Below are 72,089 nucleotides of genomic sequence, written 5' to 3'. Positions count from 1 at the left end.
CTCCTTTCTTGTTCTCTGTTTTTGTGCTTGTATCTGTATCATACATTAAAATAGGCAAAACTATTGAATTTGACTACCATGGACTTCCTCTTATCTTATCCAGCATCTAAAATTATCTGCAGCATGGATAATACAAACATTATCTAATGGTTCTCTGTTTTCCATTAAGGAGCTGAGTTTTCCAACAGAATGGCCATAGCTGAATTTAATGTGTGTTGCACTGCCTGAGATTGAGGAACAAATATTTTTAACCTACTGTATCCATAAAGTCTACAGGCTAGCCCAAACCTAATCTAACATGACTGCATCACCTGATGTGCCCTCTACTATTGTGTGCATCCTGCACCCTCCGTCGCTTCCTAGAATCACAAGCAGACTCCAAATGTTTCTTCCTTCCTCTCCCTTGACTTGATTTTGCAACGTTTTGCTTAATGAACAGACGTGAATTTGAAAGTTTAAACACTTTTGTGTGCCTTTCTTGCCCGTTCTAATCAAAGTTAACCAGCATGGATGTTGCAGTATCAACTTCTTGATATCCTTCCTGCACCGGTAATGCTGCTATCGCAAACATAAGTCTGGACATTTATGTGTAGCATTGAATGTCCCCTTCTCCTTCAATGGTCCTTCAACTATTTTAGTCATGTTTGCTTTCATCCTGGGAAACTTCTGCAGGTTTAATTACCTTCAACTTTTGAATTGCAGAGCTGGAAGGGATCCTATGGACCATTGAGTCCACCCCAATGAAAGCACAGTGGGGGATTGAACTCCCAACCTCTGGCTCCATAGCCAGATACCTTAGCCACTCTCCATCAGTTAAGATTCTTAAAGAGGAAATATAAGGAGATAGCACTGGTAAGTCACCTTCCACACATTAGAAGGAACCAAGATCACTAGGATGCTCTCAACCAAACCTTGACTGTTTGGATATACAAGAAAATTTCTTACCTCTTCAGAAGCAGGAGTGGAAATATCTGTCAGGTTGACCAGTTGGAGAGGACTATATGATACCTGGCTACATGAAGCCTCTCAAGGTGGGCAAGGAGCAGTGGCAACTGAATATGGGGGTTTGTCACCTAAACATTTAATACATTTAAGAGCTAAAAGGGCAACACCCTGGATCTGGATTATATGCCTGTTTCAGTTTCTCCTACTTCCTGATGTTATTGTTCTTGTTTTCAGAAATCATGAATTCTTTCAACTTGCAAAGTGATGATGATGATGAATTTATTTTAGTCATTTATTATGTGCCAGCAGGTTTGTTGCATCTGATTTATAGTGACCCTTAGAAGGTTTTAAAGGCATGTGAGATTTTTAAGGAGTGATTTTTCCATTTGAACCCAAATCTCCCGAGTCCTAATCCATTGCTCTATTCACGACACCATGCTTGCTCTTACTTCTTTAGCTATAGCCATTTTAAAAACACAAGATAAAGTTTGCTTACTTACATTGGCTCTGTTCTCCTCATACAGAAATGAGGTCTATCCCTATGGTGTAGAAATGTGGTGTAACCCTGGTTTTTTTTTGTGTGTTCCTGAGAATATTGTCCCAAAATACTCTTTCATCTACATGTATTTTCCTTCCTTCCTTCTGTCCTTCCTTCTGTCCTTCTGAAATTTTGTGCAGCTTTATTAGCTGTGGTGCTTTATTTCACTGCGAAGCAACTGTATTTCACTGATAGATAATGTGTAAAGTATGCATTTATATAAGGCTATGTTAAACCTTTAGAGATATGGTATGATTGCAGAATGCTACATAAATATAGGTTTCAAGTATTCATATTTGCATCGACAAATATTAACTATTACACTGGAAACAGGGTAAAATACATTTCGATTTGCTTGTTATGCAGCCATCTGATTTTCTTCCTACTTGACTAGCTGTTTAGATATCTTTGTGCTATGGAAATTCCATTTTGCAGAATCTAAGTTAGAGTCAATTGATGTGTGCATGCATTTCTGCAAAGATTCAAATATTGTCACTAGACATACACCAAATGCACACACACACACCTCACACACAAAGTCAGAAAAGTGAATTTTTTTGTGTGCAAGTTTTTTCTCTTCAATTTATTTCATAATATTAAAAAAAGCTATTTACACAGTGGTTCTTAAATATGAATAGTGTGTTGAGACCAGCACCAACACACTTGACAAGGCAGATTTCTTTCACCAATTATATTGCTAAACTATCTAATAGCACCCTCTAGTGTATACTACTATAAGTTTGCTTTCCAGAAGCCATTGAGACCTTCTCTACAATGGTCATATTGTAGTTAACTCTGTCAAGGATAATATATTTACTTGACTTTCAGCTGTTACCATGATTTCTCTTCAGAACTGTAGCTATTTATGACCATTGTCAAGGAAAGAGGACAAGAAGAAGTGAAGGGGTAGGAAAAAGACTTTATTTTCATTGCTGTATCCTTTTGGGTCTGTGACTCATGCAGATGGAGCATGCCAGGAAATGAGATAGATTAGATCAATATCTTCAGTGAATGACAAAATGCAATCAGCAGAGACTACAAAATAAAAATCTAAAACTAAATCTCTCCCTCTCTGCAATGAAAAGTTATGGTGTTTGGGGCATTTTTATTTCTTTTCTTTTTTAAAAGTGAGTAGGAGTGTGATGGAGATTCATAAAATTATGAATAGTGTGGAGAATGTGGATAGAGAAATGGTTTCTTGAGTAATATAGATAGATATCAATTCTGAGATGTGGCAACCTGAACTCTATACAGCATTTTAAGTGTGGTCACACTCATAAAACTGGTATAATGGCATAGCAACATTCCTTCATTTCTAATCTTTACCATACCCAACAATTTGTCCTTTTCACAGATGATGCAGAGTCAACATTTTTCTTCAGTTTTTCACAATGACCTCAAGATTCTTTGCCTGGTCAGCTACTGCAACTCAGACCACATAAAAACAAAAGATTTCATCAGTGTTGGTATATTTTTCGTGCATCACTTTGAATTTACTCAAATTTAACTGCACTTGTCATTATCCATTTACTCAGTCTGAAGAGTTTTTGGTTTTACCATTTAAATAATTTGTTGTTGTCAGCAAACTAGGTCAGCAAAACTGCACTCACCCTTAACTCTGGGTCATTTGTGAACAAGTTAAGGTTTGCAGACTTTGAAGATTGGAGTCTCCATTTCTTCCATCCATTTAAGATGAACTGGTCACTTATTCTTGCTTTACATCCTGTTATTCACCCAGTTACCAATCTGTAAGAACTTCTGCTGTCTTTTTTCATGACTGCTAGGTAGTGTTGGCACTTCTCCTACCCACAGTAAAGAGGAGTAGTGGGATGGCAGATGGATTTATCCTTCTTACTGCCACTGCTTAGGAGATCTAGTAAATTGCAAGCCAATTAGCTTAATTTATGTACCAGCATAATTGGTGAGAAACATTATTAAAGATAGAGGCCAGTGTCTTATTGCTAATCCCAACTAAAGTAAATCTACTGATTGAATGGGATATACTAACAGGAATGTTGGTAAGTCTTTGGACCTAAGTCCCAAGTCAATGTCCAAATCTTTGATACCAAGCCCTGAGTCCCAGGCCTGAATTCTGACTCCCAAGAGGCCGGGAGGGGATATGTGCATGCACAGAAGCAGCAGGCCTGGCTTCCCTTCTTGGAGCAGGTCCTTGCCTCTGTGCATGCTCAGAAAGAGTGGAGCTGGCTCCTGCCCCCCCCACTGCCTATCTGCTCCTCCTCCTGGCCCCCACTCCTCCCCTCACACACTATTCCTTCGGCCAATGCATACGATTGTCCTCAGAAGCAAGCAGGAGTCTCGGCTTCCCTTCCAGGAACATGACCCACCACTTCTGGGCATGCTCAGAAGTCTGTGCATGCCCAGAGGCAGGAGCCAAGTCTGCTACTTCTGAGGAAGCTCAAAAGTCTGAGCCTGCCTAGAAGCAGCAGGCCTGGCTCCTGGAAGGGTGAGCAAGCCTGAAGCTTGCTTCTCAGGACAGTGGCATGTGGCAGCAGGAGCAGGCGGACGCCAGGTTGAGTGGGTAGGGACTTCACAAGTAACACAGAAAAATGGTTCCAAGTTGCAAGTTAAGTTGCAAGTCATGGTTCTTGGACTACAACTCCCAAAAGCCTTCACCACTAGCTGTGCTGGCCAGGAGTTCTGGGAGTTGCAGACCAAGAACATCTGGGGATCCAAGGTTGGAAAACACTGTTCTAAATGTCCCCCAAAAATGAATGTTGGGGGGCAGGAATACTGACAAAATTGCTTCCCACCCCACTCCAGAGGTCACAAGAATGGTTTCTGAGCCAATTTCTAAGGGTATATGTGATGGTGCTAATGGATCCCAGACATACTAAGAGGGTCCACGTGATGGTCACCCCACTTGCACAGACTAACATGGCTATCTCTTCTGCACCCACTTCTAAAGTTATATAACTAAGAGGTGAAGCTGGAGAAAATTTCATGGGGGGAAGCTAACAGAAACTGGAGAAAGCATCTACTACAAGATGAACCATTCATAGCAAAAGAAATGGGAATTGATGAGCAAAGATGAGCATGTTGTAGGATGTAATTATAGTCAAAGATCCAAAAATGGTGTGGATTAACACACCTATCAAGAGATATCAGGAAAGGAACAACTTATACAGTTCTTTATTGATAATGCCAAAGATCTTTAGGCAAAATGGGGAAGAAGCAATGCTTGCTTTTAAAGGAGAACAGAAACATCATGGGGACACTGGAAACCCAGTAGAATGGGCAAAACCAGTAAGATTTGATTGTATTCCTGCATTGAGCAGGGGTTGGACTTTATGGCTTTGTAGCCCCTTCCAACTTCACTTTTCTATAATTCTATGACATGGAGCCAAATTGAATACAAAGGACAGGACTGGTATACTGGGAAATAGTTATTCTGTCATCTAAATAGCATATGCATAGTTTAAAACAAACAGAAACCTTGCATGGAGCAGACTGTTCCATATCATTGCTTTGAATACTCCAAAAGTAATGTATTACCATTGTCCTATGGATCACAGTCACATCTAACCAGAATGCTCAGGATGATTTGGTCTACCAGACATCTGTGCATGCCCACAAGCAGGAACCAATTTTTTTTTTTCTTACAAAAATAGTGGGGGACTTTCCAAATTTACCCACCAACCCCCCCCCCAAAAACACCACTATTTTTGTAAGAAAAAAAGGAGGATCCAGAGAGTTGTAGGAGCCATTGCAAACCCCCCTCTTCAATATTGCAGGGCTGGGTATGTATGACTCTTCAGATCTCTGTTATAGAAGCATGGAAGAAACTTCTTCATTAACTTCAGTATTACAGCCTTCTATACAGAGAGTAGAGACGTAGCCTTGGGACTTACGAAAGTGAATTGAGAGGTCCTGACATAAGAAGGAGATCTAAACATCCATACATATACAGAGCCATTGAAATGTTTCAAAGACATCACCGAAAAACAAAGTTAAAAAAAGCTTAGAAAAAATATCTGTCATTCAATTACCAAAACAGAGACTTGAAAGAAATGAATAAATTAAATGCTACATATATAACTATGAATAAATGCTAAAGATACATATATATTTGCAAATTCTTTTTTAGGAGGAAAAGCATAAGCATGCAGCGTGCTATACATGTCTGTCCATGGCATATGTACTTTCATGTATACAATTCTGGAAAAATTACTTGCCTGAGTATTGATATCTAGGTTTAATGGGAATGGATAGACTTGGTAAATGTAGGGCAAGGGCATACATAAATATATATGAATTTTATAAAACAAAATCATATTTATTAAACCCAAAGTTTCAGTGTGATTAGATCAGGAATTATTCTAAGGCGATGAAACAGAAAAAATAAAATGAAAATCAAAATGTACTATTTCTCATTTTTATTTTAATGAAAAATATGTAGAATCAATACTATTACAAAACTCCGGAGCCTTCCCCTTCCTTGTTTTATAGATTTTATGTGGCACATACAGAGATAAAGGAACCCAGTTCTCCATTCTAAGTTGCTGTTCATTTGTTCCCTGCTATGAAGGTTAGAATAGCGATAATTTAAAATCCAGCCTTATCGACACTTCCACATATGCTTAATTTAGATTCATGTACGTGGCTAAGCTGAGGTCAGTGAAACTGCTTATGGAGTGAAAGACAAACATATGAGGTGCTATGAAAATGAAGTTTAGAAATCACATGTTATGAATGCTGATCCTAAGATTTTGTCCTCAGAATTAATGTGCTGTCCCAGTTAATGCCTGTGTTAGGTCCAGAGATTCTTGGTTCCATTACAGCTATGTTCTGAATTCTAACATTTGTTAACTATATACTAAACCTAGATGTTTGTCCCTTTCTAAGGGTCAGATGAGAAGTGAAGGGAGATGTGTATCTACAGCTTTTACAACATTTTCCAACTAAGCATGCAAATCCTATATGGTAAGTGACTGAGAAACCAGGCGTGTAAATGATCCCCGTGTTTATCAATCTGCAAGAATTCACTACAGAATTATCAACCAATAGGATGTTGGTTGACCAATAGGATGCTGACCCCCTCATTGTATCACTCAGTTCAATTCAGCCCAAGGGACCATGATAAAGCTTCAAGACACTGGCTGCCACAAGCAATGCAAGAAACACTATTCCATCCTATTATTCCCACTAAAAATATAGTGAGCACAAAAACAACCATTAATACTCACTGGAATGAGTTCACATAATGATTTCACACATTTTGCTACAGGGTTCTAGGCGTTTTCCCCACGGATGTATCCACTTCCACTACAGACTGTTGCATAGGAACAAAACTGTGGAGACAACTGCCACAGAAAAATGGCCTGAGTATGCCAGCCATTTCATGCACACTGGTCCTTATTCAGCCATGAGATACTGTAGATCAATTCACATATACTCTCATGTACATTCTCATCTTTAAAACACCCTTTCTTAACTGACTTCCCAGTTATTGGATAGGCTGTATTGTTGTTAGAAGTCTGTGTAGAATTAATAATCAGAATTCTATTACTTACACCCACCAGCATAAGTCAGTATAAATCTCAGGTGTGAATTGCCACAAGTTAAGAAGCTGGAACAGATATTTCCTGTTGCACACCTGCTATGTGATTTGGCACATAATACAAAGTGTCTATACTAATTTCTTAAGTTACAACAATTCATAGATGAAATGTATTGGTGAGTATCTTACTGGAGTGACCTACTTATGAGAGCACTGCAAAGTATGAGGATAGAACTGATTTGGGAACATAATCCCCATTGCATGTAAATAGAGTTCTGCTTTGGGAGCTACCCCTATCTATTATGCTGCTTATACAGAGCCTCATGGCGCAGTGGTTAAACCGCTGTACTGCAGCCAAAACTGTGCTCACGACCTGGGGTTCAATCCCAGGTCGCCCGCTCAAGGTTGACTCAGTCTTCTATCCTTCCGAGGTCAGCAAAATGAGTACCCAGCTCACTGTGTAGCCTGCATAATTAACTTGTAAACCACCCAGAGAGTGCTTGAAGCACTATGGGGCGGTATATAAGCAGCACACTTTTTATATCTTTTATGAGACAACTCATATGAGCTCTTCCTGTTATTTGCACAAGTGAGCATTGATTAACCATGTCGCCATTGACTCTTTGCCTCTTATCCTTTGCTAGGGATCCTGGCTAGGGATTGTGGTTCACTGTAAAGTTTGCATGAATAAGAGCTGCATGGTCCTTACAGAAATTAAAGGAAGGGGAACTATCAGACTGCAGATTGTCAGCGTGAGAAACTGGATTTTAATCATACTGTTCATACAAATATCATTCCCATCAGCAGTTCCTCTTCCACATCAATTCTCCCAGTTCATCAAAGCAACCAAAATAAGACACTGAGATGGGACAGTATTGATAACAAAATAGAGCGGAACCTGGTAGACATTGAATGAAAAGGTGCTTCATTTTATTCCTTTATTTAGTAGACTTTGTCTGGGGGCAGCCTTCATAAAAGATCCATATGAAAACATGTTAAAAACAACCTCTGTTAAAAAACATACATACACACTAAAAAGTCACAACCATAAAACAAATCTCTAATAAGATACAACATGCTAAAACGAGGACATTTCTAGCTCTTTTCAAGAGTCATCAAAACTGTGATCCTAAACATACTTCCCCATGAGTAGGTTTCTCTGAATACAGTACATCTTGGTGTGGGGGAACTTGTAGCATTGCACTGTTAGTCTCTCAGTAACCATAATTACGAAAGATTCACTCAGTTTTCATGAGAAATCCCAGCTAGTGGCAACAAAAGAATCTATACCAGTACTGTATTAATCTTGCATGCATCCAGTCATAAGTGCAGTCTATAGCAGTCTAGAATACCACAACAAACAAAACAACACATGATTCCATATGCACCTTTATTTAGCATATCTGTTTCCATAGTATATGCGTTTTTATATGCATTTTTTTTTAGCTGAAAAGAGCATCACAGATTTTGGAGAAGTACAGAGATACCAAGTGTGGTGTAGTGGATAGAATGATGGAAGTCTAGGTTCAAATTCAAACATGGCTATGGAAACTTCCTGGGGGTGTGGAATTGGTAAAACCACTCCTTAAAATTCTCACTTACCTTAAAAGCCCTCTTAAAGTTGCTATAAGTCAGTCACTATAAAATAACCACCCATGTTGCTGTGTTGTGCTGTGTGCATATACTTCGTTTCTCCAAGAAAAAAGAAATAAATTCTGTGCGGACAGTTGCCAAAATTTACAGAGAACTTGATTATTAAAAAAATAGCACTGCTTGCCTGAATCTCTTGTAATCTTGCAGGGTTTGAAAATTCTTCATCAAAGCATCTCATTGCATTGAGGCAGTCTACAGAAATGAGAATGACATTTTTGGTGAATATACCTAGTGATGAATAGTCACAAAATTATTCATTTTCAATGAGACAGGATGTCTTGACAGGGCAAGACAATTTCTCAAGATATCACTAGCCTTTGCAAGAGTTCAGGTCTCCTGCACTTGAATGGGACATGGGGCAGATTTTTTTTCCTGCCAATGTCCCTATTTTTATACAATGGTTATAAGTGAAAATAGTGTGTGTGTGTGTGGGGGGTATTTTGCTTTGTGAAGCAAAATACACAGACAGAATGCCCAGGAGGGGCTGCCTAATCAAAAAGAGGTTCAGATGATTCTAATTTTTAAAGGTTTATGTGACAAAGCATTAAGTATCACAATTTTCCAAAATGTATGCAATATACAATATTTGAGCAAAACTCGTTCTTGCAAATGTGAGAATTCTAATCAAAAACACCAGAAAATATCCCACCTTCTCTCAGGCAGGAATCAATATTTGTCTTCAGGAAGAAGCAAGTGACGTTATGCATCCCAAACTTAGAGATCAATTTTGCTTCCTTAGCAAAATTCTGTACTACTACTGAAACAATGAATTTCATGGGCAAGTCATGCTGCTGAATTTGGGCAGAAACCCAAGAAAAACTAATAAAATAAGGAAGAAATGCTTGTACATATTGGTTAGCACTAGCTTGCAATTGAATTTTAGGGGCAAAGAGTCAACTACCCTTGAAAACCTGTGTCATCTACTAGGTTTCTCTGCTTTCAATGTTCAATAACAAAATTCAATAGCATAATTTGGCACCAAAATCAGCAGGTGTGATTTTATGGACTATGGGGGCACAAAATGGTCTTGATGGTTATATACAGAGTACAGGTCATGTATTGTCCACTCTTGTTTCTGGTCCATCTATAAGAATAAAAGGTCACATCAGATTCTTGAATTGTGCAAGTAGAATTGCACAGAACTGTTTTCCTTACCAATTCACAACATGTGAGTTCTGAATTCAGCAATGGCCATGTTCATAGATGCATACAGTAGGAATGGGGGAAAATAACTGCTAATTTACTTGTCCTCATTGATTTGGACTTGTTTACTTGATGAGTCAAGAAAGAACAAGGAACACCTTAGCAAGGAAATTAAAACTCCCATGAGATTCTTCCCCTACACTCAAGAGCAAGTGAAAGAGGTCCCCTCTCAGGTCTGTGCAATTTGTACAAAATGTATTGAGTGTCTTTTTCCTTTGAGAAGCAGAGAATACGAACACAGAGAACAATCACAGAAAGACGGTTGATAACTCAGAAAGATACAAACAACTCATCAAGTGCTTCATGTTCTGAAATAAAATAGCAGTCATCATCATTTGGGACAATTCAGAGAAAATTGGCAATTTGGGGCAAACTATCACCATTTTGAGAACTTTATTAGGAACTTTATTAGGAATTAGGAATTCCTTGCTATTCTTACAAGTGAAAAGGAGAATATTGCAGTTCCCTGTCATCACATACAAGGATGAGACATCAAGGAATTGTCATCTCTAGCACATATATACATAAATAATATACATCTAAACAAAGGACACCCTTTCCAAGCTGCTGTTTCAGAATGCCTCAGAAAAAAAAAAAAAAGAATAAGACTGTTTTCCCAAGGTCAGCCAGCAATCCCAGAGAGGTGAAACTATACCAATGGCTCTCAAATTATTCACTATGTTCTTACCACCCCACATTACAGACTTCATCTACGAGGCCACATTTGAGTGAATTCTGGACTACCTAGAAGAGGTTTTGCAGCCAAGTTTTGCTAGCTGAAATGTGGCCTATTATTTGCCAAGTTAATTTCAACTGGCAAGATGGATTTGTCCAGTATGTCAGGTCTGCCCATAAGGAGAGTAATGCATAGCCACTTAAATAGGCTTGTGTGTGTGTGTGTGTGTGTGTGTGTGTGTGTGTGTGCGCGTGCGTGCGTGTGTGTGTGTGTGTGTGTGTGTGTGTGTGTGTGTGTGTGTGTGTGTGTGTGTGAATGGGATTGAGAGAGAGAGAGAGAATGAATGAGCAAGCAAGCAAGCAAGCAACCTAGGGGAAAACTGCAGAGTGTTAATTTCTTATACCAGTGCAAGCAGGCATATTAACTATGGAATATTGGAATAATAAGCAACAGCCTCCTCAGATCTATTTGTAAATAATATCCTTCCAGTTTTCCTTCCTTAAACATAGAAAAAACAATCTCTGTTTGGCTAGATGTTGAAAGTGATACCAAGTAAGGTGATAAATATTGCTACCTGTATCATTACTGTCATATGAATGGAATGTGCAAGAAGGATGAAGCCAAAAGAGACAATTATCTGTACAATGTTCATCTTGATTTTACATGTTTTGTATCTCTAATGAGAAGTGCATATATATCACTAATTCCTGGCAGCTTTCTCTTAACCCACATCTCTGATGCTATCTAGTGATGTGTGGAAGTGCTTAGGCTGTATTCAGACAAGACCTAGCAGTAGTGAGCAAGCAAATGTATTTTATCAGGGGCATTGACTATATGAGGAGGGTTCTCCTTGCAATCAAAAGAAAAAGAACTGAACTCCCATTAAGGGCTTGCTTTCCAATGTGGCAAGATCTAACATGAGGGGGGTAGACCAGCACACACTGGGTTGGAGGGGGCAGAAACACGTGTACATCCATCATGCCTCCAACACATGCTTTCATCATTTTTTCCTGCCCTGTGCAAACTGGAGCTTACATTTCCTATGATCATGGCAGCAATGAAAACTATTGAGCATGCCCAGGAACATCTGTTCCCTTACATATGGAACAGCAATGGAATATCTAGCCATATAGCTATATGTGGAAGATATATAGACCAAGCCTACACAGCAATCAAGGAAATTCATCCATCACTGGTCTTAACCATTTTCCTTTCCCTCCCACTGCTATATAACAACTTCTGAAGTAGCAGAAGCCACCAACTGTTTCTGTACAGGTTCCATTTTATATTGACCTTACACTGGAATAGATGGATAGTGTAGCATACTTTTGATGCTAGGAAGAGTCACAAATATATTTCCAGTTCATTTGAGCCCCTAATAACAGAATGGGCTGGTTATCTCCTGTGAAGGTCTGTGCTACTATATTCACTTACACTACTGCCAGATGAAGGTCTTTGAAACTTACATGCATTCTCTCAGTGTTACAGGAGCCATGCCTCTTGCATTCAAGGCTAATATCGACTCTGACATGAGCTATGGGTTTGTAATTGGCAGGACACATCAACAACAACAGCTTCCTGGGTGACCATTACAAGCAGACAAGTGGGGCCAGAAAACTAAATTGGCTATCAGATTCCAATGGGTACAGCTAAGCAGAACACCTGTGAGGCTGATTTTTTTGCTTACTGTTTCACCAAGTCACAGAGTCTCCTGTTGTTCTAAGAGCCATCAGAGCATATAATAAGAGTTTCAACCAGTTGGAACCTCCGGCTTGCAGTTGGCAAATCATTTCCTTTCTGCCACTTTGTTATAGAGTCCCTGGCCTTGAGATATTGAGGGGAAACTTAGAAATGGAACCTCTGTGGATTTGCAATACAAAGCTTATCACAAGATAATAGAAGTTTCTAAGATAATACAACTTTTTTTAAAAATGGAACACATGTTCCATGCATCATTATAGGACCATTCTGATGGTGTGTCTTTCATAATAATTGAAAAATTGCTTTTTGGGGGCGGGGTCTTCTTTATGGAAAGAAAAGAACGACAGGTTGAAGCCACATACAGCAGAGTCACTTGCTCTCATTAGTTGTCTTGCAGCTGTCACTTTTGCTTCCACAGACTTACAGCAATAGAAGGGCTCCTCTCGGAACAGTAAAGGTCTGTACCCTATGACTTGCAAATGGCTCTCTTCATCTTCCCAGGAGAGAGCAATAGAGAGATATACCTCATCTACCTCCAACATCACCAATTAATGGCTGACATTGTCAGCTTTGATGCTATTGATTGATCCCATTATTCAAAGAAGGGAAATGAAAGGAAGAACCTTATCTTCACATTTTTCATATTCCCAAATTGGAATCTGGGAAGCAGATGATTAGGAGGATAAAGGCAGCCCCCATTTCAGTTTCTCTTTTTTGAACAAACAGATCCAGGCTGAAATACTATACCTATTTATCTGGATCTGAAACATATTGAACACAATGGGGCTTATGTCTAAGATGGCATATATTGGATTGTTCTTATAGTAATCCAAACTGCCCATAGATTGATTATTCAGAAGCCCTCCAACTCATTCTGTACCAAAATATGGAGCACAGTGACTCGGGCCAGCCTGCTCTTAACACTTCAGGAGGCATTCTGACCCATTGCCTTCCCAGATCCATTACGTTATATGGGTCTTTCTATATTTAATTTTATTTTTAAGCCACAGAGAGCTATGATTTAGGAAGACTATACAGTGCCCTAATTGTGCGACCTGTACAGTCAAAGCACATACAACAATCGCCTTACCATAATCACCACACAGTCAATCATATTACACTAATAGTATTTCAGTAAATTTTAACAAACTAAGTTACTTTGTTGACTAAACTTTACTAAATCAAGCAATAATAGTCGTTACTTTAGGACTTTGTCATATGGCTCCACAAGATGGCTGGTGAAGGTGATTGTGGTTTCTTCAGTCTGAACTTTTCCTAGCAACTGTGTGTTTAGAGTGCCCAGTGGAGATATTTGTTTTTTGTTTGTTTGTTTGTTTGGTGATTCGACCGTCACTCACCTTCTTCTTTGACACCAGCAGCTCAGTCTTCTGTATTAACTTCCTTTTTTCCTCTCCTCATTTCTAATTGAGAACTCTATATTTAACTCTGTAAATGACAAATGAGCATGGTGGTGTTGCTCCACCATGGGGGTTACATTGGCTCCTTCTCCACTTCATAGTCATCTCAGAATTTCATGAATAACCCTGATTTGGTCTAGTTTTGCACATTTATCTTGATAGGGACATGGTGGTGCTGCAGGTTAAACTGCAGAAGCCTCTGCTGCAAGGTCAAAAGAGCAGCAGTCGTAAGATCGAATCCACACAACGGAGTGAGCTCCCGTCGCTTTCCCAGCTCCTGCCAACCTAGCAGTTCGAAAGCATGTAAAAATATGAGTAGATAAATAGGTACCACCTCAGTGGGAAGGCAGTGCTGTTCCGTGTCTAGTCGCGCTGGCCATGTGACCACAGAAACTATCTTTGGACAAATGCTGGCTCTACGGATTGGAAATGGGGATGAGCACCGCGCCCTAGAGTTGGACACGACTGGACTAAATGTCAAGGGGAACCTTTACCTTTACCTAGTGCCAACTGCTCATGTAATCCCAGATGCTACTTGGTGAGATCCTGTCATTTGTAGGATTCTTTTGTAATCTCTCCTAGGGTATAAACATTAAGTGCAAAAAGCACAAATCATTGGAACATTGATCATACTTTTTGTGATCTATCAAACTGACCATAACTTTCATGATCTATCTGACTCTGGCCAGAAACCTATTAGTGTTTGTGTAAGGTTTGCATGACATGGCATGGTCAATTGTGGCTAATTGACAAGGTGCAGACTGTATCTCAGTTATGGCACAATACATAACTGAAACATGTCATATGCCTCATCAATTAGCTGCAATAAGTCACAGCAAATTACACAAGCCTTATGCAAGCACCAGTAGGATTCTCGACTATTTTTTTCTGTCAAGAGATGATCCCCCTGATCCATAAATATTTAAACAATGCCTTGTAGCACTGGGCAAAACTTCCGACAGCTGGTCACATCTAAAGGGAATCAAATGGGCAGAGAACAACAGAAATAAGAGTCTTTGAGTTCTATATTTGGTCCTCAAATTATATATTAGCCTGAGGCAATCATCTCAGCCTCTTCTAAACCAGCTTCTCTATGCTACTACAAAGACCCCTACCAACCAATATTCCCTGAACAAGAAAGTGGCTGACTAAAGTAGAGAAAATATCCAAAGGGACAATATCAGCACAATATTTGCAGCTTTGGAGCAGGGAGAGGGAAGAGAAGGAAAGGGAATATTATAGTACTGGTGCTACTTATTGCTTATTGTAGTTTACCGGAGGAAAAACACTACTGCTTATTGTAGTTTACCAAAAATCGGCTTCCCATTTTTTAGGTGAGGAAAAGCCCATCCCAAAGAATATTCACTGGCTTTCACAGTGAATATTTTTTTTCTTTATGACTTGTGAACTAGAACAAGATATGGCAAATTTTGCTCAGCCTCTAATTTTAAAGCAAATATATGAAGGATGAGTTCAGGCTTAAGAAATATTATCACTCTAGAACTGAGTGAATCACAAAGGGTTGTTTTTGAAATTGTAGTTTACTTTATTTACAGTTGACGTGGTGGTGCTGCAGGCTAAACCACAGAAGCCTCTGTGCTGCAGGTCAGAAGACCAGCAGTCATAAGATCGAAGCCACGTGACTGAGTGAGCTCCCGTCGCTTTGTCCCAGCTCCTTGCCATCCTAGCGGTTTGAAAGCATGCAAATGCAAGTAGATAAATAGGTACCACCTTGGTGGGAAGGTAACTGTTCCGTGCCTAAGTTGCGCTGGCCATGTGACAACAGAAATTGTCTTCGGACAAACGCTGGCTCTATGGATTGGAAACGGGGATGAGCACCGCCCTTAGAGTTGGACACGACTGATTAAATGTCAAGGGGAACCTTTATTTATTTTATTTTATTTATTTATTAGATTTCTATCCCGCCCCTCTAGACAATGTCTACTCGGGGTGGGTACCTTATTTACAGGTGAAATAAATTTAACAGTAGCATTTAATGGTAGGGATTTAAATGTTTCTATTTCTTATTCCACAGGCAAAGAAGAAGAATTGCAAAAATTCTTTCTCCCTGCTCATAGTGAAAGCCAGATATTTTGGGTTACTATTGACTAGGAAATTTCTACACAAATTGTGCATCTTGTACAAATTACATCATACAATTTGAGTAAGTTATTCAAAACTACACCCACTGCTGCCTTGTTTCATGGCCTTTGAGGATCAGAAGAATTAGATTTTTAAAAAAATAACCATCAATTATCCTTTTTATGCTTTGTTTGTGTGTGAGTGTGTGGGTGGATGAACATGCAAGCATAGAACCATAGAATAATTGATTTGGAAGGGGCCTATAAGGCCATTGATTCCAACCCCTGCTCAATGCAAGAATCCAAATCAAAGCAGATTTGACAGATGGTTGTCCAATTTTTCTTGAATGTATGTACACACATGTGGATAGGTGTTTATGACTTTTGTAAGCAGAAAGGATGCTAGATTTATGCAGATTGCCCCATAAACTTTGTACACAAACAGTAGAAATCTTGGAAAAATAATGAAGTACCCTGTGTTTCACTTCTCTTGGGATTTGGAAATTTCTCCTTGAGTTATCATATAGCATTAAGATACCCTAAATCAATGAAAACAAGGAGTTTTTAAAATATTTTTCAAATTATTTAACTGATGGCTCATGAAGGAACCAAGGCAAGAGAAAAGTTGATGTGTTCTCAGGGAAGAGCTAGGTGTAAGTCTTCTTTCTTTCCATACTTGTGGGTAATCGCTCACTGGACATTGAAAAAAAAAAACCCTGCTCCTTCCTTCACTTCCACAATTTGGCAACACATTGAAATTTCTTTTCCTTCCTCTCCCGCCGCCCCCCATGTAAAACACTGATGAGGGCAGTAATATGATAAACTCTGTTTATATTCTACAAAGCCAAATATTGATGCTCAACTGAAATGATCGACTTCTCTGCTCTCTTTGAAGATGACAAAGGCAAGGAAGAGTTCTACCAAACAAGATGAAATTCTCCATCTCTGGAAAAAACTTGACTTATACATTTTAGAGCAGCTAAAACATTAGTGGAGGGAGGAGGTCAATACCTAACTGAGGATCTACAGTATTGACCCAGCAAACAAGAAGATTAAGAGTTTATATTTGTGTTATGTGCCTTGTAGCAATGGCCTCTCAAAACTGTACTTCTACCTTATTTCCTGGTAGAGAATTTGGGGAACAATGGGGAACAATTGGGGAAAAGAGGTTCTTCAAAGTAGGGTTTACTGCTAGCAGTAACAGTAGCTCAGCTTAGTTCTGCCCACCACCACCAAAGGATTTTTGTTTTTTCCAACTGTGTTGGCAGCCTGGTCATCATTTATTTCCTCCATAAGATTCTCTATCTTGCATCAGTCTTTTCTATCCCTCGGCGTAGACTGTTGCTCATGAGTAGTCCTTGAACAATGTGATGATGAGGCAAATGATCCAAGAAAACCAAGTCTCTCACCCAGTCTGTCACCTGTGCTCTGGAGAAAGAGAACAATTAGGAATCAAAGAAGGGAGCATATGGGTCCATATCCCTGTGATACGAATCCTCAGGCTGTCTCATATTTTTTGTTCGAGTGATGTTTTCTGTGGAATTGCAAGCTCTTCCTCTGAAAAGATATCTCCAGGATCTTGGTCAGAGAACAAAAATCTCTTCTAAAAGAAAGTTCAGTTCTATTTACTGAATAAAATTCTGTTGTTAATTTGTAGATATAGATGAAAGGAAGCAATGGGCTGAGGGGGAAATCCATTGCTTTCTTCAAGAATAATACATTTGGACAGGAATCAAATTGGTGTGCAGAATTGTTCACCCATTCACAAAGATGGGAAAATTGGGGAGACAGCTTTGCTGAATATTTTCCATGCCAGGACTGACATTCTACATTTCAGGATCAATTCCACAAAGACAGTTTTCAAATATTTGTAAGAAATTTATGCTCTGCAAAATGCTGGCCCAGCCCTACAATACCCTTATCCTTTGCTAAGTGTTCCACCTCTTTTCTCTTTCTGCCTGTTACCAGCATATGAATATGACATGTCTTTCATCTCATTTTACACTAACAACTAGGAAAGATTGCTTTCCGAACTACCGTTCCCAGAATCCCTAGCCAGTGGCACAGAATCAGGGATTTGAATCTCGATCTCCCTAGTTTAACTCAACCACTCACAGTGACACAATAGCTTTTTGTACTGTTTTCCTTCTCTAGAGAGAACATGTTGAACATACATTGGGATTTTCTTACTTCCCTTCCTCTTTGTTTCTCACGGCTCCCCTCGGTCCCCCAGCTGAGTGGATTGACAGTTTCTTTCTGAGCATTTTAACTTTACGGAATTCACAACCAGAGTCTCAATATTTAATGAATTGCTTTGACCTTTCGGTGCCAGCAAAATGTCTCCAGATGTTCCCGCGTTCATTACCATGGCTGCTTTCTTGGGATGTAACCAAGGGCAGTCAGCAATATGTGACATATTAAATACATAATCTGCTGTGACATGCATCTAGAGCCATTCATCTGATGGGAGGATCCTAAGCATATTGTGCACTTTATTCTTTATTTAATTATTGAAATACAATTTGGTGGGTTTTTTGTTTTGTTTTTTGTTTTGGGGTTCTTATTATTCGTTTTTGTGTTAAAGGGATGGTGGAAAGTGCCAAGTAAATGTCACGCAAGAACAAGGCCCCCATGCTTAAGGAAAATACTGGTTCAGAGGCATTTTGTTGAGTTAAGCCAGCAAAAGTTTTATAATTGTGGGTTGGCGTGCTTTCCTATTCCATCTGCTATTCTTTGTGCTGTACGAAAGCTGTTCTGAAAGGATCTCTGACTTTTGTGGATGACAGTGTGGGTGTTTTCACATTGTAATGCACTTCAGAAGCTCTAGCAAGTATGTGCAAAGACTAGGAGTCCTTGGACGGCTAGCCTTCATGCAAGAAAGATAAGCATATGGAATTGTTCAGTGAGTTAGATGTCTGGCTGAAGAGTAACAGATCAGGAGCTTAATTCTCCACTGTGTTTTCATAGTATCATGGAATAATGGTGTTGGAAAGGACCTATAAAGCCATCAAGCCCATGCTCAATGTCCTGTCTTGCAGGAGAAGAGACCATGTGGTCTTGGGCAAGCTGTACAGTCCCAGAGCAGTCCCAAAAGAAGGGAATAGTAAGCTGCTTCTGAGTACTCCATACCCAGAAAATCCTAGAAAGGCTCATCGTAAGTCAGAATTAGAGATGGGGGTATTCGTATTTGTATGCAAATACCCCCGTCCGTACGTGTGGACATAATGAGTTATGTAACCTTGCTGTCCACTCACCCTTCTGCTGCTGCCGTGGGCTCTGCACTCCCTTCCAATCACTCTGGAGTGCCTGGTCAGTGAACCACTCTTCAACCTGGCAGGAAGGCTTGTCTTCCTGTCTTCTGCCAGGAATGGCTAGCCAACCACAAGCTCCGGAGTGATTGGAAAGGCGCGCGGAGCCCACTCCCTCGTTATGCCCACATATATGTGTGTATTCATATACAAATACCCCCATCTCTAGTCAGAATTGATTTGAAGGCATATGATTATTATGTTACAAGACATTTAACATTCGAGAAGAAGTGCTCAGAAATGTCTCTGGTCACAGGATGCAGGTCTGTTTCCAGCCAGGATGGGTAAATGGTGGTCCATGGGCCTCAAAGCAGATTCCTCACTCAATTCTAATACTCTCATATACCTGACATTCTCTAAATCACTTGTTTTAAAATGGCATCTTGCAGGTGTGAGGAAAAATGCTGCCACATTTTGTCTCTCTCCCCAAGGGAAAGGGAGAGAAGGCCACTACAGGCTTTGAGAAGAATTAAAAACAACAACCCCAGACTTAAAACAGGTCCATAGGGGGCAAAATTTGGAAGCAAGTTAAAACCTGGCTTTTTAGCCTTGTCTTTACAATTCATACTCCTTTGTAATATTAATTTTGTAGTTTGCCATTCTGAATCTTGGATTATTTGCTAGACTGATGCAGCTGCTGACGAGATGGAACAGATTTCGGGCAGCGAGGCTGGCTCTTTGCCCTACACCATGGATAACACGAGACTGGCTAGTCTCATGAGAATTGAAAGCAGGAGGGGGGAACACCATGTTACTTAAAGGGTGTTTCCCCCTCACACCACCCTCTTCTTTTTCAGGCACTGTGAGAGACGGAGTGTTGGAGCTGCTGCTGCTGCATATTTACTCACACATCGAGCGTTCCTGAAGGAAGGGGAGGGTAGCATCGGCTCCCTCCTAGGGTTCCGTTGACTGATTAATTATTATTTTATTACTTTACAGTAGTAGTGATATTGCTTTGAAGGAACTGAGTGGGGGAAAGCGGTGGCACGGCTCATGCCTGCCGCGCCCAGGCACGGAAGGAGTTGGGAAGGAAGAAAAGTTGTAGAAGAAATAAATAAGACCTAAGGATTGGTTTAATTAAGATTTAAACACGTAATTTGAAGTTAATCTGTAGGTTCAGTATCCCAGTTGGTTTCTGGTGGTGGTATCAATATGTTTTGAACTGTGTTGAGCGGGAACGGTTGCATGATTCCCAAGCCTCCCATTTAATGTGGGTTTTTTCACTTTAGCCGCTCACCCTCCCCTCTTTCTTCAGTGGTACCGGCATCACAGGGCTTTTTGCTTGAAGCCGCTTTTGCCTGGACTCCCGTTCCCCCCCTCCTCTAGAAGCAATTTAGGTGGGAACGGTTTCCCACTTCCAAGCCCTTTTTACAATCAATCGTTGGCTTTTCCTTTAATCTTTAGCTGCTTGTGTGGTGTTGGAGACTAGCAGACAGGAGGGTAGACTAGCTCAACCACAGCACAGAGTTTAAAATATATATATAATAAATAGATAAAAACAAGATAGTAAATAAATAATAATATACATATAAATATAAGAGTAATATTTATTTATTTATTTATTTAATTTTTTATAATAATTATAAAAAACAAAAACCTCTAGGACAAATAATATAAAGGCAAATGCAGTAAGTAATTTATAACAAATTATATAAAATAAGTTAATTAATTTATTTGTACCACAAGCATAAATTAATTTAAGATTAATTAATTAGGGGGGAAGTCACTAATTAAGTGAATAATCTATCACTTAATTCTATTTATTGCAAGTAATTATATTAAGCTAAATAATTAATTGACAAAGCAAAGAACAAATACTGAATTGATTGGCAATAATTAAATAGAGGGCTATTTAAATAAAGGCATTGAGGCTGACGGTTAAAAATTCAACAATAAATTTCATTGCTACAGTCAATCATATCAAATCTAATTAATTAATTGTCAAAGCAATAAATCAATTAAGTGACTGATAGTAACTGTTCTGATAGCTATATACATAAAGCATTGCAACAGGAGTTTAGAAGACCTCTAGTGTAAATGCATATTGCGAGTCTTGAAAGCTGTTAATGAAAGCAGAGGTCGTCAACCCCCAGTCTGTGGCCCGGTGCCGGTCCCCGGCCTGAGCCTGACCAGGCCACGAAGACAGACCTCCCACCCCTCCCCCTGCATACACTCAACCCCGCAAAGGCTGTTTGCACCTGTGTGTGCGCTCATGCCTTACTGGGCTATTGTTCCCACTTGATTAATAAAAAAAACTCCAGCTTCTCAAGTGTCTCCTTTCGGATGAGGAATCTTGGCCCATGTGGCAAGAATTACAGGGGGAAAAAATCTCAGCATTAGAGGCCGAAAGAATGGCTAAGCAGGCTTCCAAGACAAATGAGGTTCAAAGACGTAGACTAGCTAGGGACACCAAGAGTCACCATAGGGCGTTAAGTTAAAAGCGATGGCACAAGATTTAATGGATAAGTTACTTGAGTCTGAACAGCTACCAAAAGCGACTGCCAGGTGAGAGGCAGACGGGGCCTCAGCAACTCTGAGGTCACAACTCCGATAGCACACAAAAGAGGAGAAGGGCATCAACCCCGGTAACATCTGAAACAATGACTACTTGTCAAGCGGGACAAGATGTGGTCGAGGAGGTCAGCTTTGACAAGCCTTACCTGGTTGATGAACCTACGAATTCAATTGGCCATACTGACACTGGAGGCAAGCTGGGGAAGCTGTCATGCTGTCATATCAAGCACATTCCTGTGTGTAGGCAGGTTGAAAAATAAGCTGGATATAGCAAAACAAACAAATGAATAATACCTGCAAGGGACAGAGAAACCAATTCATATCAGTTGAATGGAAAGGCAGAACAGCTACCTGAAGCAACAGCCAGATGTTGATGCAGATGGGGCAGCGTCGAATCCAAGGTGATAATGTGGCAAATGTAGAAAATCATCAACTTCTGTATTGGCTGTAACAATGTCCATGTGATGGGAAGTGTAAGTGGAAATAGATGAAGGCGGCCCTGACAGACAAGGTCTGCAGTGTTACATTGAGGACAGATCAAGTACGGCAACAGCTCAATCAGGTGGGGTAGCCGCTGCACCGGGCACATATACTGTACATTGATCCCCCACGGCCTCGGGCCAGCAGCGGTCAATCCATCACACACCTCATGCACAACACAACCCACACAACACAGGGCTTAACAACAAGGCATGGCCATGTGAGGGTCTACAATCTAGTGGTCACATGCACGCCATACTTTCTTTCATATTCCTCAGCCCAACCAAACACCATGGCTAGTGTAGGACTTGGCCTTATCTGTCCTTGGCTGCAGCACAATGACCCCGCTATGCCAAGTTCCGGAGACACATGGACAGTGATCATGTAAAGGGAAAAACTTCCCGTGGTCGGAATCCCTGCCTTGGAGCGTGGCAGGTGGTTCATCTCCACATGGTCCATTGGGGGCACAACTACAGTAACATTTGTACAAGAGATCATGCCGTTTAGACATGAGTGTACCACCTACGGAGGTCAGCACTCTAACTCATTAAGTTTGAACTGGTGCCTAGCACCAAAACTTGGCACAGGAGGCAGTCTAAAGCCCAACAGCAGCTGGGGTGATCCTTGAAAAGGAACCCAGCCCAATTAGGGATAGGAACTTCAAGAAGGTACCAGATGTTTTTTGCGCCAACTGTGCAAGGCTATGAAGGAGTTACATGAACAGCTGCACAAAGGAACAGGGCTACAACGGAAGTGAGGAAGATCTATTAATTTGGAGCCAGCTTGTAGTAGAATTAAAAGGTTCGCCTTCTGAGAAGCAAGACGGGCTGATAGCAAATACTAGGAGCACGGAGATGAGGCAAGATTCTTAAGATATGGAACTTATTACAGAGGAAGGCGTTGTGCTGGCACTTGTCCTGACTATTGGCAACAGAACAGCATTACTAGAGATTTACATTCTAGAATTCCCCCAACACTGGGAGCAATTTAGTTATGGGCTGAAGAATGGTTGAACTCGGTAGTATGATGTGGAGTGACAATCAAGCAGTTGTTTACAGTATAAACAACCTCACGTCACAGTTAGAATGTGTTACGACATTGGTTAGGGCATTTACATTCGTGCACTGCAGTGTAACATTCTAGTGCATGCATGACATGTACCAGGTTTATAAAGTTGGAATTTGAGGAAATAGTCAACTGGAGCCGGTTTTTGCCGGCACTGGTAGAACATTTACCACAATTTGTAGTACATTGAGATAGAAAGGGACTGGCACTGGAACTATTCAAAGAAGGCTGTCAGCCCTGGCCTTCTCAAAACAACTCACTGTAGGTCAGCGCAACAGAGAAGTATTTGCCCTGTGAAAGCCTGTCAGCCAGAGTTAAAGGTTAGAGAACAGGTCCCCAGTTATTTCTATTAACATACTGATAAGTCACCTTTGACGAAATATCAGTGCTGAAATTAACTAACTTAGCATTAGACAGAGTCAATATCTTAAGCACGTTTATGTCTCACATTCATTCAAAATCAGCGCAGCCTCCATGTGTCAGCACTAGGCCATAGCCCAGGAATAGATCAAGTGTCTAGGCTGGTGGTCATCACCCGGTTACTGCATATACTAAATCACTAACTAACGAGTAGGCAGGGGCTTAGTTTGGTTATGTCTTCACAGGTCCCATAGGGTCGATGAGTGTAGGTATATTGTGATTATCGACCACAGCCAGGCATACTGGGCAGGGCTTTATGTGGCTGCGGCCCCAGGGGGAGCAGCTGGGGCCTGAAGCCAGAGCACACATGCATGGAGAGGGCTCCTTGGCATATCGTGGAGCCTGTGTTAAAATTATAGATGCCTTTGGCCAGCTGCCACAGGATGGGTTGGGGGTTCACCTTAGAGGCAATGATTTGACTAAGGCATTTAGAAAAGTGCTAACCCTGAACATCGTAAGCGATCTGACAGGGTTGAAGGCCACACACCCAGCCATGCTTATTTATTTATTTATTTATTTATTTATTTATTTATTTATTTATTTATTTATTTATTTATTTATTTATTTATTTATTTATTTAATTATTTAATTTATTTAATTTATATGCCGCCCACTCTACCCAGAGGTCTATGGGCCATGATCATACATCGATCTGCATGGCGGGATGACAGGTTTTCTCTGCAATGTTAACATGGCACGCAGGGGTGTTAACTGTGAGGCTGCAGAACGGTCTGCAGTGGCCTTGGATCAGTGATTTGTCACCAAAGGACCCAACTGAATAGGCCCGAATTTTCCTCAAAGTTAACATGGCGCACAGTGGTGTTAATCACAAGGGCTGCAGTGCAGTCTTCAGCAGCCTTGGATTCGTGATTCGTCACCAGAGGATCCAACTGTTTAGGCCTGAACTTTCCTCAAAGTTAACACGGCACACATGGGTGTTAACCATGAGATCTGCAGTGAGGTCTGCAGTGGCCTTGGATCAGTGAGTGTCACCAGAGGACACCAGTGTTCCTCAACTCCCCGTGGGGGAGTGATTTGGGGCTTGGAACCCATGTGCACATCACTTGGAAAGGGCTGCATGGTATGCAGTGGAGCGGTAGTTGGCCATTATCCACCAGATGTATTGGTAGTGCATCCTCTGCGGCAATGATTTGCCCAAACTCCGATACAGCCTGGTGGGGCATTAACTGCAGTGGCCTTGGATTGGTGATAGGTCACCAAAGGATCCAATTGAATAGGCATGAATTTTTAGGGAAGATGGTGTCCAACCTTTCCGATTAGGTTTGGATGTTTTTCTGGAAGACATCAAAGGGGGCCTGCTTGTCGAGTTTGAGTGACTCAGTGGCGGGCATGGAACATAGTGTGGCTAGTCCCTATGCTGTGGTGGGTAGTGCATAAAAAACAGGTATTATCCAGTGTGTCCCAATGTAATTTCAGGTAAACCAACAGCGCAGCCAACCTCCCGGCACTGCGGATCATGGGATTACAGTACCTGTGGCAGGAAGATGCAGTGGGCCACTTCCAGACCAACATTCATCAACTAAAGATGGCTTGAGGTCTGGGGGTGTTTATTAGCACCCAGCCGGGTTCCTGCTGTCTTTAAGATTGCTGGAATCTGGGGCTGGGGACTCGCCCATTAGCTGATCAAGGGGTATTTGGATACCTCTGCCATTTACTTTTTTCCGCACTACAGCAGGCCCCCTCCTTTTTTTGCCAAAGGATGGCAAATTTGAATTTGAATTTAAATCAATAAAGCATGGCCCATATTTAACCCATATTATTCTCTCGTGTCTTTATTCTGGGGTTGGAAGGGCAATGGAGGTTTTATGAATTCATTTAAAAAAATGTTTGTATATTCTTGTTAGTTTTTTTGGAAGCTGTCCAGAGTAGTGGCTTCTCCACTAAATGGCTGAGGCATAAGTCTAACTAAATAAAATAAAATAAAAATCAAACTTGCCCCCTCATGCCATCTAAAGCAGTGGTCCCCAACCTTTTCCGAACCGTGGACCGGTTGGGTGGGCGGGGTCCGTGTGTGTGGGCCACCCCCATGGTTGTGGGTTGGCAGGGCATGCTGGCAGACATGTGTGGATAAACAGGGTGCGCTCACGGGTGGATGGGTTGCACTCGCATGCACGTGGGCAGGGCACCAGTGCATGCAGGTGGGCATGTGTGTGGGGAGTGTGGGGAGTGGGTGGGAGATCTGTCTCTGTGGCCCAATCCTGCCAAGGCCACAGACCAGCACCAGGCCATGGGCCGGGGGTTGGGGACCCTTGCTCTAAAGGATACTGAGACAGTGTGAGAACCTTAATGATATTTGTCTCTTCTCATGTCTGAGGGGCCAACTGGAAAACACTGGACCTCTGGAAGATGCCCACCCTTGATTTACAGAATGGAAGGAGTCTTTGCTATGAGATATTCTAATAAATATTTCATTTCATCCCCTTCCACTTGCTTGTCTAAGGACTGATACATAAAATCTAAGTTGCACTCCCAGTGTTTATAAATACAGTATATACAGTAGTCACATATCTCGTACCATATGCTTTGTAAAATCTGAATGGACATTTCACACTATCCTGTCACTTTTATAGAAATTCTGATATAACATCTTTCATTTTACAAAATACATGCAACTTAGTTCCACCAGTACAGACATGTATGGAAGAAAATGGGAAATAGCTGAATGGTAGACGTGGTTCAGAACAAGAAGTCAGTGGCTAAGGTGAAGCAGTCAGTGTGTTCCAGTATGCCATTCTTTGTTCCTGTGCATAACTAAACTGCAGCCACCAGAGCTGTCAATCTAGTAAATTTCATCTGCAAAATATTCCAGTCCCCCCCCTTCCCCAAGTATAAAGAAACCAATTATTTCTCTCCATGTGGATTCCCTTTGCTAAAGCCAAATGAATGCTGTGCGAGCCTGTGCTTGATTACAGAATTGCTTTTGTATTCCATTTAAGATTGCTTCATCTCTTATCAGGGAGGTAAGATGGCTCTGAATTGTGTCATCGTTCCCAATAATATCATAATTCGATATGGAAACTACGCATACTATTATATCCTTATTTGATTTTTAAAACATGCTTCTGCAGTCAGTTGGACTCCCAGGAATTTATTTATCTGATTTCCTTCACTCTCCTTGTCTGCATATACTTGACAGTAATATTCTGGACCAAATGTGCCCTTTTCTCTTAGATACATACATATGGTATGCACAGAGGAAGCATATGAATGATGAACTTTTTCTCCTCTTCTTATTAAGATTATAAAAATGAAGAAAAATAAAATGGGTTGTTAATATTACCCAGGAAAAGTGCAGAGAAACCTACTTATATTTCCTTCCTTTTAAAAATCTCTAATCTGTAGGAGAAAATATTTTTTAAAAGTATGTGATTCTCTGGATTTTGTTTTTATTCCCTGTGCATTTTGCCCCCATGTCTTATCCACACCTCTGAGCCTGTGGTAACTGACACCCATTGTGGCTGGTAACACAAAAGGTGAGATGGACAATAGTGGGTAAGGCTATCTGCTACTGTTTTCCTTCTCCTGCTGCCTATCTGCCTCTTTGGCTAAACTTAACCAGATTGGCTAAGCATAGCCAGAGCTCCATTTGCCTTAATGGATCAACCACTAGTGCTATAAACCCCTTTAATCCTTCAATTTTATACTCTCAGACTACTTTGCAGTTCTGCCTCTAGATATACCTATAATACACACTTTTCTGTTTTTCTTCTCCTCTCTGTTCTTCTGAGATTAAATAAGCAGCACTGCCACTATAAAACTACTTCACTGTGTCGTAAATGAGGAATTGGAAGAATCTGGATTCTGCTGCACTGGTCAAAGATTGCAAATACACCTTGTGATTGATTTTTTTTTTTTTTGCTTGATTGACTGATAGCTTTTCAGCCCATGAAAGCTCCCAAAAAACCAGTGCTCAGGAGCAAAAACAAAAAGTATTTAAGAATTGATAAAAGATGGTTTTTAAAAACCCATTTTAAAAGCCACCATACTCAAGAACACTCCAAAAGCCAGATTTAAAATAATTTTTTTAAAAAACAAAACAATACGAAACAATACAATTTTAGCTGTCAACCAAAACACATCAGGTCTGGCTCCCTTTGGAAAGAAATCTACAATTGAGGGGCTGCTACCGGTTAAAAAATGTTTATTAGATTTGGAATATTCATAGAATTGGGGTATTCATAGCACTGATTTGGATGTTTATCAGCTTATCATATTTTGGGATAGTTAAATGTGTAGATCCCCAAAATGGTGTAGTGGATAGAGTGACATACTAGGACTCTGGAGACCAGGGCTTGAATCCCTTCTCAGCCATGGAAATTCATGGTGGAGTGGAACTGGTAAATCTACTCCTTAAATATCTCACTTCCTTTGAAAGCCCTATTAGGGTTGCTATAAATTGGTTCCAACTTCAGAGCACAGTGACGTGTTCCCCTCCATCTTATATTTGTATTAATAAATTACACCAACTACATAAAGGCTTATTGTTAGCAAGTATTTTGTTTTGCATGTATGTGCATGTTTTCAAGCATGCAGCCCTGACATAAGTAGGGCCTTAAATAAAAATTAAATGAGAAGTGTTCCTGAAACCTTAAGGATTAAGCAGTATTGTGGATTAAACACCCAACTGCTTTATTTATTAATTAAAAATAATTACTAGCTGGAATGGATAAAGTTAAAATGTATAAATCTTCTTGAATCATTTAGTTATTCTTGGTGGGAGCACAATATAACAAACCCTTGGCCTGTGGCACAAACATGTCTAAATAGTAGAATCTCATACATACACTGACAGGTTTAGGATAAACCTGGAGGAATTGTTGATTACAATTTTGTACAATGAAATAAGTATTTGTAAGAATCAGTGCTGCAAAGAGAAGTAAGGCTAGAATTTATACAGCTAAGTTAATTGGAACAGCTGAGGAAGAAATCCCAGGATTGGATAACCCTGGGATAAAGCTAGCAGACCTAGTACACACGCTCTGTGGGTTATTGGTGGTGTGGGTTGGTGTCATCATGTTGCTGTGCTGGAGTATCCTGGAAGAAGCTGTGTATTCGTGCTATATATTGGGAGAAGAACTCTGACTAGTGGACTGAACATATGGTATATGACTGCTGAACTAATTTACAAGGACTTTGACTCTGATTTATGCATGGAACTCTATTGAAACTGCTGTGTATGACTTTGGGACTGGAAATAAGGACTAAGCTGTACATGTATGTATATATTCTGTAAATAATACAACTATTCTTCTTTCTTTTTTTTTTTTACTTATATACTGCCCCATAGCGCTACAAGCACTCTCCGGGTGGTTTACAATTTTTAATTATACAGGCTACACATTGCCCCCCCAGCAAGCTGGGTACTCATTTTACCGACCTCGGAAGGCTGGAAGGCTGAGTCAACCTTGAGCTGGCTACCTGGGATTTGAACCCCAGGTCGTGAGCACAGTTTTAGCTGCAGTACAGCGTTTTAACCACTGCGCCACGAACATCTCAGGGATGTTCTTTTGGTTAGCGCCACCTGGTACATCCTGGTAATACCGCAACTCTGTCATACACTATAAAAGTAACTAAAATTGTTACCATACAAAGAGAAATCATTATTCACTACATTATGATCACAAAATAACTTAGATATATCTTAGTTAAGACAAAAAGGAATTAATTACCAGTAACTTTGGTCCCATTCATATTTCACCCATTATATACCACATGTTTTTGAGTTTTCTTTCTACCAAATTTTCACTTCTATCATTTTTTTTCTTTTTGACAAGCAGATAACTGTAGTATATCTTTAAAGAAATCCATGGGCAAAGAATAGATGAAAATGCATCAGTGTACTGAAGAATATCAGAACTGATCTTATTTTCCAAGTATCAGAAGGCAAAATACAGTCAACTACTCTATATATAGAACATGTCCAATACAAATGAGTGGAGTGTTGTGACAGAGAAGACAGGGTCAAAAAAATGCAGAAGGGTAGTTCAGATGAGATCAATACTCATCAGGAAAAAATGAAGTCAGCCCTGAAGGAAGGACCAAGTGGCTGCTAGGATAAGATCCTTTTGAAAGCAAAAGTGACAGACAAAGGCAAGGCAGCTACAGAAAACCGAGGGCATAGCAAAGATTGCAAAATGAAAAAGCTGGCAATTGAATGAAGGAACTAGTCTTCTTTGGAGGGAAAAGGTAAACATGAATTGCAGTGAATGAATGCACTGAAGTCAATATTAGAATTAAAGTTATAAAGATTAACTTTCAACTTCATATTTCTCTTCATTCCCAGGGCTTGCTTTACACTCCTCAAACGTGAAAGATTTTACTGGCTCTAAGTGACCTCATGTTTAATTTCTTTGACTTGGTCAAGCTTTCTGTCCATAATAACTGAAAAGTCTTCTCTCTCCCTATTAAATGGATCAATTTTTGTGAGGGGAAGGCAGGGGGAGACAGGCACAGAAGTCCTATAAATCATTAGATTATTTTTCCCCTTTGAACACGGATTTCTATTTACAGAAGAAAATAGTGCTTCTCTCATGGAAAGCCTGCATGCTCAAGACTCAGAAGTATGTTTGAGGTGTGTCGGTGCTCACATATAGAGATGATCACATATGGAGATGGCCCTCATGGCTGTCTTTGTGGATTCTTTTTCACATGTAACAAACATGTGCTGTGTGTTACATATGCTGTAAGATCTTCCCAGGCTGGGTGGTTGAGAGTTTTGACCTTGAGAGAGGCTCAGAAAACAGTGACCAGAAACCAGGCTTTCTCAGCAGTAGCCCCACAACTGTGGAATGCGCTCCTACCCAAAATCCACCTGGCACCTTCATTAGGAATTTTTAAGTGATAACTAAAAACAATTTTATTTACACAGGCCTTCCCAGACTCTGTTATACGTTGATACTACAGCTCATAAACAACCAGATATTTGCTAATGTTCAACTCCTGCTATGATTTCAATATTTAATTTTAAAGTTTTCCTTAAAAATTATTTTAATTTGTCTATATTGTATTGATTGTTTATATTATTGTCCTTTTATTGTAATGTTTTGTCTTTATATTTTGTTTTATTGTACTGTGTAAACCGCCCAGAATGGCCTGGGTTGCCAGATGGGTGGTATAGAAAATTAAAAAATAAGTAAGTAAGTAAGTAAGTAAGTAAGTAAGTAAGTAAGTAAGTAAGTAAGTAAGTAAGTAAGTAAGTAAGTAAATATGCAGAACTTGTAATTAAAACATTGCTTTAACTAATTCGACTAACTTGTCACCCAATAAGATTACACATCCTTAACATGATAACATAATTTAATTAGGTCCTAGTTAAACATCAACCCACAACTTTATTAGCTTTAATAATTCTTGTTAATCTGGTTTTCCAGGTCTGTAACCAGCAATGAATGCCCTGAAAGAGTCTGAGCAATGGTGAGGAGAAGAATAAGGGAAGCTGATCATAGCAGTAAGAGTGAAACTGACATACAAGAGTATTTAGAAACAAAGCAACAGGAACACAGAATGTGAGATGCATGTATATGAGGCAGAATGCAATGGAACTATCTTGAGAGAGAAAACAAGGGAGGGAGGAATCGGGAGAGCCAAGAGCTTCTGCTGGAAAAACAAAGATTTGAAAAAGGTATCTTTTAAATCAGAGACATATTAATAAAAATAGGAATGTGCACAGAGTTCTGACAAATTTGTAAATATGGATCAAGTCTAGAGTCTATGGTTTCTAGAGTAACCATAGCTGGTTTAGGTATCTGACTGCACAGCCAGAGGTTGGGAGTTTGATTCCCCTTTATGACTCCTGTGAGTACAGCCAGCCTGTGTGACCCTTGGGCAAGCTGCACAGTCCCAGGATGACCCCAGAAGAAGGCAATGGTAAACCACTTCTGAGTGTATTCGCTACCTGAAAAAGGTTGCCCTAAGTCAGAGTTGACATGATGGCACATTATTATTATATTATTAGAGTAACCATAGGATAGATTGAAAAATCCAGAGATATTAGGATGAAGTCCCCGTAAATCCCTCATGTCCAGTCACATGTCATGGTTGGAAGTGGGGAGAGACAAAGAAAAACTAAAGAAAGTCCTGAGCAACAGAAAAGAAGAAATTAAATGAATCTCCTTTGCCTTCCATGATGCAAAGTCACAGATTCAGTTATTAAAGTCTATACAGTATTTTGGCTTCAGCACAAGGATACAGGGAACAGAAACCATAAAGGCAGAGATAAAGGACAGAAAGTGGAGAGAAGAGCAGGTTCTCTGCTTTCCCTTTTCAAAATGGAATCAGAAAGAGTGATCCTACTATCCTTATAAGGTCCTTGACTCACTTCCATCTCTGTTGTTGACTAAGGTCACACCATTAAAATGTGTCCCTTTTTTTCTTCTTCTGTCTTTTTCTTTCAATATATTTGCATGCTGAGGTCACACGACATATATCACGTGATAGTGTTCCATACATTTTTTACTTGCTCTTGTCTTTTGGGGAGTAAATTAGTTGTGATATGTTTGTCTACACTCCTGCAATGGGACACATCCCATTCCCTAGTTGCTCAGACTCCAGCAGGAGGGAAGAGTGTGTCTCATCATCCGAGAGACACCATTTCGCTCTCCAGACATCACTTTGTCTGACTTGCCCTTTGTCCCTCCTTCTCTCCGTTCCTTTCCTTTTCAAAGCCCTGTGGGGATAGGGGTGGTTCGGAGCACAAAGTGATTACTTGCTGGGGCTTTGTCCTCTCCCCCCCCCCCCCCGCTAACTCTATGTGTTGCAACACATACCCAGGCTTCTCCTCCTCTCCCCCACACATGCCTGCACACTCACATGCACACCCAGCCCACCACCCCTGATTGAATTAGCCATTTAAAAAGTACAAAAGCTCCTTCACCAATCCTCCCCAGAAGCAGCAGAAAACAATCGCAACCCATTTTCCTTCTGCGGAGAAAGAGAACAAGGTTAGAGAGGAGTAGCCTTTGGTGAAGGGTTGTGGAAAGGCATGATTTTGTGTGTCATGTGAATCAAATGGGAGGAGAAACCACCTCATCAAGGAAAGAACTATTCGGCTTCAGGGCTATAATGGTTTGCCAGTCAGGAGAGGATTGGGGATTGACTTCTCCTTTGTGTGCCTTCGTACAACCTGGCCTTTCTCCCTAATGCCCACCCAACCCCTCTTCCCAACCCAGGCTGCCCATGCAGGTCTCCTCAGATTGCTGAAGCTTGCTCTTTGTGCTGATGCCAGCAGACCCAAGGGGCAACCCATTGCTGGCCATGTAGGGATCTGTGCCATTTTTTTTCCTGTTTCTGCACTGCATTACCCTCTATGCAGGAGAACCCACAGCACACTCCAAGCTGCATTTGACAGAAGAATGCCAACACACCAACATTCCCATTTGAATTTTTTTTAATTAAGAAAAGTTAATCAAAAGTAGGTGGGGAAGGTGGGACAACAAGCCAGAGGTTTAAAAATCGATTTAGGAGTACACATTGAATGCAATGCCAATAGTACTGTGCTATGAAACACAGAACAAAAATAGTAGTAGCCTCCAAGCGATTTGAGGGGGAGAAAGCGCGGAGGTCATGATGATCTGAACCCCCCAAAAAGTCAAAATTTGGAAGGAGTAACTCAGAAACATTTTGGAAGGGTGACCACAGTCTTGGAAAGCTACACTGCTCTTTAGTGAAATCAGGGTTTTTGCCTGGCAGGTGGTAAAGGAAGGGGGGAAATCTCAATAGAATAGACGGTCCAGTTCTGCAGACTGCCTCTGCCCTGGCTAGAAACCCTATCAGTCTATGAATTCACCTTGCCATTCACATTCCCAATAAAATCAAGAACTCTAGAAAGGTTTGTGTATACATAGGGATGCATCAGAACATGATGTGGCAAAGAGTGTTCTAGTGTTTACCAGAGATGGGGACTTGAGTCATGGAACTCATTGTCAAGTCAGACTTAAGTCATATTGGCAACTTGACTTGGATTTGACTTGGGGGTTTTATTAAATGATGGACTCGCCTTGCAGTGTGGAACCCACTTACCTTCCCCCCTTTCTTCTGGGGGCTGGGGACTTGTTTTTAATAGGGACTCAGACTTGCCAAGATCCCTGTTGTTTACTGGGTCTGGCTTTATTCAGTATCAGAGTGTCCATAGTAGGCAATGTTGATGATGTCATCACATGTCTATGAGAAACAGAACACCAACCAAAGGAAAATACAATAGAAATGTGTGTGCTGAGAAAGAACATAGGGTCCAAGGGACATTTAGCTGGGAGTGAGTCCCACTGAACACCGAGATACCTTTTTCTGAGGATATATACACAGGATTGGTCTGTACATTCCCTACCCCCCCCCCATTCTATAACACTCAGTAGCCATTATAGATGGCAGCATAACTGTCAGAATTTTGACTCATTTTATTAATCTTACTTTCATATACAAAATAAATTATTGATTATTTGTTGAATGTTCCACAAATCCATTGAAAAGGATGCTTGCCACCCATTTAGTAGAAGAGGATGGGAGAAATAAAGGCGACTCGGAAAACAGATGCACAATTACATTCCATGAATACAGGAAACCTGTAAGGAGCGCTTTGAGATTTTAATTGACATTTAACAAGATAACTACAGCAAGTTAATTAGAAATTATCAGCTAAAAATAAGAATTAACTTTAAATAATCTTTGCTCTTGCTGCAATATTACTGTAGTGGCTTGTTATATGCCAGCAAAATGCCTAAATGATTATTATATCAGGATTTTTTTAAAAGAATTCATTTCCTTCAAACTAATTCCTGTTTTATCAGTTCCTTATTTTGTTATAAAGTCACTGAGCTGATCTGCTTAGCAACAGATTAAGACCTGTCCTTCTTTCTTAAAATTAGATTCCCTTGCTTTCCTATTGACATGCAAAGAATAAAAAGCCAGAAAGAACATGTTATATTCACCACAGAGAGTTATTAGCTCCTATTTCTCAGCCACAGATTACAAAATGTTTTACCATGCGGATTGCAGCATTGCCATGGAGAGCTTCTGTTCCTCCACTGAAAATTCTTGGTGGCCACTGATCTGAGCATTAAAATTCTCCACATGATAGTAATTATTGGAGGAAGATATTGTACGTGTTACTGCCATGATGTAGGAGGGAAGACTTCCCATAGGGATGTAGTTTTCAGAAGCACAGTAATTCATGTAGTCGTTGTTAGGTGTCATCAAGTTGCCCTTGACTTATAGTGACCCCATGAATGAGCACTCTCCATAATGTCCTGTCCTCAACAGCCCTGCTCAGCTATTGCAAACTCAAACCTGTGGCTTCCTTTAGGAAGTTAATCCATCTTGTGTTTGGTCTTCTTCTTTTCCTACTGCCTTCCACCTTTCCCAGCATTACTGTCTTTTCCAGAGAATCTTGCCTTCCCATGATGTGCCCAAAGTAGGACAGCCACAGTCAGTATTTTTGCCTCCAGAGTTAGTTCAGACTTGATTTTATCTAGGACCCACTTGTTTGTCTTCCTGGCAGTCTAGAATATCTGCAAAGCTCTCCTCTAGAATTCCATTTCAATCTTTATTTTTCCTGTCAGCTTTCTTAACTCTCCATCTTTCACACCCATACATGGTGATTGGAAATATGATAATATGGATGATCTTGGTCTCCAGTGACACATCCTTACAATTCATGATCTTTTCTACTTCCTTCATTGCTGTCCTTCCGAGTCCTCAATCTTCTTCTGATTTCTTGATTATTGACCCAAGGTATACAAAATCTCTGATTAGTAATCCATAACATTTAAAAAAAAACTTTTCATATAGAATAGTGTGTGTATATTTGGACCATGAAGATCTGAATGCTCATATATGAACTTAATAAGCTCACGAGTCAGCACACACCTTTTCCACAACAATCATTTCTTTAACAGTGTTAGGCTCTCTTAGATCTGTGTGCAGCTTCCCTATATGATGAACTTCAAGCCACAGCCTCGCTGAAAGTACCTGCCAGCCTTAGACTGACTACCAATCCAGCCTAATGTTTGTATACTTTAGGCAATAAGTATGAAGGATTTCCTGTTCTAGCTGAGCCATACATCAGCTATATAGTCTTTCTGACATCAGAAGTGTTCTTGTAGCCTTGATTTTTCTTTGGTTTGCTTGTTCCCTTATTCCTTCCACTATGTCCTTGCTGTTTGATCACATCTGCTGGTTGTTTCATGGTTTCTAGTTCCCACCCCCTGATTCAACTGCCTATGATAAAGCTCCAGCAACTTCAATCCACAGTTAAACAGGGATGGAAATTCTAATTAAATAAAACCTTTCTTAGGAGCCTTGTGGCTCAGCGGTTAAACTGCAGTGCTGCAGTCAAAACTCTGCTCATAATGACCCAGGTGCAATCCCAGATAGCTGGGTCAAGGTGCAATCAGCCTTCCATCCTTCCAAGGTCAGTAAATGAAGTATCCAGTTTGTTGGAGGTAGACAATGTGCAGCCTGAATAATTGAATTGTAACCCACTCCTGACAGTGCTTTAAGCGCAGTGTATAAACAGCACACTTTGCTTTTTTTAATGCATTGCCTGCATTAAAGACCTGCAGGGAATGCGGTTTAGCTGTTCTAGGCAATGTTCTTTTGTAAGACATTTTTCCACATGTTCACCAGCACTCAGCATGCTTTGTCTTCATGTATGTCAAGCTAGCTGTCCCGTGTAAGTCTCACAAATGACTTGTTGTAAGAGACCGCTCTCCCACTGCTTGGAGCTCAATGCCATAGCCTGGATCGAAGCTTTAGGATGCTTTGATCATATTTCCTGTGAAAACACTTTAAAGAAAATCAAGCAGGCATTATTTAGGTTCCCATTTTTGCTTTTCACTTTTTCTTGGTCAGTGGATTAGTCAAGATTGATTTTTCTACATGACTGAGGGAGGCATAAGGTTAAAAGATAAAGGGATGGATTCCTTTTAAAATGTAATTTAGCGTTTTCTGGTATTAGTCCTAATATCAACACAGAATCACTTCAATTTTCCCAAAGCACCTGGGACCCAGTTTGCAGCTGCTGGGAGGCAGAAAATGCCAAACAGATATATGGTTTGTATATCTGTTTTGTCTTTGTGTGATTTAATGCCTTCATGGAAGAGTACATTTGTGTTCTTTGTGTTTGTAGTTTAACTATTCCTGAAACAACAAATAAAAACATGTTATCTTTGTATGACATAAAAGGCAATAGGGTCTTAGAATGGAACATGGACAGTCATAACTGTGGGGTTCAGATAATTGCAGACAAAACATTTAAAACATAAAATGGTGAGAGATTATACAACTATGAAGACACTTATTCACTTATCATGCTGCTTCACATTCAATCCATGTCTTAAGGACTCTGGCATAGAGACGTTTGTTAGGTGCATAAAGCCCCTGTTGATCAATGCTAAACAGTACACAATGACAGTACTGCTGCTGGAAATATGAGGAGTGGGGCTGTTATACAGTACATGTATGTGCAAACCCTATAGTGTATTGTATTCGCGAAGGCTTTCACGGCCGGGATCTAATGGTTTTTCAGGCTTTTTGGTTGTGTTCTGAAGATTGTTCTTCCTAACATTTCTCCAGTCTCTGTTGCTGGCATCGTCAGAGGACAGCACTTTGTGCTCTGGTGTAGTTTGCTTGGGAGTGGAGTATTTATGGCTGTGAGATAGGCTTTTGTCCTTTTCAGGAGATGGGTGATTAGTGTGTCTTGTTGTGGGTGTATTGTTGTGATAAGGAGGAGAGATTATCTGTCACTGTGATTGATGGGTGTCATTAGCTGGTCTTTTGTGTGTGGTGATCCCCGGTCCTTGTGTCTGGATAGAGGTCGTTGACCTTTTGCACGCTGTATTTTTGAGAGATGGAAGCCAAGTTTTGTTGAGTTTCAAACTTTCCTCTTTTTTGTTGAAGTTCTGCTGGTGCTTGTGGAATTCAAGGGCTTCCCTGTGCAGTCTGACATAATGATTGCTGGTGTTGTCCAGTATTTCAGTATTTTGAAATAGAATTTCATGTCCAGCTTGTTTTAGGGCATGTTCAGCTACTGCAGATTTTTCTGGTTGTTTTAGTCTGCATTGTCTCTCATGTTCTTTGATTCTGGTGTGGCTGCTTTGTTTTGTGGTTCCAATGTATACCTAGCCACAACTGCAAGGTATCTGGTATACTCCTGCAGTGATTAGGGGGTCCTTTGCTGACCGTAACATTTGTTGTATTTTTGTGGTGGGCTTGAATACTGTTTGTAGGTTGTGTTTTTTCAAGTTTCCCCATGCGGTCTGTGACCCCTTTGATGTATGGCAGAAATACTTTATTTGTGGGTGGCAGTTTTTCTTCTTCAGTTTGGTGTTGTTTTCTCGGTTTGATGGCTCTTGTGATTTCATTTTTGGAGTAGCCATTTGCCTGTAGGGCCCAATTCAGATGGTTGAGTTCAGTGCTGAGAAACTGAGCTTCACAGTTCCGATTTGCACGGTCTACCGGTGTTTTGATTATGCCTCTTTTTTGCTGTGGGTGGTGGTTGGAATTTTTGTGTAGGTACTGGTCTGTATGGGTGGGTTTTCTGAAGACCTTGTGTCCCAGTTGGAGGTCAGTTTTGTGTATGACCATGACATCTAAGAATGGGAGTTGGCCCTCTATTTCTTTTTCCATGGTGAATTGTATAATTGGGTGGATGCGGTTGAGATGGTTCAGAAATTCTTCCAATTTTTCTTCACCATGGATGCGAAGGTGTCATCCACATATCAGAACCAGACTATGTGTGTGAGGGGTGCCGAAGCCAGGGCAAGTTTTTTGAAATGCTCCATGTAGAGGTTTGCTATAACCAGGCTGAGGGGGCTCCCCATGGCCACTCCATCTGTCATGGTATAACCGGTTATAGTCATGGTTGTCATTATCCCAAAATAATATCCATGCAAACAACTGGGTACAGTAAAACTCTAGCATCTTAATTATCCAGATGTCTAGTGAGTGGTTCTGACTGCATACCTGTGGGCAAGACAGTTAGCATTAACTGTCTTGCTGCCCCGTTATCTGTTACATTTCTATAAAGACACAAGGCTTCCATAAGCACACTCATATGGAAGCAAAAGCCTTTGAAGTCTATGGATGTTGATACCAATCAAGAGAAGATGAAAGATACTCTTAGTGTTTGTCTGCTCCTTTAGCGTAGGAATTTTTCTGCAACTTTGTTGGTTTATGATTTGTTTGTACTCTGGTTCAATACAAAGTACCTGATGCAATAAGTGGTAAAGTTTGGTATTAACTAATCAGAAAGAGGGAGGTAAAGATGATGTGCTAAATTCTTTATTTTCACTAATTTAGGCTTCTTTGATTAGATGAGGCATCTTGACAAGTACAGTAATTTTCAAACTTTGCAAGATTCCTGATATTCAACTGAAGGTAAAGCAGAGAACATTTTTTCTCATTGGGATCTCCATAATGTGCCCAAACTGCCCATGTGCAAAATTAGTGTCTTTTTCCTTTGAGAAGTAAAGCACATATTCACAATCACATGTACTCTCTCTCTCTCTCTCTCACACACACACACACACGTACTCTTTCTCTCTCTCTCTCTCTCTCTCTCACACACACACACACACACACAGAGAGAGAGAGAGAGAGAGAGAGAGAGAGAGAGAGAGAATGTAGAAAAATTGGGCTGTTGTTTTAAAAAAGACACAAGCATACTGATTGTACCTTTAACCCTTAACAGCACATGCAATAAAGCATGAGCCACTGCCATCCTGTGCAACATGCTTTATTTGCATTAAAGCATTGCTTGTGAAATTTTGCTTAATTTCTCATTCTGTTTGCCTATTGGAGCATCACAAACTAACTTGTTCTCACACAAGAGGATGAGAATAACTTTCTGTTTGCTTATTCTCATGTGAATGGATGAGACAAAGAAGGCTGTTTAACCTGAAGAATTAATGACAGGATATTATATTGCTTTTAAGAGAAAAAAACATCTAATATTATTTGCACATGGCCATGTGAATGGATGAGGGTATCCACATGTTGATCCTGCTTAACTGCATTGCATGAATATCCATGTGCAGTTAAAAAGCTCACATACAGACAACCACTAAAATTCTAATTACTCTGTTATTTTTGGCATTTTAGGTTTGCACACATAAACATCCCCAGAACAACATTCCAGTGACCTCTAGTCAGATGAATGTCAAAAATTGTTACAAACTCATTTGGGGATAGACAGTGAGTAGAACATTGTGTCAGATTTTGGTATTCCCCTTTTCTACTCTACAAAGCCAGTCAGCACAGGCAAGTAAATTTACCCTTTCATACATAATGCATTCAAATAAAGTCAGTCCAGTTGAGCTCGTTTGCATCTTGGCCGAAAGAGGATAAAAGCTTGTTAGAACTAAATGACGGCTGTTCTTCTGCCAGTTTGGAAGAATAATTGAAGAAACACACTAGGGACTTTGCTACTATTGCTCCATCTTCCTAACAAAGAAGCTTCATTTGTCAGGTTTTACTAAAAGTTGTCTCCATTAGGACTGGCCATTTTTTACTTCATCTGGGCAGATGATTGAACTTGCCCATATGCCAGCACATTTGAAAAAGACAGAGATGGAGAGAGAATAAGGGAGGGAGGGGGAGTAAATTATCAGAGTCTCATAATGCTACTACCAACCCTAGTGCCTGGTGCCAATATTTGAGTAATAACACAAACCTCTACCTGTGCGCCTCATAATATTGGTGGTAGAAATAACTCGTAATTTTATGGAATTTAACAAATGTGACATGGTGTAGTTGTATGAGGGGGACAATGGAACAATAACATTAAGACGTCTAATTGACTAAATATTACACCAGCTTTTCCTCACAATGAGCCTTTTCTCCTCCCTGGCATAATTGTGTAATGACATTTATGCATAATAGACTTGTGACATTATAAATGACACTTATGTCAGGTTCGTCAGGCTGTGACAGCTCTGTTGACAGTTCTGGCAAGAAATTAATCACTTCTGAGGCTTGAAAGTTGCTCATTTGTTGCTGCCAAATAAGATCTCGCTCTGGAAATAGAAATATGCCTGCTCCCACTCTTCTCCTTAAGGAAAATGAGTGGCTATTTCCCTCAGGGGCCAGCTACTGATAGGAGTTCTTCATAATGGATGGCAGCATATATGGTGGTCAGTGAGTCAAAAAGCAAAGGCTAGCCTTCCTTGAACTTTCCTCCACTGCAGGCTCTTAGCATTTCAAAAGCAAGTTTGCTCTCTTTGAGATGTGCTTAGGAGGTGCATCACAGATGTCCAATTCATAATAACTAATCATAAATGGGGTTTGCTTTGTTTAGTTTTTTAAAACACACACACACAATAAATGGAGAACATCTGGCCCCTGAGTAATAACTGTTTTGGTAGCCAGTGAAGTCAAGGAAGGAAACAGAATGACTCCAAGATTAAGATATATTAGTATAGATTATATAATATTTTCACCTGTCCTGTTTCTTCCCTTGACAACTACTCTTGTCCTTCTCTCCAATAGCACTTCAATTGCCCCAAGGCCCCTTTTAAAAATCTGCCAATATTTTTATTGGTCTTGTCACTTGCCTTCTTTGCTTTTAGCACAATTTGGTTTACATTATGTTTATTCAACTGGTTTCTTGCTGACATCTTTACAGTAAGACCCTTTGTGAAGGTTTGCCCTAATGTCAGGGTAGAAATTTGGTGAGCTTTCTGAACAACATTAGAATGTGAGAGGTCTAGAATGTTTTAAACCTATAGCCTCCTAATCCAAAAGAAAGACTCTTGACAAGGAAAGCCTTAGCTATCACTGAAACATAACAAATCTGCTCAAAAATAACCTGCACACCATCCTATTCTTTGTATGCCTCTGGATACAGCTTCCAATGAAGAACAATGAGAGTCAGCTATTGTCCTCACATCGGGTAAGCCAATGTGGGAAGCAAGGTAATGGACTAGATTGGCCTTTGGTCTGATCAGGAGGGCTTTTCTTATGTTCGTCTCTCCCAAAAGGGATCTTTCACACAAATGTAGTTTATGGCCAATAAATATTAAGAAAAATATAATGGTTCAAATTCTAGTGAATGTTTATGCTGGCATAACACAATGGTCTTGCCAATTGCTGCAAGTTAAAAGGTGTCTGTTGATGTACCCCATCAGCTCAAAACAAATCAGGAAATTCCACTGACTCCCAAATGTGTAGCAATTTGCCACTGCAGTTGATGTCTACAAATAGAATTTTCACCAACTTTTTTTAAAAGGAACTTTAAATGAGAGATCTTCCTAAGAGATTGATGTTCTGATCAACTTCTTTTTCCATAAGGCTTCTTCTTTCACTAAAAGGGAAGACAAGTCTTTAACAATTAGTTTTCTGTTTCCTGAGTCTCCTGGTCACAGGGAGAGGAAAAGGACACCCAACCCACAAAATATCTTCAGCTGTGGTTTAAAAGGAGTCCCCATCAATTTGAAACTGAAGTTTATTATTTAACCCAGTGGGTGTGAGGGTATAATCAAAGATGATCTGGGGTTATTTGCAGGTGCAATGAATTTGAAGATTCATCTAAATCACAGCAGACAAAACAGATAAGATCAATGAAATGAAGACAATACAAAAGGAATAAGGAGAAAATAAAAAAATTATAACACAGTACAATGCAATGATGAAACAAAATGTGTAATTCAGACCAATCTGCATAAAAGTATCAGATAAATGATAACATGCACAATTAACCATAATTAGTCTTTTAAAACACGCTATATTTTCCTATAATCTTCCCCAGTCTTTCAGTTAAAGCTCATTGTGTTCCCAGAGGTTTAGCAATCTTTGGCTTAAAGATTCAGGAAGACAGACTTGTAGCTACCTGTTCCAGACTCTGAGGTATGGGAAAATGTGTACAGGAAAATTGATTGGAGGAAATCAGAAGGAAAAGAAGAGTAAAATGAAGTACTCAAGTCTGGACCTCACTGGTCTGTGCGTGTAGATGTGTGTGCGTGCGTGCGCGCGCGCACGCACACACACACACATACACACACACCTCCTGAGGAATTAAAAATAAAACAAAGACAGTAGGGGAATCAGAGTTCACTGAGAACATCCCACAAGTCAGAGATCTAGCCCCCCCCAAAAAAAAACTAGCTCTCTAATTTGGAAGAGAGAGAAAAATCACAAGGGAAAGCCAATTAAAGAGGTGTAAAATTTGGCACAAGATGTAACCCATTGCAAATGGCTTCTCTCAGAACTAAGGCCCAAAATCTTCACAGCAGTTAAAATGTGCAAAAAGTAAAAATCACGTAAGAAAATGTGATCTGTAAAGCATGTGCATGTGGGTTTATGAGCAGGAAGGTGAGGGCAAATCTTTTTCTCTCAAGGAGCAATTGCTTTTTGTTTCACCAAAACCCCTAATTTTTCTGCATACTGATGGGTTTCTTTACCTTAATCACTAAAATTCAGTTTTGTAAGTACAGTAAGTTGGGAAAGAAAAAATGCACTGCACCACCTTTCTTTATGCCCAGAAAGTAAATCATCCCGTTGCCCTGAGGCAAATTATATGACTGTTGCATCTTATCAGGATATATACTCTAGGCCTGGAGCCACTGAAAGTATCAAACTTTGTAGCCTGTCCATAGTGTTCCAGCCTTCTTGCCATGGCCACCATGTGTCCTTCTTTTTGCCTGTTCCATAATGCAAAGCTACAGCCAAGAGAAATCCTCTGCCTTTTTTGCTAACAGGAAACAGTCGATTTTGCTGTTTCTGAAACGAACCAAAGATTTCCTCAATTCTGTTCAATAGGTAGTCCATTTCATAAGACTGTATTCCATCCGTATATATAAGCCTATCCAATCCACATATCCCACGGCCCTTTTCCCTTGGATCCTAAAATTAGGACATGGTAGTTAACCTTTGTTGGATGACAGAGTGGTGGCAGCTTTACTATGAGTAAGTGCGGCCAACTGTCTCTCCTCACAAAAAAGATGGCCACGTACACACATTCTGTGCATTTTCCTTAATATATGCTTTTCATTCTTTTTTCCCATGTGAGGTTTTCAACTACAATACATGCCTGAATAATCTGAAAAAGAAAGAGAGAGGGAAAGGACCAGATTCCTTTGATTGCCTCTAGAGAGTGAGAAACTGAAATATACATGTGTGTAGTCACTAATAGTTTTTCAGAACTGAATAGTGATTAGAGATGGGCGTATTCATATACGGATACAAATACCCCTGCATAGGTGGACATAATGAAAGTCCGGCCCCTGAGGTCAGACCGTCCACTCACCCATCCACTGCTGCAGCTGGCTCCGTGCTCCCTTCCAATCACTCTGAAGGTCGCAGTCAACTAGCCACTCCTGGCAGAAGGAGGGAAGACGAGCGTCCCTGTCAGGCTGATGAGTGGCTAGTCAACCATGGGCTCTGGAGCTATTGTAAGGGAATGCAGAGCTGGCTGCAGCAGTGGATGGGTGAGTGGACGGTTTGGCCCCAGGGGGCCAGACCCTCGTTATGTCCACCTGTGTGTGGGTATTCGTATACCATCTCTAGTGATGAAACACATCTTCCAACACAATACAGGGAACAAATGGGAAGAAAATGCAAATGTGATTCCTAGAAACTCAGAAGATATCAGCCAGACTGATATCTGGCATCTATAGATCTGACCATATTTTGCCAGGTCTGACTGGCATCTATAGATCTGACCTACATTAACTTCCTGTTTCATTTTGAGCCAGATTCAAGATTATGGTACTAACAGTGAAAGTCCTTAATGGTTTGGGGCCTTGTTACCTGTCAGAGCATATCTGCTAAATAACTTCTGCCCACCCCAACCATTCCTCAAGGTTGCTGTCCTACAGGTGGTCACATGAAGAGAGACAGAGATGTCCCTTATCACCTTTACTCTTTATCTTGACATTAGAAATATTAAATAGAGAAATAAGGAGAGATTCCAAAGTTAGAGGGTTAAGAATAAAAGGAGAAGAATTTAAATTACAAGCTTATGCTGATGATTTGTTACTATTATTAGAAAACCCAGAGGAATCGATTAGAGAATTAATATCTACAACTTGAGAAAATTAATATCTACAAATATCTTGAAAATTTGGAGGCAGTTTCAGGACTCAAGTAAAATTATGGAAAAAAACAAATTCTTGACAAAAAATATGACACAAGAAGAAGTGAAGAAATTAGAAATGGAAACAGGATTTGAACATATGTCAAAGATCAAATATTTGGGAATACATATTGCAAAAAAACCCAAGCACTTTGATGAAAGATAATATCTTTCAATACTTAAAGAAACACAGGAAAAACTTGAAACTTGGGATAAATTACAACTTTTACTGCTGGGTAAAATTGCTGCTATAGAGATGAATATCTTGCCAAAGCTGTTGTTCTTATTTTATTTATTTATTTATTTATTCCATTTATATACCGCCTATCTGGTCATATTGACCACTCTAGGCGGTCAATATCTTATTCCAACGTTTACCAATATTGTTGAATTATAAATACTTTAAGGAAGTAGATGTGGTGCTTTCTAAGTTTATATGGCAAGCTAAAAAACCAAGAATAAAAATTAAAGTTCTACAGGACTTAAAAGAAAGAGGAGGAATGGGCTTACCAAACTGTTTACTATACTATAAGGCTTCTGTACTGAACTGGATAAAGGAATGGATTATGTTGGAAGGCCAAAGACTTTTAAAATTGGAAGAATATGACCTAAGGTTAGGATGGCATCCATATATATGGTATGGTATGGCAAGGGCAAACAACTTTTCTTGATCATATTGTAAAGAAAGCACTACACCAGGATTGGCAGAGGTTCCAGGAGCAAATGTATAAAACAATCCCAATTTGGGTAGCACTGTTGGAAGCATTTACTCAACCTCCCTTAATGGTGGAAGAATGGAGATATACATATAAAATCCTATTGACCAAAGAACAACAATTAAAAAATATCCAAGAGTTGAAGGAAATGGGCTTACAAACAGAATGGTGGACAATGCTAAAATTAGAATCAAGGTTTAAAAAAGATAAAATAGTGGGCTTTTATTTATTTATTTAATTATTTATTTATTTATTTATTTATTTATTTATTTATTTATTTATTTATTTATTTATTTATTTATTTATTTATTTATTTATATCCCGCCTATCTAGTCACTTAAGACCACTCTAGGTGGCTTACAACAAGCGTGATACAATATAATTAAAACAATTTTAAAAAGGGGACAAACTTTTATGGGGGAAGGTACAGGTGGATGACGAGGCCTGCTTTTCCTCCAAATGTACTGTCAGTTACTAATTCATTAATCAATCTTAAAATATAGTTTCAGCTTTCCTTGGTATCACAACCACTGCTGCTATGTTCCAAGCAAGGGCCAAAGTCCTTTTGAATGCTGGTGAAACAAATAGTTTTGGTGCACTACTTATGCTAGACGCCAGGCCAAGGAAGAAGGTGGAGACGATGCTCAGCAATAGCCAGAATATTCCCAGCAGCCAAAGCAATAAGCTTCCCACTAGCCAACCCATCTTAGTCAATCTGTGGTCACTTCTGGTTGTGGAAGTGTGGATCTGCAGTAAGAAAGCAAAAAAGAACTGCTGGGCTGAAGACAAACACACAAGATTCTTCCTTGTGCATACTTCAAGAAAATGCAGCCATTCACACAACCAAGAATTGCCTTGACTTTGACAATGTCACTAAGTGACATGGGAAGTATGCTATGAAATATTTTATTGCCTTCTGGCCCTGAAATAAATATGGTACCTAAAACTATTCTATATTGTTTCCGTAACATCTCCCATTCCCTAGGCTTGATACTTTACAGAAACTGTTCCCTGCAACGCTTATTTATTACAGCATCATACTCTATTCTAGAAGGTTAAGGTGGATAATGTGTTATTAAAATAACTCCTTTACTTGCTTAAGCAAAGCCATTAAACCCCTGTCCACAATGCAAAGACTGCTTCTGATTTATGTTCATAGCCAAACCTCTGGTAAAGAGTGCTCTAGGAAATATTTGGGGGAGGATACAGCCAAGACAGTTTGAAGTGACTGCAGTGTAAGGAACAAATGCAAACATTTAAGGTGGTCAAAGTAGATTTGCTGTTGAAATTGGCAAAACGGGTTTGGGTCAGACAAAATACTAAGGTTACATTCTTCTAAATTTCACCTCTAAAAATGGGGGCCTGGACTTACCTGGGCACCTCACGTTGCTGCTGAAGTAAGTCCCTGGGATTGGCAGGGAAGTGGAGGATGCCACGGTGGTGGCCACAAGGTCTGGTGAAGTGAGGAGATGATAGCTGCAGGAGATTGTGATTGGCTAGCAGGGAGAGGAGGTTCCTCTGCCAGCCTTGCAGGGGAATTTGAAAAGAACACTAAGGGACAGGCAGACCAGAAAACAAGAGTTTCCACTTTGGCCTGTCTGCCCTATTATGCCCTACATAAAACTGGGGATCCAGTCAACTGCTTGCCAAGTCCTTTTCTCCCCCTCCCCCTCTCTTTTTCATGGCAGTGGAACGGGGTTTTGTTTTAGGTTACCTTACAGACTGTAAGGGTAAAGGGTTAAGTGTTATCTATGCCTTGTGCAGTCAATTCTTTGTTACCACTCCGTTGGTGGTTTAGGCACTGGGGTTGCATCCGTACAATATAAGGACAAAAACAGGAGCCTGCTCACCCAGGGTTGTGAATGAACCTCCTCATACAGGAAGACTGGGGCAGGGTCATGGTCTCACCCAGATCAGGGACCCTTCTGGCCAAACCTTTGCACTCAGGTGTCATAGAATCATGGAGTGGCATACACCTTTGTGGATCCAGAAGACTGATACTCGTGGGTGGAGACATTCAGTGGCTGCTGAAGTGAGTGCTGGTGAGTATTGAGGAGGCATCAGGCCTTTCTGATGCACTGGATCCAATCCCCCAGTGCTGGTGTAATGAATAAAGTTGTGGCCTTTTTCTTCCAATAACAATTGTATCTGTTGTATTCCTTTTGTGCATTTTAGAGAGCTCAGGGGCCCACCCAATGATAGGCCAGCAATGGTGGCAGCTATGAACATCAAATGCTGCTGTATTGTTGAATGCACTTATCTCTTAAATTAGGTTGGATTTAACACAGAATTCGGCATATCAGCTAACATGTTGAACATTGGCATGTAAACAGTGTATGTGACTATGACTCATATATTTAATTTTTATTATTTTATTTTAAATAGTTTTTACGCCACCTTTCCCCTTAAAAAGAACCCAAGGTGGCTTACATCATTGAAATACAGTATCCAAAGCTGAAAAAAATGAGTATACAATGGTGGATTGCTTCATTAAAACACAATATATAAAGCTAAGAACAATGACTACAAAAAGCTAGCATCCTTAAAAGACAGTATTAAAGCTAATACATTACATATAAAAATACTAAAAAGGAGCAAACAAATACCACCTTCAGATGGTAAACACAGGTAGTACTAATGACCCAATTAGAGCAGCAATGTATAACAATCCATCTAAAAGTCACACTTGTGTAGCCAGTTACTGAGAGAAAGCTTGCCTGAAGAGAAAAGTCTTTGCCTGCTTGTGGAAGGACCGCAATGATGCTCCCATGTTTATTGTGACAGTATGGAATTAAACAGGTAAAGACATTTTCCATGGCAATCCACTGTTTGAAGCTGTAAAAAAAATGGGATTAGACTTCCAAATACAACCAAATACCCTCAAATTCCTTTATAATGTGCTGTTGATGGAAAATAAATAAATGGAACATTGCTGTATCCTGTTCTATGCATTTAAGGAAGCCAGCAGTCTATGAACACGAAATGGTAGCAACCAAAGATGCCATATTGGCTAGTGTTCAATGTCAAGCTCTCATCCAGAATTTAGGTACATTAATATTACTATTTATCTATAAAATAAACCACGAACCACCATAAATAAATAAATAAATAAATAAATAAATAAACAAACAAACAAACAAACAAACAAACAAACAAGCAAGCAAGCAAGCAAGCAAGCAAGCAAAGCTGTGTGGTCCTCTAAACTTTTTTTAAACTACTAGCTTTCAACCTCTACTAGTCTTTATTAGGCTAGCCACCAATATTTTGTAGATAATGCAGTGGGGAAAAAGGGAAAGGCCCTAAAGACTTGGTGCACATCCTTGTCAAGTTTGTTTCTTAAAGGGGTGCTCAAAAATGTAAGCTTCAAACATAAGTCAGGTATGTAAGTTTCAAATTCCAGTCGAACCAACAGCCATCAGGATGGAATTTGAAGCCTATGTTCCTCACTTGTGTTTTTAGTCTGCATTTTTGAGTTCACCTTTACGAAACAAACCTACCAAGGGCATCTGCCAGGACTTTTAGGACTTTCATGTTTTTTTCTCCATTGTCCACAATATATTGGTGCACAGCCCGATGAAAACTAGTACATGTTGAAAGCTCACTTTTAAAAAAAATTGTGGTCAAATACAGAGATGGGCACAAAACAAAAAACTGATGGTTCTTGATAGTTTGTAGTTCATGTCTAGACATGGGGACAAATAAAAAAAATAACTACAATATTGATTTAAAAATGCTGATTCTTTAAATATTTGTCCCTTTGTATTCATGAGTTACAGAGATCCAGACAAATATGAAGAGATGAATATTGCCCCCCTTTTTTGCTCCCCCATAGGAAGTCTGCCTATGGCTTTCCCACTCACCTATGGGCCTGGTGATTGGCAGGCCTATAGGCAGCCACCCAGCCCTACAGCCACCCGCCCCACAGCCTGTCCCTTACCTCCTCCCCCTCCCTACATTAGCCGCTGCTATCATCTGGCACCACCACCATCCATCACTGCCCACTGCCACCGCCATGCATTGCCACCCACTGTGGTGGCCTCTGCAGCCACAGCTTGCTGTAAGGGACATTGGCTGCCCTTTGCAAAGATGGCAGTTCTGGCTTATTTTAGGGCATGGAAGCTCCAGCCACCATCTTTGCAAAGGGCAGCTTGGATTCCCTTAAACCAGGCCATAGCAGTGGAGGCCATCACAGTGAGGGGCAGTGGATGGTGGCTAAGGAGAATGCCATGGTGCAGGCCACCACAGATGGTGGCGGTAGCAGTGGCAGTGGCAGAAGCATGGACTGTGGCAGCCAAACTAGGGAGGTGAAAGGGTTAGTGGGAAGGTGGCAGGGGGGCAGGCTGTGGGGGTGGGGTCAGAGGTGTTTTTTTTTTAGACAGCCTTTTGGCGATTCGTCCCCATCTCTGTTCATGGCTAACCATGACCCACAAACCACCATAAAGCACTGGAAAAACGAACCAGTTTGTGATTCATTTTCTGGTTCATGCTGGGGGTGGGTGGGGGAAATATGACTCCTCCTTCCTCCTTCTCCTCTGCTGCCCACCTGCCTCCTTCCCGCTAACCCCATAACCTGCCTACCTGCTCCTGCTCCTGCACCACCACCGTGTTGCCACTGCACTAGGAGGAGAAGCCAGACCTGCTGCTTCTGTGCATGCACTTGCCTATCAGCTGGGTGGTGGGTACATGCATAGAGGCAGCAAGCCTGGTTCTAGGAAGGGAAGCCGGGCCTGCTGTCTCTGAGGATGGTGGCAGCTGCCATGTTGGAAGTGGCGTAGGCAGCAACAGCACCAGGTAGGTAAGTGTTGGGGAGAGTAGGAAGGGAGTGAGTGGCATCCCCTTTTGACAGACAAAAGAAAGCACCAATTGGTGTTTCACATTATTTACATTATTCATCCATAATATGTAAATTCATTTGTATAAGAAGTAAAATGTGCCACCTAGATTTAGGGAACTGGATTTTGGCAACCTTAGCTGAGAATGGGAGTGCCCTATTCATTAAAACATGTTAACATAGACAAAAAAAAAACAAACAAAATTGGACAAAGTCCTGCTGCACAATGTTATGTCAGCATAGCCCAGATCGGCCACCAGAAACATTAGAAGTATGCTCATGGAAAACATTTTATCATTCCTTTCCAGTTCTGGGGTTCCCCCAAGCTCCCTTTTGCCTCAGAAAAGCTTTTGGGAGCCTTTGGGATGCAAGAGGGAGAGACTATGAAATATTAATACAGTATTTTAATATTTTAAAGGCTCACACAACCCAAATCAAGGCTTCCAAAGCCTTCCTGGGAAAAGGGAAGATCTAGGGAGCCTTAGAACCTGATGGGGGATAGGAAACTTTCCATGAATTCCAAATGTTTCTTGTGCCCTGTCTGGATTACACCAGTGCAAAGTTACTCCAATGGGAATTTGACAGGGATCAACTCACAGGAGGATTCCTCTAGCACCTCAGTAGGCTTGGCTGCTTCTATTCCACATTTGCCCACCCTGCCCCCGAAAAGAGCCCCTCAGGGTACACCAAGTCCAGTTGAAAATAGTCAGGAAGTGAGTCAAGCAGACTTACTGGGGGGAGCAATTTCATACAGGATGGGTCCATCAGAGAAAACGCTCTGCCTTTTGTGAGCCCACCAAAACCTGATTGAAGTTAAAGGTGGACTCTTGAGCAGGATTCTTATGAAGAGAGCAATATTCCTCCTACTTTACATGTAGGAAAAAGCGACCGCAGGGGACTGCAGATCTACTCAGAAGTAACTCCCATTGAATTGTACCTTGCTCTCAGGTGAGTGGTGGCTATAGGTCTGTGGTCTTAAAATCCAAAAGGCAATCCATTTCTTAATGTCCGTGCAAATATTCCCCTGCTCACTAACCCCTGGGCTTCTTTGTGGAGAATAAAGTCCTCATTCTTTTTGTTTTGCATCTCTTAAGCTTGCCTCGCTCACTTTTAAAACACTTTTTTCTCCTAGAGTGAAGGTCAAGCAATGAATTGTAGTATACTGTAGCCAGCAAGAGACTTGATCCATGCTGCTGTTTTCAGTATTTGAAATTACTGCTTCATTAGGAGTCCTAACAAGATTCATACTGTCAGACCTTCATACTGTTCCGAATCATTGCAGTAGGAAAGGTATGAGCTATGCTATGTGAGCAATGAGGGCAGGCATGCTTTAATTACTTCTGCCACCTGGTGGATAAATGCTGGTCTTGCAGCTCTTAAGAGAAGATTGCATTCACTTTTGGATAAAATTGCAAGAAACAAAGAAAGCCATATACTAGAACTGCCTGCTGAAGAGGATAAGTATCTGTGGCCCTGCAAATGATTTGGACTTCAACTCCAAGAAGCCTATCCTCATTACAATCTTTATTGTTCCTTTCACCTCTAATTCTCCCTGGACCCATTCATTTCATTTGTTGTTACATGCTGTGAAGTCAGAACCGACTCATAGGGTCTGTGAGAGGGCTTTCAATGAGGTGTTTAAAGAGTGGTTTTAAAAGTTCTGCTTCCTCAGACAGTTTCCATGGTTAACTGGGAATTTGAACCTTGTTGTCCATCAATATACCACACTGGGAACCCCTTCATTTTGCTTACCTCTCTCTATACCTTTTTTTGGTCAACTGCAGTATATTGTGGATAAATGCGAACAATGTAGCTCAGAATCTTTCTGAAGTAAATAAATGGATCAATTTCTCATTTGTGTATACATTGACTGTAGAAAAACTGCAATTTATTTTACTATTCTTGTTTATAGATACTTTAATAGTTACGCAATTTATAGATTGTCTTATAATGAAGGCTCTCTGCAATTTTCCCAGGAAGTTGCAGGTTTTTTGTCATAAGTTTTCTTCTGGACACTCATAGCTCAGTTACAACTGTTATGGAAACAGAGGTATCACAATCTTATTGCTACCATGTACCATTTAGCTATTGGCCTGCTGTCATTAAGTCGTGTCTGACGCTTCGTGACCCCATGGACTAGAGCCCTCCTGTCTTCCACTGTCTCCCGGAGTTGGATCAAATTCATGTTGGTTGCTTCGATGACACTGTCCATCCATCTCGTCCTCTGTTGTCCCCTTCTCCTCTTGCCTTCACACTTTCCCAACATCAGGTCTTTTCCAGGGAGTATTCTCTTCTCATGAGATGGCCAAGGTATTGGAGCCTCAGATTCAGGATCTGTCATTCCAGTGAACACTCAGGCTTGATTTCCTTTAGAATTGATAGGTTTGTTCTCCTTGCAGTCCAGGGGACTCTCAAGAGCCTCCTCCAGCACCACAATTCAAAGGCATCAATTCTTCGGTGGTCTGCTTTCTTTATGGTCCAGCTCTCACTTCCATACATCAAGACAGGAAAAAACATAGCTTCGGACTTTTGTTGGCAAGGTGATGTCTCTGTTTTTTAAGATGCTGTCTAGGTTCCTCCCAAGAAGTAAGCGTCTTTTAATTTCGTGGCTGCTGTCTCCATCTGCAGTGATCATGGAGCCCAAGAAAGTAAAATCTATCACTGCCTCCATATCTTCCCCTTCTATTTCCCAGGAGGTGATGGGACCAGTGGCCATGATCTTAGTTTTTTTGATGTTGAGCTTCAGACCATTTTTTGCACTCTCCTCTTTCACCCTCATTAAGAGGTTCTTTAATTCCTCCTCACTTTCTGCCATCAGAGTGGTATCATCTGCATATCTGAGGTTGTTGATATTTTTCCAGCAATCTTGATTCCAGCTTGGGATTCATCCAGTCCAGCCTTTCGCATAATGTATTGGCCTGTACCATGTGGTAAAAGTTTTATCTCTTATATCCTGATCATGCCAGATTGACTGAGGCACCTTCTCCTACCTTAGTGATGATACTCCCAACTATGTGTCTCATAGGAAATGCTGGTGTGCAGGTTGTTTACTGTGTGGAAAATAAATGGTCACACAGATGGGTAGTTTTGGTGATTCCCCTTGAAATCACAGGTAACATATAGCTCCCAGCACTGTGGATCGTGAGATTACAGTGAATGGGGGAGATGCCCTGGGGCCACATCCAGACTGACGGTCACCAAGGGGAAGGTGGCTCAAAGTCCAGGGGTGGTCAAATTTGGACCAGCTGGGGTCTCGCAATGTTCAGGACCGCAAGATCTGAGGGCATGGGACTTACTCATTTATTCAGTAAGGGGTCTGGTGAGACCCCAAATGCAAAACCTGATTCCACACTATGGCAGGCCCCCCTTTTATGGTTGGCTATATTAGTTGTTGAATAAACTGTGGCCCATGTTCTTTCCATAAACTGTGTCTTGCCTCATTATTCTGGGGTGGGGGGTGGGGAAAAGATGATAAATGACTATTTTTAAGTTGAATTGTAAACGTCTTACAAAGTGGTGCCTTCCAGATGCTTTAGATTACAACTGGCATCATTCCTAAAGGTTAACTATGTTGGCCTGTGCTAAAGGAGGTCTCACCCCAAAATTTCTGTATGGTATCATGTAAGGAGATGCTGAAATGTGGACATATTTCTTGTCCATATCTCCTCTTCCAACTTTTATGCCTGTAACCTTGAAATAAAGCTTTGGTGAGACAAGGAGCACTTCTAGACCTCAGATTTAAAATTCTCCAATCATTCAAGTTTCCAAGAAACATAGACACTATCAGCAACAATCTGCTGCTTTCCAATGCTTCCCTTTATTTCTTCTTCTTTTTCTCTCCTTAGCAGGGAGAAGAGACATAACGATTGTACAGTACCTTTTAAGTTTAAGCAATAGGAGCAACCATTCTGAAAGTCTCTTTACAACCATGTCAATATGTATAAGAATGCTTTGCACAGATCCCTCCAGATTCTGGGCCTATGTTCCTAGTTTTTGTACACAGAGACATCTTTTCAGCTAAGAATAGCACAAACTTTTAGATTACTTAAGGAAACAGAGAGAGAGAGAGAGAGAGAGAGAGAGAGAGAGAGAGAGAGAGACCACACACATGCAGCAAATTCTTATCCCTCTATACAGTTTCTGGGGGAAAAACACAAATGAAAGCATACATTTGTTTTTGTCCAGAGATGGGAAAAAAGATAAGATTTTGGCCAGTGTTCAATTTCTTAATTATACCTGCAGAAGGCAAATGGTGCAGCTCACAGTAGCTTCTGAGTACTCATTAACAAACCCTCACTTGGAGTTTTGGGCATACCTCAGGCTGGTGAGTTGCTCCATGTTCTAAACCACCAAGTGGAGACTCATTAATTGCAGGAAAGAAGCCACTGCAAGTTATCCCATTCTTCTTTTGCAGGCAGAACTATGGGTTTTCCTACTACTGTACATGACATGTGGTGTCTGGACAGGAAAAAGAAATGTAGCCCAAAAAGTATGGTTTCCCATTTCTCTTGTTGTTAGCTATCACAAGGTAAGTTATATTTTATAGCTGGGCATCTGCATCCACACAGAAGACATACAGGTTTTCCATTTCTAATGACAAGAACACTCACCATTTCCAGCCCATTTTTCAAAAGTGGCACAACTATTGCTGCTCTGCAGGGCTATTTATTTTCTGAACCTCATTCCCAATTAACTGACTCTAGAAGGGACATCACAGACTAAAAATAAAAGAACACCAGAACAGTCGTGCTGGGTTAGACTAAAGCCCTTTCTAATCCAGCATTCTGTTTACAGCATGGCCAACCTGTGCCTTGTGGGAAGCCCACAGGCAGAACATGACTATAGCACCAACTGTCCATCTCATGTACTCTAGCAACCTATACAAACAGGCATATAGTCTTTATTAATCTGAGGAAATGTATGGTCATCCTGGTCAATAACCACTGATGACTAATAGCCCCTGATAATCTTTGCTGTCCTTCTGCAGGCAGATGAAGACCTTTCTATTCAGGCAAGCTTTTTCTTAATGACTGGTGGTCTGAGAGGAGCTTTAAATGGATTGGTTTGCTCTGTTTTTTAAATGTGTTTTAATATTCATCTTAGTTACCATTTTAATATAATACTCAATCAATTATTTTAAATATTTGTATACTTACTATTTTTAGTTTTTAAATACTGTTTAAATTATGTAAGTAAGACACCTTGGGTCCTTATATAAATAAATAAATAAATAAATAAACAAACAAACAAACAAAGAAACAAACAAATAAATAAATAAAACAATCCCCCATTAATGTCTCAAATCCTTTTTAAAGTACTTCATGCCAGAAGCCATCCCCACTTTTTATGGCAGAGAATCCACAGTTAAACCATATGTTATTGTTAAATAACGCCCCTGGGAATGGTGCTCCATCTCTTCCGGATGTAATCTTCCATTATGACTTGGAGTTGTGGCAAGGTTTCTTTCCCAGCCACTTCAGACATCAGGTGCCAGCAATGTTGGTAGGTTTGGAAATGGCAAAAGGGAAGAGGAGGGTTGGTAAAAGAAAGGAAAGGAAAGATCAAAACTAGAAATGCCGAAATGACCATTTTTAGTTTTGATGTTGTGGTGCCTATGTCTTGGAATAGAGGTTCAGAGGACCCCTCAAAGTGAGTAAACCAAATTCTCCAGGAGGAAAATAACTTTTAATTTTAAAAAAAATAATTTTGGAGTTGGGGGAGGCTCTACAGTTTGGGGTACCTTGGGATGCAAAAAAAAATGCCACAAGCAACCTGCTGATCCTACAGTATCCATCCTTGTCAAATGTAAAGGTTAGATTATTATTGCCTTGAGAATCTTACACATTAGCCTCAACTCATTCCCCCCATTAACCCAATATTTATAGAGTGCTTTCACACACACCCCACCACACCCCAATATTTTGTCTCTGCATGCGTATATATTGCCACCAAAGTGCCACCAGAATGGCTGTGTCAGCTTGGGAGAAATCCCATTTAACTGGCTACCCTTACATTGTTCCAGTGTTTCCCATAACACAGCCACAGTAATTAGCACCATTGGGAAATAGCAGCAATATGTCTTTTTCTATGTGTTAAGTCCATTAATAATATCCTTTGTTCTCTTGTCCCAACTTGAATCCTGCTTTACTCACTTTTTTGATGAGTTCCTATTCCCTGAAGTATCCTCTCAGGAGGATGGATGTCTAGTTTACATGGGTACAACTAGAATATACAAGGCAGAATAAATTTCCTGTCTCCTCAGTGTCTATTTTACAACCAGTTAAATGTCTTGTGACTGCCATTGTGGAGGCCATACTCCAGAAAAGAGCTGGAAATTCTAAGAAGTTTTCTCTCCCATCTTGACTCTCCATCCAAGCTTGCCCATATATCCACTTTAGCTCATTATGTCCTAAGTGTCTCTGATATAGTGCACCCAGGATGGTTGTTAGGGCTATATCTACTGCATAGATCAAGTGAGCACGTTGAACAAACAGATGGTGCTTGGATAAATCAAGGTGTTTTCTTTTACACTTGATAGGTGAGCTGACAGAGCCATGATAGAAGGCACAAAAATAGCAACCACCATTTGTTCTCAAAACTGCTTGGTGTAATTTCTCTTCTGCCAGGCTGATAAAAGGCAAAATCCTTTCTTCGTTCACTTGCAGTGGATCTATTAAAGCAGTTTTCCCATTTGCTCTCAGTATCAGACAAAGGAGTCTTTTGTGTCTCTTGGTATAACCCTTTGAGTTCTTTTACAATCAAGACTCAGATTACTTCTTTATACTTAGTCTTCAGACAAATATTCAGGATGGATTTCAGAATTATCCAGACTGAATAATGGATTCAAATCACATTTCAACCAACATTCCATTTTTAACAGGGGAAAACATCCTGAAGGTTTGCAGAACCCTAGTATTAGGGGGATGTGGTGGCACTGTGAGCTAACCCACAGAAGCCTGTGCTGCAGGGTCAGAAGATCAGCAGTCATAAGATCGAATCCACGCAACGGAGTGAGCTCCCGTCGCTTTGTCCCAGCTCCTCACCAACCTAGCAGTTCGAAAGCATGTAAATGCGAGTAGATAAATAGGTACCATCTCAGTGGGAAGGTAAAACGGCGTTCCCTAGTCACGCTGGCCACGTGACAACGGAAACTGTCTTTGGAGAAGCGCTGGCTTGATGGCTTGAAAAATGGGATGACCACCCCCCTAGAGTCGGACATGACTAGACTAAAAATGTCAAGGGGAACCTTTACCTTAGTATTTTCATTTAAAAATTGTTGTTTTCTCTCTTTTTCTTCTCTGTTTGACAAAAGGGTAGGAAAACACCTGACTTCTGACTCTAAATGAGCCTGCAAAGGCTCCCCATGCAATCTGGGGGCTGGGAAGGCCCTGGTTTTTCCCAAATTTACACACCACCATTCAAGATACTTCTTCTGTATGTCTCTGGCCATCACTGTTGAGAAGGCACAATGTTTATAGTAAATCCTACTTTTCTCACCAATCACCAAAATATTGCTAATTCAAATTGGCAAATATCATAGAGTGCAGAACATACCAGATGTTTCTCCCCCATCCCATGGTCATCAGCAGGGCTGTAAATCTTTGCTTATTTCATTCCCACAGACAAGAAAGAAAAATTTCAAGTTTTCTGCCCACTGGGCAAGATTAGAAGAAGTGTTGCATGGAAGTACAAAAATTCATGGAAGGTGATGTATTTTTTGACCAAAACAAATTACAAAACATTCAGAAATATAGCCCCACTGTATTTTTTGCTAAAATCTAAATAGTCTCTGTGTTAAAAAACTTGCAACTTTTTTTGGTCCAATAAACAAACCAACCATCTTTTATTTGAATGCTGTAGTTTACTGAAAAATCTTAAAGCAGTTGCTCATTTTTATGACAGAGTGTCTTGATGTGTCTCAACTGGGAAAATTCACTAGCATTCATTACATTCTTACCCTACAGGATTTTCTCAAGAAAGGATTATTGATCTGCACTATGCAAGGTCCCTTTTCATATGACATTTGCATCTTCCTCATGGTGTTCAGGTTTTATTTAAGGTTTTCTCTATGTAATCTGGTGGTTAAATTTTACCTTAAATGCCTTGAAAACTAGAATTGATTACTTTAGGGGTGAATGAGAATGATCTACAATTTTGCTGAAATTTCGTTTTCCACACACCTGTTAAAATTAAACAGCCACACTATCCATTTCATGTTGCCACTCTATGTAGGTCATTCTAAAATTCGCATTTCACAGTCATAAAAACCCAATGTTCAACTGTTTGTGCATACCGTGTGTGCCTTAGATATGCTGCCTATGTCTGGACCCAACATCCTTCCCTGTTCTGAAACATATGTTTGTATCTCAGGGAGAGGTTGTGCCAAGTAAAAGGAGTTATGAGAGCACACAAAACACTTTTGGCCACTGGTGTTCTTCACCATGTATCCATAGAAGAAACCTAGGAAAAACTAGCTTTCTATTTCCAGTCAAGCAACTTCAAAAAGAGTGATTTGGAGCAGAAAAGTTAGTGGGAGAGTGTCCCAAGGTCCTTCTTAGGTAAGGGTGTGTCAAAGGGCCCTGGGAGACCTGAAGTCCATTCGCACATGGGGAACATATCATATTCAAGTACCTTATTCTTCTATTTGTACATGAAAGTCAAATGGGGGATGCCTTGTCAGTCCCTCCTTCCTTGTGTTTTGTTCTCTTAGTCACCAGGTCCAGCCTCGCAGTGGTTCACATCACACTCCCACAACAGTGTCCTGAGTTCAGTCCACTCAGTGTAGGGACTTGTATCTTGGGCCACCACTCTGAGGTTTTCTAGATTGGATCTGAGGATCTGGGACTGTGCACAGTTGCAGCCAAAGCAGTTCCAGCTGCTGCTGCTGTTTCTAGCATTGTTTCATGGGGGCAGGACATGGTGGTGAACTCCCAGGTTTGACACCAGCTGGCAGTGATGCTGGGCATCAGGTCATGGTCAAGTGCCAATCTCATAGAAGGCCTCCCATGTCACAAGCATCAGATTAGACAAGTTCAGAGCATCTACCCAATAATCTTTATTGGACTCACTCCTCAGTTCCTGGCTGGCGCCATGTCTCCAGGCTTCTCCACCTTTAAACATTCACTCCATCTCCTAACTCCCCTCCTAGATATCATTAATTACTGTAGACTATCCCAATTGGAGACAACTAAAAGAGTTCTATCCCGGGCAAAGCTGGCACAATCTGGATGACTACCAAAGTAGAGGAGAAAGAACAGTAAAAGAGGGGAAAAAACAGGGAGAGGAGCACTGAGTTAGTGTGGAAATGAGGAATTTTTAGTCCAGGCAAACCTGGGCCCATTCACTAGTATTAGATATATAAAATGGAAGTCAACAGATGAGAAATACTATTGCTTGCAAGCTTAGACACTTCCTCTCCAGTCTAATAATAAAATGAGAAAATAAATAGAAAGAAGTAAGCATATAATTTTATAGTCTGTGAAATTGATTTGCCTCCCACCTACTATTTTTAATTTTTGTTTTCTCTTCAGCTGGGCAGAAGGAGGTTGGTCGTTTTCCAGGAATGCTAGTGACAAAAGTACCAAGACAAAGACAAAATAATAATAATAAAACTTACCTTATCATAAACTTGCAAGTGTGATGCAGTCAGAAATTACTCCCTTTATGAGATTTGTAATATGTGTACAAATGCTAGTATTATAGACTTTATCTGCCGCGTCTGACATCATACTACTTGCATATTTAGCCAATAGCATTTTGCCTTTGTACATTATCAATATTTAAAGACAAAGAATAGACAAGGAAGATAAGGGAAAAGAGAGAGAGAAATGAACATTAGATGAATTAAGAAGTCCCTTCCTTTCCCTCCTACTTTTTGGTGCTTTGACATTTTGAAAGCACAACACATGTACAAATACATTTCCTCTGACACTATGTCACGCAGGACTTGGTAGAAATATGTATTCCTCTCACATACAGAAACAGAACTTCCTCCTCCAGTGATGCTTGCCATGAGATTATCTCCTTTGCCTAGAGACAGGAGAAGCACAGCAACTCCCTGGGACTTCAGCTGGTGCCATTAGAGTTGGTAACTAGAGATGGGCACAAACTGCCAGTTTGGTGGTTTGTGCTGGTCCATTTTTCAGCCAAACAGACGTTTGGCAGTTCCTAGCCTGCCTCCTCCACAGTCACCCATTCAGAGGCAGCACCTCAGCTTTTTTGTCCCGCTTCCTCTATGTGCTCCCTCTAAATTGGCATCTGCCAGAGGAGGCAGGGCTGGGAACTGCCAAACACCAGCCGAGAAATGAACTGGCATGAACTCCTAAACTGGCAGTTCATGCCCATCTCTACAGGCAATCCTAACAGGATTGTAGTCCACAAGATTTGGAGACCCATCAGTTGCCTAAATTGGTATAGACAGATGATGTGGCAATAGCACCTTCAAATGGTATAAAGGAAGAGTGAATATGTTCCTGCAAATGAAGAGGAGAATAACAAGTATGACAAAGTGACAAAAAATCCAAGTGCTAAATTTTGTTAACTTCTGTAGTACTAATACCTACTCTTATGAACAACACTGTGGGCAACATGAATAAATGACCTTGAGTCTTCAGAAAAAGAGAACTTAAAAATGTCAGCCAGACTTGCAAAATAACCCCGTGTTCCAAAACAGGAATGGAGAAAGGAGAGATTGTGAAAGTGATTGTGAGAGAACACGAAACCATTTATCCTTGACAGGATTAATAATGTTGACATGTATTAGAATATGTCTAATATGTATTTATTTAGTCAACTGAAAGCTACTTTACCAAGGATTCTGAGAGTTGTTTTTTAAACTTTTAAAAGAATATAAGATCATTTCAGAATTCAGAAGATCAGAAAATGTTTTTAAAAAAGCAACAAATTGCCATGCCAGAAAAACTGGTCCTTAACTCATGCCAAAGATGTTAAGCAGAGAAATGTCGGGATTAAAGTAGAATAGAAGACTGAACTAAGTCTCATTTCCAGAACTACTGAAAGTACTTCAGAGCCAAACAAATGAAAATAGTGGGATGCAATGAAAAATAAAATTCATATTTGAATTATGACATTAGTTTACATTGCTCCTCAACTGCTTTGGAAAGGTTGTTCAATGGGAACAGGTATCTCACCACCAGCTGTTTTTCCCTGACCCATGGAGAAGGAGTTGTGGGACTGACAGTTATAGGAGACTTTCTACCTAGGGAAGGACAAACATCTCTATTGTTCATGCCAAGTCCCAGTATAACTGCAAAAGAACAGTGGTTAAAAAAAAAACAGGTACACAGCTGTTCAGAATATTGTTTCTTCTGCTTTCAAATTGCAGCAGCAGCTGCTATTTGGATGAAGAAGTCCCCATCAACATATGGCAGTGCAATTTAACCATTTTCTTCAAAATTCTACAACTGAAGATTAGATAAAAACAGGCCACACATTTCTGATAATGAAAGATCATCAAAAGAGCAATGAACCCAGTAAATATTGACAAATTACGTGCCTTCCAACAATGTCCAAGCTCCTCACAGGAGTTCTTGCGAGACCAATATATAATTTGTATTCGTGAAGGCTTTCACAGCCGGGATCTAATGGTTGTTGTGGGTTTTTCGGGCTCTTTGGCCATGTTCTGAAGGTTGTTCTTCCTAACGTTTCGCCAGTCTCTGTGGCCGGCATCTTCAGAGGACAGCATTCAGTTAGTTAGTTAGTTAGTTAGACTGTTAAAAAGGCATTTGACTCATTGCCACATAGTTGGATTAATACCTGCCTAAATTTGGGGGGGGGGGGGATTTGTAAAAATATTCAGAGGTTCCTCAAGAAAAACATGAAAACTGGAAAACTGTCTTAATAGCCTATGATGAAGAAACTGGTGAAGTTAGCATCAAAAGAGAAATATTCCCAGGGGATTCTTTGACACCTTTGCTGTTTAAAATCTCACTAATCCCCATGTCAATAATTTTAAATAAAACTGGATTGAGCTACCACATTTCAGTATAAGCAGGAAAAATCAATTGCCTCTTATACATGGATGAGCTAAAACTATATGCAAAAGGTTGCACTCAGATAGAAACACTGCTAAACACAGTGCGAATATTTAGTGAAAATATTCAAATGAAATTGGAATTGACAAATGTGCAGCTCTCTCTATTCAATGTGGCAAAATCCAAAAACTAAATGGAATAGAGTTAAAATTGTGATATTATAAAATCACTATCAAGTAATGAAAATTATAAATACCATAAAATACTAGAAGCAGATAAAATCCTGCACACAAAAGTTAAATAACTGCCAGAAAGGGAATACATCAAAAGACTGCAGAAAACCTTAAAATCAACATTAAATGGTGGAAATACAATCAAAGCCATAAACTCATGGGCAGTTCCAATAATTAGATGCCTAGCTGGAATAATAGATTGGGCTAAAAGTGAATTAGAAGTGGATTGAAAAACATGGAAACCAATGAACATGCATCATGCACTACATCCAAAAAGTAATGTGGACAGATTACATTTACCATTATAAATTGGAAACCGTGGATTACTGCAAATACAGCAGGTAGTAGAGGAGAAAAAGGAAGTCTAAATGATTATATTGGTGCAAACAGAGAAAAATTACTTACGGTGACAAAAATGGAGAATATTTTGAAAACAGCAGAAACCAAGGCTCAATATAAGAAACAACAATTTGAAAATCAATTAAACAATTAAACAAAATGGATAACAGCTAAGAAATATAGATGAAAAGCATGATCATAATTCAACATGGGCATGGCCAAAACTGGGGACCTTAACAAAGAAACATAAAGCTTGATTTTTGCTCCACAAAAACAAGCACTCCAATCCAATGTGATGAAAGCCAAGATCCAAGGAATTAGTGCTAACAGCAAATGTCGACTCTGCCAAGAAAAAGATGAAACTGTGTCACATCTCATCTGTGAATGTCCAAAGAATGCACAAACAGATTACAAAATTAGCCACCATTAGCCGCCCAGAGACCTTTGGGTAGTGTGGGCGGCATATAAATCAAATAAATAAATAAATAAATAAATAAAATTAGTGCACTGGTCATTATATAACTTGTCAGCCTACAAAAACCCATGGGAACATCTGGTAGAAAAGATGTCAGAAAATGAGGAAGTCAGGTATTTGGGGGGGATTTCTGGATCCAAATGGATAGAGACATTGAAATGTCTGGATCATTGACACGGCAATTCCAGGAGATACCAGAGCTGAAAATAAAAAAATTGGAAAAGCTAACAAAATACAGAGACCTGGCAATCTAAGCATCTCACTTGTGGCTGAAACACAATTCCGTGGTCCCTGTAGTCATTGGAGCTTTGGGAACAAAATCAAGACATTTCACACAGTACTATAAGCAGTTGCAGATCTCAGAAATATCACCATCAGAGCTACAAAAAACAGCAATATTAGGAACAGCATACATACTGTGCTGGTATTTAACAGATAGGTTTTTGGTTAAAGCTTGTATCTGTTTTATAATACCAGTCAATGATTTATAATTTTGATTGATTGTACCTGGTGTTTTTGGATAATAATAATAATAATAATAATAATAATAATAATAATAATAATAATAAGAAGAAGAAGAAGAAGAAGAAGAAGAAGAAGAAGAAGAAGAAGAAGAAGAAGAAGAAGAAGAAGAAGAAGAAGAATTATAAAAATAAGAATAAGAATAAGAATAAGAATGTGCCATCGAGTTGACACTCTCCAGGTTTTCTTCACTTCTGTAAGATAGTCAGAAGTGGTGATCAGCTAAAGATAGTCTGAGTGAACCCAGCTGACCTGCTTCTGGGAAAAGCAATGTGGATCAAACTCTTGTCCCCTTCTGGAGGCAGGCACTCCAATCCAGTATTAAACTGGCTCCAGCAAATCTGAAAAAAAAATCTGGACAATAAGTACATAGATAATGTGGGTTTTTTTTTTTCCTGTGCCGTCAAATCAACAAGTGTAACTAACATTGATCCTCAATTTCTTTACCTTATAAATAATTGATAATGATGTTGACAATACAAAATTATGTTTATACTACCAAAAATTATAAATTTACATTATTAAAAGTATTAATTAAAAGGTGGTTATGTAACGAGACTGAAACAGTGGCTGAAAAATAGGCAATGAAACCAAAACCTTCACCTTTACATTTATGTATAGTTATTTTGTATAAGTAAATTTCGCCTTTTACATCATTCTGCATTAAATGAATTCACTGCATTTTGATTTTAGGACTATATTGAATTAATATTGTCCTCCATGATGTATCTACTATTCTTATGCCACATTATAGCTTAGGGTTAGCCCTCCCTTTTGGACCACTGTGAACCTTGTGCTAGGCTAGATAGTGTATTTGTAGTGTGTTTATTTCTACCCAATTCATAGCAGCCTGACTCATCTAGCTATTAGGAGAAAACACAGCAAAAAGACTGGTCTGCCCCAATAACCCCAATAAAAGGATAAAGCAAGAGACAGCTGGTGGTAGAAATCAACAACAAGGCTAGGAATGAGCAAGAAGCAGCAAAGGGAGAATTTCAGCTCCAGTCTTTGGCTTGTTGCTTAGCACAAGTGAACTGGGGCCAAGAGCTTCATCATACAATGCTTTTCTAAGGCAGTAGCAAATTACTGCCTATCCTTAAGGAACACAAAGAGAAAAAGGAACCGTGACGAACAGTGTGCAACTTCTTTTAAGTCCCATAGGGTTATTCCTGAGGGGAAATAAGTTCAAATGGGCAGAGCACGATATGCTTTAAGTAAGGGAGTAAGTACTAGATGATGTTTGAGTAAGATGACCCTTTCCAATTCAGAAATAACTAAAAGATTATCAGCTTTTGTATCAAAAAAAGAACATTGTGAAGGCTGATCCTGCTCAAAAAAAATATCAGCAGTGAAAGGATTAGAAAACAGCGTCACTCTTTGATTTTCCCACTGCAGCGATCAGCTGTAGATTACTTGCTTTTCCCATTGAGGGAGCAAACAATTGTAGATTCTCATATGTGAAAACACAATATTAATTGGGAAGCCAGATTCAGGAGTGAATAGGTAGCTCAGGTCTGCAGAGAAGACATACATAGTTGGATGGAAACATAGCTCTGTGAGAATCAACAAAGAGAAATGGGTCATTTCATATAAAACTAGAAACTAGAAGAGGGTCAAATAAATTCATGATATTAGAGTTTCTATCGTCATGTTTCTTCCAGGATATACATCACTGACTGTCTTATTCAGTAATGGTAGGCCTCTGTTAATGGTCTTGTGCTTTAAAATTTCTTAGACAGCTTTTCATTCTCTTGGATTTACACTGGTGTCTAGGAAATCTTGAAAGCAAGGGGCATAAAATGCTAAATCCTGTGCTATCCACAGTGAAAATCCGATTTAGGTATTCCACAAGAGATGTACATAATGGATATGAAGACAGTGATTTAGAGAAAGATAACTGTGGCCTTAGAGAGAATACTGTTACAGGAGCAAGCTACTCAAGTACTCATCTGCTAATATAAAGTTGAAGTGCAAAAAATTGAGTAAATGGTTGTTGTGGGTTTTTCAGGCTCTTTGGCAGTGTTCTGAAGGTTGTTCTTCCCAACGTTTCGCCAGTCTCTGTGGCCAGCACCTTCAGAGGACAGCACTCTGTGCTCTGGTGCAGTTTTTTTGGGAGTTGAGTATTTATAGCTGTCGGATCAGCTTTTGTCCTTTTCAGGAGATGGGTGACTATGATGATCTGTGTGTTTTTGTTGTGGGTGTATTGTTGTAATAAGGAGGAAAAATTATCTGTCACTGTGATTAATGGGTGACATTAGCTGGTCTTTTGTGTGTAGTGATCACTGGTCCTTGTGTCTGGATAGAGTTCATTGACCTTTTGCAGGCTGTATTTTTCAGTGCTGGGAGCCAAGATTTGTTGAGTTTTAAACGTTCTTCTTTTTTGTTGAAGCTCTGCTAGTGTTTGTGGATTTCAATGGCTTCCCTGTGCAGTCTAACGTAATGATTGCTAGTATTGTTCAGTCTTTCAGTATTTTGAAATAGAATTCCATGTCCAGCTTGTTTTAGGGCATGTTGAGCTACTGCAGTTTTTTCTAGTTGTTTTAGTCAGCAGTGTCTCTCATGTTCTTTGATTCCGGTGTGGATGCTGCATTTTGTAGTTCCAGTATATACCTGTCCACAACTGCAAGGTATCCGGTATACTCCTGCAGTAGTGAGGGGGTCCCTTCTGTCCTTTGTTGACGTAACATTTGCTATATTTTTGTGGTACCACAGTCAGCAAAGGACAGAAGGGACCCCCTCACCAGTGCAGGAGTATACCAGATACCTTGCAGTTGTGGCCAGGTATATATTGGAACCACAAAATGAAGCATCCACACCAGAATAAAAGAACATGAGAGACATTAAGGTGCACAGGTGGTTGTTGTTGTTTACTCATTAAGTAGTGTCTGACTCTTTGTGACCCCATGGACCAGAGCACGCCAGGCCCTCCTGTCTTCCACTGCCTCCAGGAGTTGGGTCAAATTCATGTTGGTAGCTTCGATGACACTGTCCAACCATCTCATCCTCTGTCATCCCCTTCTCCTCTTGCCTTCACTCTTTCACAACGTCAAGGTTTTTTCCAGAGAGTCTTCTCATTAAATGGCCAAGGTCTTGGCGCCTCCGCTTCAAGATCCATCCTTCTAGTGAACACTCAGGGTTGATTTCCTTTAGAATGGATAGGTTTGTTCTCTTTGCAGTCCAGGGGACTCTCAAGAGTCTCCTCCAGCACCACAATTCAAAAGCATCAATTCTTTGGGGGTCAGCCTCCTTTATGGTCCATCTCTCACTTCCGTACGTTGTTACTGGAAAAACCATAGCTTTGACTATGCAGACCTTTGTCAACAAGGTGATGTCTCTGCTTTTTAAGATCTTGTCTAAGTTTCTCATTGCTTTCCTCCCAAGAAGCAGGTGTCTTTTAATTTCATGGCTGCTGTCACCATCTGCAGTGATCATGGAGCCCAGGAAAGTAAAATCTGTCACTGCCTCCATATCTTCCCTTTCTATTTGCCAGGAGGTGATGGGACCAGTGGCCATGATCTTAGTTTTTTATGTTGAGCTTTAGACCGTTTTTTGTGCTCTCCTCTTTCACCCTCATTAAGAGGTTCCTTAATTTCTCCTCACTTTCTGCCATCAGAGTGGTATCATCTGTATATCGGAGGTTGTTGATATTTCTTCCAGTAATCTTAATTTCGAATTGGGATTCATCCAGTCCTGCCTTTTGCATGATGTATTCTGCATGTAAGTTAAATAAGCAGGGAGACAATATACAGCCTTGTCGTATTCCTTTCCCAATTTTGAACCAATCAGTTGTTCCATATCCAGTTCTAACTGTTGCTTCCTGTCCCACATATAGATTTTTCAGGAGGTAGATAAGGTGGTCAGGCACTCCCATTTCTTTAAGAACTTGCCACAGTTTGTTGTGGTCGACACAGTCAAAGGCTTTTGCATAGTCAATGAAGCAAAAGTAGATGTTTTTCCAAAACTCTCCGGCTTTCTCATAATCCAGTGCATGTTAGCAATTTGGTCTCTAGTACTTCTGCCCCTTCGAAATCCAGCTTGTACTTCTGGGAGTTCTTGGTCCACATACTGCTGAAGCCTACCTTGTAGGATTTGAAGCATAACCTTGCTGGCGTGTGAAATGAGTGCAACTTTACGGTAGTTGGAGCATTCTTTGGCACTGCCCTTCTTTGGGATTGGTATGTAGATTGATCTTTTCCAATCCTCTGGCTACTGCTGAGTTTTCCAAACTTGCTGGCATATTGAATGTAGCACTCAAGCTGCTACACTCAATTGAAGGTGCACAGGTATTGGCAACCTAATAACAACTTTCTTCGAACTTCCCTCCAAATCCCCACTATTATTCCAATAGTTCTTCATGTCATTATTCCGACCCCTGTTATGCATGATCAATTCAACTCCAAATAACTTTAAGTCTGGATATGTGAACTGGAAGCCAAAAGAAGGAATAAACAATCCTGTTTCGTCTTTTGGCAGTGTGAGATAAGAGACAACTAGCTGTCTTATCACTAGGGAGTTTTTACTAATACATCACTGGATGTGGTTTAAATGCTTAGAAATATCTGGCTATGTTTTTAATCGGCTTGCAGTTTTTGGATGTTTAAAGTACAAATATGGATTTCAAACATGTCAAGGGAGCAAATTAACTCCGAAAAATGGCCATTCTTTCCAAGGTTGCACCTGCCATGAAATTGCTCCAAGTATGCATTTCCCCCTCTGGTCTCCAGCGTGTCATTATGGTAGATTGATCTCAGTCCTCTCTCTAGCAGTTCCCCCCTTAGATGGTTTTTGTATGGAAATTAATGGGAGGCTGAAAACATTGCTTTCTCAGCTGCAATAGCAGAAGTCACTTTTGATTGAGCATTTGAAATCCAGCAGACTGGAGTGATCTCTTCACTTCTGTTTGCTCTTGCATTATCACTTGTGTCAAGTTTTGTCACAGCAGCCATTTCTTCACTTCACCTACCCTATCTATCTCTAATGGGTATTTCACTCCTAACAGCCTCTTTCATTTTACTATGGGTCTTGCTCTCATTTCTACCAAGGCCAGTTCTTTTATTTGCTGTAGAAAATCCAAGCATCAGCTTCTACATTCAGCTACCTCTCGATTGTCCTATTGACCCATGTCTTATTTTATGACATGGCATTGTTTCCTTTTTCCTTATAATCATAGACCCAAACGGGTCTATGATTATAAAAATAAAAAGGATGATGCTGTTAGGTTGCTCAAAGGATGTTAAGTTCATTTCTGCAATGCAATAAACACACCAGCACAGCTTTCAGCAGGGATAGACCTCCTGGGTGGTAGCTTTCATCTTAACATGTAACTTTTTGTTTAGCTTCTAATGCTCTTTAGCAAGTGCTTATTTCAGACGTCTCACAAAAGCACCCACTACTGGTGTGTAACCTCTATGGACTACTTTGTTTAGCTCAGTGGGTTGTAAAAGATGTAAAAGTCTTCCTGACATATTTACCTTTGATGGGACCATCAGAATCATGCCCCTGCACCACACATGACATTATTTACTGCAGGTTTAGAGTGTAGAGTGAGTGTCCAATCCAAACTGTGGGGTGCAGGTAATGAGGACATTTCTGTAGTCATTGTGCCCATGACATCAGTAGTCATTATGTTTGATGGCGGCCAGAACAACATTACCACGAGCTTTCCGGAGTCATGTGCATACTGTGCCCAATCTTTTTCTGATTCCCTGAGTTCTTTATGCCAGTATGTCTGATATAATGGCACCAACCTAATGTACTGGGGTTTGATGATCTTCTGACCATATGCACTGCATCTCAGAAAGCTAAGACAACTCTACAGTCAGATGGTCTCTACAACTCATCCTAAATTGCCATTTCATACCAGAGTCAGTTTTGACATCAGGCTGTTGACTCATCATTTCTATGTTTATATATCATAACAGCCTGAAAACCTCAAGAATAAAGCATACGATGTTCCCAGAAAAGAACAGAAATACCCATAGGCACTGGGAGAGTATCATTTTGCTGCAGTAGGCATTATCAGATAGCTATACATTTTCAAATTAAACAAGAAGATTATTTTTAAAATATTGAGCTTTTAAATATAGTAATGTATTCTAATACAAAGATAAATCACAGCCATTCAGTTTCCCCATTAGCATTAATATTTGATGTCACATTGAATACTTATCCTCTCTCTCCGTGCAATCATCTTGCTTCCTACCTGCCTAATTTCATTGAATTTCTGCATGTCAGCTGAAAAGCAGCAGAAGTATAAAGTAGTTTTTCTGCATGGAGTCCATATTAAAAAAAACAAAAACCAGACCCAATATTAATCAAAGCTGCAATAGAACTGAGAGGGTAAGATAACTGGAAAATGCATGGCCAGTCACTGCACTGAAGGATTATATTCTGGCTATTTTATCAGTGAACTAGTTTTTCTTAGAAATGGTGCAGCAAACACTATTGAAAACAAGGGAAGTTTCCTTTTAAACTGAAACTTCAGTAAATCATCTTGTAATTTTGAACACTGGAAGTTTCTAGTTTGCTGGCTAAAATGGTATTTATACTTTAGAAATGAAAATTGGCTCTGTTTGTACTACTTCATCTTTATACTGCGGTAAGAACAAAGATTAGCAAAAGCTTTTGTTGTTTAGTCGTTAAGTCGTGTCCAACTCTTCGTGACTCCATGGACCAGAGCACACCAGGCCTTCCTGTCTTCCACTGCCTCCCAGACTTTGATCAAAAGCTAGAAGTTAAACTCCCCCCCTTAAAAAAAAGCCCTGCTTCCCCTAACTGTTCACCCTCGAGCCCTAGAACTGAAGATGCAAGCCGCAACAGAAGGAGCTACAAGAGAATTTGTGGCATTTCTTACTTTCATTTTGTCCTCTGCTTGATTTATACGATGCGTAGTCATAATGGGTGCTTAGTGCCTGGAGAATTCAACAGCAGAAAATAAAACTGTATCACCAAAATGTAGACCATATTTTGCTTCTTGCTTTCAGAAAGGCAGCAATTTGTTGACAGTTCAGTGCCTTGGGGCTGAATTTCTTCTCCAAGGAATGGAGCAACAAACTTATGAGACTTTCTGGCATTTGAGACAAAATAACTTGACTGTCCTGGAGTGTTGTGATTCCTGATGGAAGGTAGGAGGACATTTGCTTCCCTGCCAAAGGCAACAAAAGGGCTTTGACTTGTCTTACTCTTATGGGTGTTCTGATTTACAAATATGAGGCTGAACATGGGAGGAGAGGTAGACAAACATCAAGACAGTGATAGCCTTTATAGTGGTATCTAGTCCCAAAATCAATAGCTTACAGCTCTGTAAAGGTTGCTTCTTGACAGGACCTGATATCCAGTGTCAATGCCTAAAAGGACTTTGGACAAACATACCTATATTCTCAAGGATCTGTAAAGACTGTGGCTTCCAGAGCCTCTTCTACTACCATAGAAGAGAAATACAAGAGCAGGCCAAAGCAAGCTATGTGCCTCTGAATATCCCTTGGTATGAGATATTCAATGTCAGAAACCTTACTGAGGCCAAATAAATTATAAAACATGTTAAACCCCAACTCAGATTCTACTGAAGTCCCCCAAATCCACCTCAAATCCAGTCAAGAAGAAGACAGAAAGTTTCTATCTGAGTTGTATTTTGGAAAAATCTGGGTAGCAATTCCACCGACCTTTCTTGAAAATGTCTCCTCTGGTGCTATCATATAGGCATGCTGGTATTTATGTTATACAAAGCTGGTCTCAGTACCACAAAGCAGTTCATATAATGAAAAGTTTTGAAGCACTGTTGCACAGGCATCAGAAGCTGCACATTCAAAACTTACTTTCCCAAAGAAAGGAGAAGGGCTGATGTTCAGTGTTATAGCACATACTTTGGAAGCAAAAGGTTCCAAGTTCAAGCTAGGGCACCTCCAGGAAGTTATTTTAGAGAGATTCCTGTCTGAAATCTCTTGTTTGTTTCAACTTGTCACTGTAAACAATGCTAAGCTAGATAGAGCTATCAATGCCACCAGACATATCTGGCCACTTCACTAAATTTGTAAGTACTCATGTCCAAGAATGTATATGAAGAAAGCCTTTGCTCTCTAAGGGCTAGTACTAGGCATGCTAAAGTCGCAGCCATATCACCAAAACAGCACACAGGGAAATAAGAGGTCCTCAACAACATATAGCCCATAGTGTGCTTTTGTGGGGATCCCTATTGGGGGAGGCTGGGATGCCATCTATTGGCATCAGGTTAAGAATGCATGTCATGTCCACTGTACTATTCTCCACAAGCAAATATGAGTCACAGAAATTAGTGAAAGCTAGTCACTGACATAGAACAGGCATGCATGAGAATGGAAACACAATTGGGGCTAAATCTCCCCTTACTTTTATTATTTGAG

The 72,089-nt window shown here is 40.2% G+C and overlaps 1 long non-coding RNA gene across 1 annotated transcript; it reads left to right on the top strand.

The window, feature by feature from the left end:
- The first annotated feature begins 25,851 nt into the window (after nucleotides 1-25,851).
- On the top strand, nucleotides 25,852-70,791 carry LOC144589189 (uncharacterized). Its single transcript, XR_013545144.1, has 3 exons — nucleotides 25,852-29,727; nucleotides 30,912-31,162; nucleotides 70,695-70,791. It is a non-coding gene; the product is annotated as an uncharacterized LOC144589189 (long non-coding RNA).
- Nucleotides 70,792-72,089: the final 1,298 nt, after the last annotated feature.

The sequence above is a fragment of the Pogona vitticeps genome, chromosome 4, assembly GCF_051106095.1.
Source record: "Pogona vitticeps strain Pit_001003342236 chromosome 4, PviZW2.1, whole genome shotgun sequence".
NCBI lineage: Eukaryota > Metazoa > Chordata > Lepidosauria > Squamata > Agamidae > Pogona > Pogona vitticeps.
Note: the sequence above shows the minus strand (reverse complement) of the source record. Positions and strands in the feature narration are given on the sequence as shown.